General features: G+C 49.1%; 1 protein-coding gene, 1 long non-coding RNA gene and 1 other non-coding gene across 3 annotated transcripts; 1 reads left to right on the forward strand and 2 right to left on the reverse strand.

The window, feature by feature from the left end:
• The first annotated feature begins 2,170 nt into the window (after positions 1-2,170).
• On the forward strand, positions 2,171-2,309 carry LOC112318935 (U4 spliceosomal RNA). Its single transcript, XR_008425454.1, has one exon. It is a non-coding gene; the product is annotated as a U4 spliceosomal RNA (small nuclear RNA).
• Positions 2,310-10,722: 8,413 nt separating this feature from the next.
• On the reverse strand, positions 10,723-16,144 carry LOC123478262 (uncharacterized). Its single transcript, XR_006653427.3, has 3 exons — positions 15,675-16,144; positions 13,894-15,089; positions 10,723-12,173 (listed from the first exon to the last, which is right to left on the reverse strand). It is a non-coding gene; the product is annotated as an uncharacterized lncRNA (long non-coding RNA).
• Positions 16,145-29,556: 13,412 nt separating this feature from the next.
• Positions 29,557-57,251, reverse strand: ACBD3 (acyl-CoA binding domain containing 3). The gene is made up of 8 exons (XM_024576020.4): positions 56,900-57,251; positions 46,521-46,662; positions 45,743-45,883; positions 42,996-43,154; positions 41,157-41,331; positions 37,069-37,255; positions 34,678-34,962; positions 29,557-31,386 (listed from the first exon to the last, which is right to left on the reverse strand). Exons 1-8 carry the CDS (start codon positions 57,183-57,185, stop codon positions 31,175-31,177), a joined length of 1,587 nt encoding a protein of 528 aa, XP_024431788.3. The 5' UTR covers positions 57,186-57,251; the 3' UTR covers positions 29,557-31,174.
• Between the last annotated feature and the right edge of the window lie 13,978 nt (positions 57,252-71,229).

Below are 71,229 nucleotides of genomic sequence, written 5' to 3' on the forward strand. Positions count from 1 at the left end.
TTTAAATCCTCACCCGAGGGCTCTTTTTACATTACATTTCTAGAGAGAGAGGAAGGGAGAGAGAAATGTAGATGTGTGAGAGAGAAACATTGATCGGTTGCCACTCATCCATGCTCAGACCCAGGACCGAACCCACAACCTAGGTATGTGCCCTGACTGGGATTCGAACCTGTGACCTTTCAGTTATGGGACAATGATCCAACTAACTGAACCACAACAGTCAGGGCACTAGTTAACATTTTTAAAAGCTACTCTTAACAATTCTTTTCTTTTTTTTTAGGGAGAGAGGAAGGGAGGGAGAAAGAGAGGGAGAGAAATATCAATGAGTGGTTGCCTCTTGTGCACCCCCTACTGGGGACCTGGCTCACAACCCAGGTATGTGGCCTGAGTGGGAATCAAACCAGTAGCCTTTGGGTTTGCAGGCTAGCGCTCAATCCACTGAGCCACACCAGCCAGGGCTCTTAACAATTCTTCAAAATAAATTTTCTCTATTAAGACAATTAGTGTGGTTTCTGTCTGCTGCCTGGCCCCTAACTGAGACGGAAATGGGACCAGCGGGGGAGGAGGTGAGGTCAGGGTGAGAGGAAGTACTCTGGCGCTCCGCTCCCAGGCCCGTGTGCTGTGGCTCTGGAGCAGACAGCACCACGTGACGGTGTCTGATTCAAAGCATCCGCTGTGCCCTGTAAGATGGCAGCCCATCCCTTCAAAGCGGGGTCTCCCAACAGGTACCATAACCGGGGCATCAGTAGGGCCTTGGACCTTCTATTAGGTCAGCTGCTTCTGAGTGACGGGGCGGGGCATGCAGTTAAACCAGTTAAAGCCACAGGCGTCAGTCCTTTGCTGCTCTTCTTTTGATGTCGAGTGACCGCCTCAGTTAGCAGCCCTACTGTGTAGAATACCAGGCAGTGAGTACGGCACTCCGCAAATCCATCCTTGATGATCCTCGTGGAAACACTGTGAGCGAGAAAGCACGTCCTATCCAGTTCCGTGTATTCCGCCGGGGACAAATCTCTGGCCCTCCATCGTGGAAAGGGTCCAGCGTAGCCCTGGCCAGGTAGCTCAGTTGGTTAGAGCGTCATCTGATATGCCAAGGTTGCAGGTTTGATCCCCAGTCAGGGCACATACAAGAATCAACCAATGAATCCATAAATAAGTGGAACAACAAATCTCTCTATCCCTCTCTGTCTGTCTCAAATCAATAATAAATAAATAATACATACATACATACATACATACATACATACATATAAGGGCCCAGTGCCATCAATCTGCCACTAGATGGCTGGCTGGCCCCCCAGTGGGCCCACAGCAGGGACTCAGTGTTGGTCTCGGCTGCTGGCAGATTAGACAGTAGATGGCCTAGTCAGCGCTGGTGAGGGGACGTCCATGCGCAGCCTTAAACCCTGCCACTTGGTTACATGGGCCCATCAAGCCAGCACTGGGGAGGGTAGGAAAAGAGGTTGCCCGACATCCACAGAACATCTTTTGTTCACCCGATGATTGAAAAGAACCTCCCTTGCCGTGGATACCCTCTGACACGCAGTCGCATGGGACGGAGACATCCTCACATTTCATGCCCATTTGGAGAGATCTGCCCGCATGCTCCTTCCCCAGACCTCCTCATCGCCAGCGTTTCCATCATATTCCTTCCACATCCCCTGCCAACGAATCTGTCTAGAGCCATACTTCCAGGCATCTCTCAGTCTGAGTGAAGGGCACGAATGTGTCTCTGAAATTCTGCCCACCGGGAAGATTTCCTTCTCCCTGTCCTTCAGGGCCACCCTGGAGAGGGGCGGTAGGTTAGAGCTGTGCACTTTGGCTGGTGCCAGCACAGTGTGCAGAGCCATCTGCACACCAGACCTGAACGTGTGCCTCCTCAGTCAGCGGACCACAGGAACTTTCTATGACATCCTAGGATGACGGGAAGGAGGCCATGAAGCAACAGTCACGGCTGAAGGCGCCCGAGTCACCTGCTCCCACACCTTGCGCCCTCTGAGCCTGCTCCAGCCCGGGCTCTCATGGCCGTTACACGTGGTGTTGGATATCACATCCAGAAAGTCATCGCCATGCCCAAGGGCACCCAGATTTCCTTCTGTGTTATCTTCTAGGAATTTTACATAATTTCACTTTTGACATCTAGGTCTGTGATCCATTTAGAGTTCATGTTGGTAGCTTTGCGCAGTGGCAGTATCGTAGCCAATGAGGTTTATCCGAGGCGCGATTATTGCTAATAGAGTTCATGTTGGTGAAGCGTCTGATCTATAGTCACTTTGTTTTGCAGTGCCATTTGTTGAAAGCATAATTATATATATTTTTTTGAAAGCCTAATTATACTTTATTTTTTGAATTTCCATACAGTAAAAATGGAACCTTGTGTGAGTGTGTGGTGTGTGTGTGCACACTTCTGAGAGTTTTAACCTTTGTTTAGCTTCACGTAACCATCACTGCAGTCAGATACAGAACGGCTTCACCCTCCTCCCAGAATCCCTCATGTTCTGCTTTGGGGTTCAGCTCTCTTCCCGGCCTCTAACCCTGAACAGCAACCAATCTGTTCTCCATCCCTATAACTGTGCCTTTTCCACAAAGCCATATACACGGAATATATGCCATAAATGGACTCCAACAGTATGTAACTTCCAATGTTAGCTTCTTCCACTCAGCATGATGTCTTTGCGATTCTCCATGTTGCATGTATCATAGTTTGTTTTACCAGGGTTTCATGCTCTGGATGAACTTCAGCTTGTTTCTCCATTCACTCATTGAGGAACATTTGCTTCTAGTTTTCAATGACTTATTAAAGTTGCGGTCAGCACATCTATAAGGCTTTTATGTGAATATAGTTTTCATTTCTCTGGAGCAAACACCTAGAAGTAGGTCCCCTTGTTTTTTAGGTCGGTTTACATTGGACTTGCCAGGACTTGAAGTGGAAAGCAGCCTAGCAAATACACCTCCTAGGGTCACGGGGTTGTTTGAAGTGCCCGGGTATCATACGGTCTCTGAGTTTGGTCATAGGTCCGTGGCGCTGTCAGCTGGGACTCCGGGGATCGCAGCCCATGTGGCCCCTACAAGTCTAGAGGCTCTGCTGCTTCTAACCCACTTAGGAAGTGGGGGCTCCCATCTGCAGGTGCTGCCTTCCCTGGTGTTCTGAGCAGCCAGCCTTCTGAAGTCCTGCCCCCGTTCCAGGCACTGACAGCAAATAGGCCCCCCAGAACCTGTGGGAGTTTTGAAACAGGTCCCCAAATTCTCAACCACTCCCCCCACTAAAGAGTGGAGTCTCATTCCCCTCCCCTTGAACATGGGCCATCCGTGGTGACCTGCTTCCAGTGAACAGAGTGTGACCGAAGGGATGCTGCATGACTTCTGAGGCTAGATTAGAAAAGGCAAGAAGCTTCTGCTCAGCTCTCTCTCTCGGAACCCGAGCCCCATACTCTCAGAAAGCCAAGCAGCCACACAGAAAGGCCGTATGTGGATGGCTGGGCCACAGGCTCAGCTGCGGTGCCAGCCAAAAGCCAGCATCCACTAGGCCTGTGAGCGAGCCCTCGGTGATTCCAGCCCGAGACATCAAGTCCAAGGCCGTGCTGACGCTGAACAGAGCAGACGAGCTGTCCCCACCAAACACCACCCAAACAGCAAAGGAAATGGTGTCACTGTTGAACACGAATTTCAGGACATTTCATTACACAGCCACAGAACAGTGGACAGGCTCCTCTTTCCTCCCCAGGCGCTCTCCTCTGGGTCTCACTGCTTGTCACCTCTCCCCACCCCCTGGAGCACCCAGCATAATCTCTTTAATGACACCCATTTTTGGCACAGGAAAGCCGGAAAGGAGAATGTGTTAATTTGCTAGGTATGCCTCCAAATATCTTCTCCCCTTCCTCTATAATTTCTGAGTTTTAGATTAGGACATGTTGCTTTAGCTAAAGACTACATTTCCCAGCATTCCTTGCAGCTAGCTATATCCATGAAATTTAATTCCAGGTAATGGAATGTGAGTGAAAGTGAGGCGTGCACTTTCTAAGCCTCGGCCGTAGGACACTGGGCATGGACTTCACTGAACTCGCCCCTTTTTGCGGGCTGGAACACAGATGAGATGCTGTCCCAGCTGCAGCAGGAGGATAACAGCAGGAGATGAGGAACAACAGCATGGAGGAAACCTGGGTGCCTGAGTGACCATGTGGAGCAGAGCAGCTTATCCGTCTTGAACCACTGCTGTCTGCCTCAGGGTTGGTACATGAGACAGAAGTAAACTGTTACTTTGTTTGAATGACTGTATTTTTGGATATCGCTGTTGAAGCAGCTTAGCCTCTACCCAGATAATACTGGAAGGAAGTGTCTCAAGCCCTGTGACTTACCCTTCCCTGAGTCAAATGCAAGGGAGAACCCAGCTACTCCCTAAAAGGGGAAGATGGAAACGCAGGGAGGGAAAACACACTAATGCTCAGGAAATGATCCCACCATAAGGTCTACTTGGATGGATGCCATCTAACTCGTCCTAGCAAAGGGGATATGGAAACCTAGAAGGGGGAGAACTTCCCCTCTGTTGGAACTATTAGGGAAGACTGTGCAGAGACACTGAGGTTAAATTGAAGGTTTGGATGGATGCAAATGGGGTTCAGAGGATGGGAAAGTGAGGCAAAGGGTGGAGGTAGAAAGTGATCCTTATTGGGGGGGGGGTGGCAAAGACATGGTACAGAGTTTAAAGGGAGAGCTTAACATAAGCCCTAGGCCACTGGTGACAAACACAAGGCCCAGGGGCCGAATTTGGCCCTCCACTTGTTTTATCCAGCCCTCCACCTTGTTTCTACCTGGTGGCAACACTAAGTTCTCACTTAACTGTTGAGGAGTAGTCACATTTACACAGTCCTAAAACTACATTCGGCCCTTTGAAGGCAACCTCGAGGCTGATGTGGCCCCTGGTGAAAATGAGTTTGACATCCCTGCCTAAGCCCGTACTTTGGGGCTTAAATTCAACATGGTAAATTCACAGGTTTAGTATCCTAAATGATTTTTTCTTGTTTTTATTAGAGAACTGTCTGCAAACAAATCTTTACTTGATGAGAAGTTTAAGCATAATTACATCTAGTAGTATATTACATGCATATTTCATTGCTTTTTAAAATCTTTCAAACAACATAGTTCTTGCAAGTATAATTAACCTCTTTAGAACATCACCTCACAACAGTATGAATGAACCATAAACTTGAGATGTTCTTTCTGAAGACCCCCTTAGTCTGTAATGTCTGTAGGGACACCAGGTGATGCCATGTGGTAGTGGCCTGAGGGAACAATGGTGGTGGTGGTGCCCAGCTCACTAGGCCTACCCCGCTTCTACTGGCGACAGACTTTCTGGCCACAAGGAAGAGCATGCCAGCCAGGCCTGGACCAGGCAGTATCCCATTGCTCAGACCACAGTGATTGGACCAGAGGTGCTTATGTGGCCAAAGCGGGTTCAATCAGAATTACTCCCTTGGATTGATGCACAGAGGTAGGAAGGGAGGTTTGGGGGGTTGTTTTACTCCCAGAACTATTAAGCTGGGGTTGCCCCATGGAAGAAGAGAGCCTGTTGGCAAGGACAAGCAGAGATGGAAGACGGACGGGGACCTCACGGTGTCAGAGTCCCTGCCTCTCTTCCTTCAGTCCGATGACCTTGTCCCGGAACCCTTCCAATTACTGAGCCAGTAAATCCCCCTCTGAGTCGCTTATCTGTCACCTACAACCAAGTGTCCTGATGACACAAGGTGAACTGTAAGAGGGGCTACGTCGTACCATAGCTCAAGCTCATCAAATTTAGGGTACCCTTGCCTGTAAGATACACTAATATTTACGTACTACCAAGAAAGGGGAAGAGGCTGCCAAATAAACTCTGACAAACCATTGACTGCAAGATGCATCCTGGTTTCAGAAACATGAAAATATGGAAAAGAGTATTTTCTAGTGCTGATGAAATATGGTAGCTGAGTGTGCCCTCACAGCCTTCATCTCTATCATCCTCAGTGTTTTCATCTATAAAGTAGGGATGATAATTTCAACCTCACAGGATCGTGAGGATTTGACATAACAGATGTAAGGGGTCTACACACAAATGTTCTAAGCGGCATTATTCCTAACAGCCAAAAAGTGGAAAGTACCCAAATGTCCATCAACTGGGAGTGAACAGACCGAAGGGGGTATATCCACACAGTGGAATACTACTCAGCGGTGAAAAAGGAGGGGAGCTGATCCTCGAAAACATTCTGCTCATGCATAGAAGTCAGACACAAGAGACTGTACATTGTGTGACTCTGTTTCTATGAAACAGCCAGGGAAGACAAAACCGTGCAGAGAGAACAGGGACAGTCACGGTGGCCTGGGGCAGGGAAGGAATGGGGATTAACAGTAAATGGGCACCAGGGGTCTTATTGGGGTAATGGAAATAGTTTAAAGCTGATTTATGCTGCTGGTTGCACAACATGGTAAATTTGCTAAAAATTCATTGAATTGTATGCCGGAAATGAGTGAATTATACAATGTGTACAATATGATTCAATAGTTATAAAAATAGATGTACAATGTCTAGAATCATTTCTCAACGTGGTGGGTTTCTTAAGTAATAGTGACTCTTCTCGAATCTGCTTGTGGCTCAGGTTCTAAGCCCATAAAGCTGCTCTTTATGGGCTCCTGGCAGGGGCAACAGTGTCTTTTTTTACTTCCTGATACAGGACTCACACTCCCTTCTCCTGGTCACACCCCCTTTGAGGGGCTGTGGGGACACACCTGCCCGGTTTGCCTCCCCTCTCTGCTCCTCCCAGGCTTTCTGCTCAGCCCTCCCCATCTTACCGGCTTCAATTCCCCCATTCCCCTAGACTGGCACTATCCAAGAGACATTTAACATGAACCACGTGTGGAACTAAAAACTTCCACGTAGCCATTTTTAAGAGAGTAAAAGGGAAAACGGGTAATTTTAATACCAGCCCTGGCTGGTGAGACAACTGATGTTTCTCTTCCTCCCTTTCTCCCTCCTTTGTCCTCTCTCTGAATGTAAATAAAATCTTTAAGAAAAAAAAAATTTTAGTTTTATTTATTTACTTTTAGAGAGAGGAGAAGGGAGGGAGAAAGGGAAACATCAATGTGTGGTTGCCTCTCACGCGCCCCCTACTGGGGACCTGGCCCCAAATCACGTGCCCTGACTGAGAATGGAACAGGAGACCCTTGGGTTCCCAGGCTGGCGCTCAATCCACTGGGCCACACCAGCCAGGGCACAAAATTTTAATACAATTTTTATCAACCCAGTAGAGCCAATTTAAACCACTAAAACATGTAATTGATATAAAAATTATTAATGAGATATTTTACTCTTTTGAGACTAAATCCTGGAAATCCAAGTATATGTTTGACACAGCAGATCTCAAATCGGACACCCAATTTTTATTGGAAATTCTCGATCCGTTTTTAGTTTGATAAGCTCCACAGTTGAAAAAGTAGATTCATATAACCAAGTTGTTGCAAACATTCTGAATTTTTTTCCAGTAAGTGAATCAAATAGCAGTTTTTAAATTTCAAGTTAATTAAAATTGAGCTACTCAGTCGCACATTTTCCACTAATTGCAAGTGCTCAGCGGCCCCATGGGGCTAGTGGCTCCTGCATTGGTCAGCGCCGAGCTGGATGACACCAGAAAATTGTGCATCGTCATACCAGTAAACCTGTGCTGATGATCTCCCATATTTACCTCCGGAGAGCGCATGCCCTCTGCTGTGCAGACCCGTCTAACAAGTGTCTACTCAACCCTGCACTTGGCTGTGTAATGAGCGTCTCCCACGTAACCTGTTCAAAACTGCCCCAGAGAGAGGCTAACCCCACCCACCAAACCAGCAAAGCCAGTTGTCCCCATCTCGGTTAACAGCTGCTCTTTCTTCTGTTGCCCAGGCCAAAACCTTGGTGCTTTCCTTGACTCTTCTCTCTCCTTCCTTCCTCATATTTGGCCTGATAATAAAGCCGAAAAAGTATTTCCAAAGTCCCACCACTTCTTCCCACCTCCGTGGCCACCAGCCTAAGCCACGCCCCGTCATCTCCCGGAGTTGCCGCCAGAGCCTCGGGACTGGTCTCGCTGCTCTGGCCCTGCCCCCGCAATCTGTTCTCCAACCAGGGGGCTGCTTGTACGTGAAGTCAGCCGAGTTCTTCCTCTGCTCAGAACCCTGCAGGACTCCATGTCACGCAGGAGAGGAGCCCAGTCCTTGCAGTGGCCCATAAGGCGCTCCAACAGCTGACCCTGCCCTCTCCGTCCCCACGTTCTCCTGGGCGCCTCCTCCGCACTGGCCTCCTGGCTGTCCGGGAACAAAGTAGGTCGCCAGAAATCTGCGTGGCTGGCTCACTCGGTTCCCTCAGGCCTTTATTCAAAACTCACTGCCGACCTCTCAGTGAGGCTTTCCCGATCACCCCAAACCCCACTTCTCCTCAGTGCACATTTCACACCCTCCTTCCCTTTCTCTCCCTTGGCCTTATCGCCATCTAATAAATTTTACTTCCGTTATGCCTCTTCTGTTGCAATATAAGCTCCGGGAAGGCAGAGGTTTGTGTGTTTGTTTTTGCTGTTCTATCCCCAGTGTCTGGATAATGCCTGGAACCTATTAGACGCTCAGTAAATATTTTAAATGAAGGAAGGAACGAACGGCTTCCAGGCAGGGAGAAAAGGTGGAGCAAATCCAGCGGCAGCTGCTGTCTTCAGAAGCCTGAAGCTGGGGCTGGGAAGCCCAAGCTGGGAGGGGGGAGTGGAGTGGTCTGGGGTGGGCATCGCAACCCTCCGCGCCGGAACTTTCTCTCTGAAACGGGGGAGTGAGCGCGAGGACCGCAGCGCCCCGAAAAGCGGCGGGTGGAGCGGCACTTGCCGGCCTGTCACCTCCGGAGCCGCGAGGAGAGAGGCGGGTTGGCTTCCCTCGCTGCAACTGCCCCCCGCCCGGAGGACCCCGGGAGGCAGCACCGCCGATACTCCAAAATGCATTTTCAAAATAGCAAGGATGTGGGGTGGGGGATGGACTTGCTTGGAGGATCCTGAGTGATAAATGCCCCCGCGGCGGAACGCGGAGGGCTGGTTGCGCTTTGTCCCGGGAGGAGGCGCGCGCGCGTCATGTGACCACCTGGTCCCCAACCCTGCGGGACGCGCCGTCCCCGAAAAGGGACTGTGGGGCCGGGCAGTGGGCGGCGAGGCTGGGGAGGATAGCCAAAGACGCACGGCAGCACGTAAATCCTCCCGGACCTCCGCCGCCTGCCGGCCCCCGGGGGCTGTGTTGGCCTAGACCGCCTCCGCTGGGGGCCAGGCGCGCGGCCTGGGGACCCGAGGCTGCTCGGCGCGTGCCCGGATGCGCGCGCCCAGGCCGTGCTTACAAAGGAGAGCCCTTCGCCGGGCGTCCACTGCCTACTCCGAGAGCCGGCGGGGAGCGTCTGCCCGCCCGCCGCTCGCGTCCCCGGCTCCCCTGCCGCCCGACCCCGCAGCTGCCTTCCATTTCTTTATTTTGATGGAGGAAGGCGGAGTCATCTATGTCGGAGTCGAAAATCTTTCCAGGAAGTTTGTTTGTGCCTATTAATATTTCAGTTCCTGGCAGCTGCTTCAAGTGCTGGGGGAGGGGCGAGGGCCAAGTTCAGTGCCGCGGGAGGGGGCGCTGCTGCGCGCGGCGGGCTGTTCCCTCCAGGCCTGCCGCGGCGGGGCCGAGGGGCAGCCCCGGGGCCTCCCAGACTCGTCCCCTCCGTGGGAGGCGGCAGCTGCCGCTGGAGAGCGGGCGGGCGCCCTCGGGAGCGACGCGCTCGGGGCGAGAGGCGGACCCTGCGGCTGCGACGAAACCGAGGGCGCCAGATCCAGGCTTCCCGGCGCGGGGGCGACGGAGGGAGCGCAGAGAGCCAGCCGGCCGCCAGATGTCCGCGATTAGCGGGCGGGGGAGGAAGGGGAGGGGGCGCTGGGAGCACCCAGGCTCGGAAGGTGGAGCCCCGCGAGCGAGGGCCGCCTCTGCCCTCCCAGGAGCCGGAGCTGGGGCCTGAGCGTGCCAGGACGCCACTTCTGACCTTGGTTCGGCCACGCTGCGGGAGGGCGCTGCAGCAGAAACTTGACCCTTGGAAGCAACTGGATGCCTCACAACCACCTTGCAAGGTTATCGTCTTCAATCGACAAGCGGGAAATGTCGCTCAGAGAAGTTAACCTGCACGAGGTCACTGCGGCTGCCCAACAGCAAGGTCGCGGGTTTCGGACAGACATCTGGCAAGAAAAGGGTGCCCGGAAGCACGTGCAACGGTATTCCGTGGTATCAGCCAACAGGATGGTCCCCCAAGGGGAACCGCAGGAATAGGGAGGATTCTGGACTCGGAGGACCGGGTTTTCCTCGTCCCTCTCCTTCGCCTCTGCAGAGCCAGCTCAGGCTTTCTAGCCAATCGCAGGTCTGCAACGCCAATCACTTTGCCAAAGAAAATTTCCTTTTCACACCCATCAGGCGCACATTTGAAGGGCTGGCATAGCCACCTCTGGAGGGTGGGCTGCTGCCCAGGCTACTTCAAATGATAACTAACTGTCCCCAGGGTAAAAAGTGTAAGTCATCGCACACAGCAACATCACACTGCCTCATCCCCAGTCCAAAGTCGCTCATAGACACTATGGTGACCTCCCTGCCCAGGATTATGGGCCCTACTCTGCGTGGAGCTCGCTGACCGCCTGGACAAAGACGGGCAGAGGGCAAGTTTGCCTCATGAACCTCTCACTCTGGTCCCCAGGTCCCCCCCCCCGCCCCCACCCACACTCTCACCACCTCCCCAGCCACACGTGCTCCTCCCAGGTGGCCAGAGCCCCACTAGCCCATAGACCAGAGAAGAGGATGTGACAGGTGCAGGCATTTTCAGGTAGGACCTGGTGATAAGAAAGTCTTCCCTGACCCCCATCTCCTAGGAAAAGTGCTCAAAGAAAGCCCTGACAGTGCGAAGGAGCGCTGCCTTCCTGGGTTGCCAGGCTTGGTGATCCGGCGGAGGAATGTCAGCCCTCCGCTGGATTCAGTCAGCAGGGGACGCTTCGCTCCGGCATGGCTGCCTCCTGTGAGCTTCCTCTCCCAGCCCTGCGTCAGGTCCCGAGCGCCCTGCTTCTGTTTGCTTTCCAGCTGCTGAGGTTTCTGGTAGGAGGGTCCTGGAAACTAATGCCTTCTCCCCGGCTTGGGTGGGCCGGGCCCTGCCAGCTGCCTTCACTTGGGGCTGCAGAGAGCCTGCCAGGCTGCAGGGTGCAGGGCCTGGAACAATGGCTGGAGGCATCAGCTATTTAAATGCAGAGTTAGGCACACAATCCTTGCTAAAAATACATACAAAGGAAAACCCCAAAGTAGCTAAGCCTATTTTAATACCTTTTCTTTTCCTTGTTCCTGGCTTCTTTGTCTTCCCCTCGCGACATGGGAGCTGCATTTCCCTGGGGCGCCACCCTGGACATTGTCAGGGCTCCCACCCATGTCCTGCGGACCCACAGCCCAATCTTGATCACTGGCTGGAACAGTCAGAGGGTACAGAGGGGAGAAGAGGAAGAGCCAACAACCATTTCTCCGAGGGTGATTTGCATTAAATAGAACTATGGCACCACTTCTAAGACACGGTAGCTAAAGAGGCTCATAGGGGTGATGAGACCTCTTCCCACTGCCTTCCCCCCCACCCCCAGCCCTCTGTGGGGAGAACAGATGTTTGCCCAGCACCTGCCTGGGAAACGGCTAGCATCGTCCCCTGCTGGGAGGGAGCAAATTAGAGCGGCTCTGGGCTCCTGGGGGCATCACTGCTTACCTTTTCGGAAGGGAAGCAAGGGTGGCAGAGGCCCTTGGGGGGATCAGCTGTTAAATTACTGAAACGAGAGGAGGCCGTTAGACTGATGTGGCTGTAATGCACGGGGGCCCACAAAAGCAACCCAAACCGAAGCCTGTGCATGCTTCCAGATTCTGAAATCACACCAATAAAGACGACTAATCACAAACAGCCAATGAGGCTTTTAGCTCCAGCCAAGCATCAATTTCCTTTCTTTGCTTCTGCACTTCCTATGTGTACGTCTGTCCCCTGGCTTCTGGAGGAGCCCTCCTAACCACTTCTGGTTTGGCGCTGAAAGTCCCATTCAAGTGGACTTGTGCTGCCCTGGCCAGGTGGCTCAGCTGGTGAGAGTGTTGTCCTGATGTGCCAAGGTTGCAGGTTCGATCCCCTGTTAGGGCACATACAAGCATCAACCAATGAATGCATAAATAAGTGGAACAACAAATCGATGTCTCTCTCTCCTCTAAAGAGTCAATACATTTAAAAAATGAAGACTTATGCACCCAAGGCAATCCAACATGGTCTGCTCACTTCCCTTCACTAACGTCCTCAGCAGGCCACTGCTGAGACATGGTTTTCAGGTACAATAAACAAACAGGGGTCGGGTGGGGGGAAGGGAGCCAGGTAAATGACTAGCTGCAGGACAATTTCCTGGGTGCCCTGACCAAGAAGGGCAGGAGGTGGATGGAGCAGAAGATGAACCAGAGGTGGAAGTGTGGGTGGGCAGATATTGGGCCCCAAAAGGATGAAGGAGCATCCGTGGCTCCCCCTGCTTCTGTCTCCCCCTTCTGCTCCCTGCGCCCCCCTGTTGCACCACCAGTGCAGCTCACCACAGGGCCCTGCCTGGAGTTCACACATGCGGCCTTTCGGTAGTGCGTCCTCTAGGAGGCGGGGCCCTTGTGAGCTGACACGGAGGAGGGGGCACGTGTCCTGACTGGGACAGAGCACAGGAGAGACTGAGGTGGGTTAGAAGCCTGCAGACTAGCTGAGAGGAGGGGCCCCTGCAATGAGGGGAGGGCCCTGCCCAGGTCCGAGGGAATGGAGGGCTGTGCCACTGTGTCCCTGCCTGCCCTGGGCTGGGGGTGCCATCCTGTTGGGGAAGCATGAGCCTCAGTGACCTGGGGCCCCACCATCACGCACAGCCTTTCTCGATGGCCCTTGGGTGCTTAGGGCTCGTCTTGGGCCCAAACCAGGGCAGTGTCCTGACTCTCCCCTTCCTCCGACTCTCATGGCTCTGGCTGACCCAGTGGGGACAGGTGCTGGTGGCCTTGTGTGTACCTTGTCTCCCTGTGAACATAAGTGCTCCTCCCTCTCTTGGGCCTGGAGGGTCACTGAGCCTTGTCTTCCCCGAGTGTCCCAAAGCCCGGCTCAAGCTGGTGAGGGAACTCTATTCCAGGTCTCCGACTCCCCCCAGCACTGAGCTTCTGAGGACAGACCCCGTCCCTGAGGCGGGGGCGGGGGGGGGGGGTCCTGTCTTGTGATTTGGGAAGGGAGCAAATGCCAGTTGTACTCTGGGTGGCACACACAGGGGCCTGTAGTGTCGGGGAACTAACTAGGTCAGAAGTTGGGGGACTCTCCCTCATAGGATGATCTGTTCCAGCAGGGAATGTCCCTCCCTGAGGATCACTCCCTGAGGGGCAGTGGCAGCTTCAAGGTTCATTAAGGAAGCCCGTGACAGGCACAGAGAGGCGATGAAGAATAGTGATGAGGAATGTGGGCGAGCTCAGCCATATGCCTCGCTGGGGCTGTGGAGAAAACTGAAGGCCTCCGGTCGGCTCCTCAAGGTAATTAGAACTGCCGTGGGGGAGGGGAGGTGCTGTGCCCTGTCTGTCTCCCCTCTGACCTTGGGCCACTGACCACTGCGGAGGAAGAAAGAGGGGGCAGTGGGGGCAAAGGAAGTGGGGTCGGCTCTCCCTCAGAGGCCAGATTCTTGGGTGAGCTGCTTTGGTGGGTGGAGGAGGTAGGGAGGACAGCTAGCCTAACACGTTTTCCTGGCTGATGGCTGACTGCAGGGGCGTGAGTGCAGGCCCTCAGCAGAAGGGGTGAGGCCACAAGAGGGGGCACACAGCAGCCGGTGGCAGAGCTGGGACATGGATGGGGCTCCTGACCTGAGGGGCTGAGGGAGCTCTTTCTCTCCTGTGAGATATTCCTGTCCCGGATGGGAGTCCTCAGTGGCACTTAATCTTCTGTCAATCAACAGGCAGCAGCCCTCGGACTGGAGGAGCCTCAGGTGGGCAAGGGGAGATGGAGGAAAGACCAAGGAGCTTCTGGAAAGAAGGTCCGGGCTATGTCCCGGCCCCCAGAGCCTCTGGCTGTCTTTCTGCGGTGGCCAGAGGAAGGCACACCGGGACCTGTCGCAGCCTAGCGGAGGGTCTCGCAGTGGAGGTCTCTGGGCAGGGCTCTCTGGGTCTCACTTCATAGATGAGGAAACGGAGTCTCAGAGAGGTCGAGTGCCTTGCCCCAGGTCACACAGCTGGTAATCAGTGAGGTCAGAGTTCATTACCCCTGATCAGGAGTAAGAAGCACTCCCCGTGAATCCTATAAAGACATGTCTTTCCGCCCCACTGCATCTCGCCTGGAGAGGTTGATTCAAAGTTGGGGTCAAAACTGTGGGTAGAACAAAGAAATGAAGCGCAAGCGGAAAATGCCGCCTGGGGTGCCTTCTGCCCAGAGCATGGAGCCCCTGTCCCCGGATGAGCCCATCCCAGGTCACAGGGGTTCGAGGTGGGGGGCAGCATAGAGAGGGCTGTGGCGAAGGCAGCGGGTGGTTCCCACCTGAGGCCTTGAGGGTCTCCCCACAGGCTTCCCGGGCTCCAGCCCTCACCGTCTGGCCAGGGTGGGCAGGGCAGCACCAGAGGAGGGCCCGGGCCTTCTGGCCTAAATGGGAGGAAAGAGGACCCCACTACCCCAGCATCCACCAACTTCTGCTCCCTCCTCAGCCAAGGCTGGTGAGCTTGTGTGTTCCATCAGCTCTTCGGACTTAATGAAAAAGTCACAAAGTTCAGGGAATTTACCAGCAGCAAATACCCAGTGGTATCTGCTAACGGGTGGCCCCTGCCCAATACCAAATGGCCCAGGGAAGGACAAGGCTTGGGCGACCAGCGCTCACCATGGTGGGCAGCCGAGCCTTTCCTTGCCTCAGGGTGGCCTGGGGCTGGTGGACTGAAATGTGGGCCCCACTTCACTTGGAGTCCTGGAGGCCAAGCTCCACCTCCTCCATCCTGTGGAGATGGCTCACTGAGTTCAGTAATGCGGCAGGGGGCATGTTGGGGGCAGGCGGTGGAGTAGGGAGTGTGCAGAGGCCCTGAGGGAAGAAGGGGCCCAGCTTTAGCATCCCCAGGCTGGATGGGGCAGAGCCCTGGCTCCCTGCTGGGGAGGACAGAGGAGTAGGAGAAAATGGGGCCCGTTGCAGCCTGTTTTGGCACCCATCAGGTGAGCCCTGAGCCAGCTCCCCAGGATCACATGCCTGCCCTTGGCCTTGTATCCATTTTTACCAGGGCACATTTGTCTCCTGGGTCAGCCAGATTTCTCTTTAGGGAGGATGTTAAAAGGAAGGGCCCTTCAGGATGTCCCAGGCTTGTACTGACTAATGACAAAATTCACAGCGTTGGGAGTAGGTACACTTGGGAATGAGGGGACTCCTCAGGGCTTGGTCTGGGCAAGCCCACCCATGGGGCCTCTTGGGGCGCTGCGTTACAGACGGGCCGTGTGCCCTCTCCAAGATCCAGGCACAGGGAGGGCCAGCACCTGCCCGGAGGCCACCCAGCCACCCAGCTGCGTCCTCTGCCTGGTGGCATGTGGAAGTTGGGATCTGGGACAGGGACTACTCGACTGTCCCCCCCAAGACACACACACACACACACTCACACATGCCCCAGCCTTTCCCTACCAGCAGGCTTTGGCTGCCGTGCACAGGGTCGGTGTGGCAGGTGCGTCGAAGACCCGCGGTACCCCAGCCACGGGCTGATTCGGTGCTTGGCGGGGTGTCAGCAGCCAGGAGCAGAAGGCGGAGGGGACGGAGCCCGGACGCCCTCTGGTGGCCGCCGTGCGCAGAAGCCGGTAGCCTGGCGTCCCCGGGCTCTCAGCCAAGCGGGGGCGGCAAGGGACCGGAGACCCCTCCTTGCGGGGGCGACAAGATCTCGCGGCTGCAGGCTTTTTTTTTTCCTACAAAAAGGAAGCATATTGATGGTGAAGCCGGACTTCTATAAAATCAATAAGATCGATAGGGACACCGGATCAGTAAAACGAGCGAGAAGAGCTCTCCCGCCCCAGGCCAGCGGCGGAAGCGGTGGGGTGCAGGGCAGGAGGAAGTTGGGGTTATTGTCGTTGCGGCCCTGGTTCCAGTACCCGGCCGGCTGCCCGCCGAGGGCGCGGCCGCGGAGGAGCCCCACCCGAGGGCGGGCAGAGGGGGCAGCGGGCGGGCACCGCCCGGAGGCTCCACCCCCTGCGAGGCCGCTGGGGCGCCCGCCCCTCTTTGTCCGCAGGCGACGCCCCGCCCGAGGCCTGCTGCGGCTTTGCGGGGCGCACTGGGAGCCAATCCATCGCGGCTGAGACGGCAGGCGGGCGTCCTCGTCCGTCTCCCCGGCGGAGAAACACCTCACCAGGAGGGGAGGGGACTGGCTCCAAGTCACCCAGCACAGCCAGGCCCCCAACCCCAGATCGGCCCCTGCACCTGCCGGGTCGGAGACCCAGCGGTCAGAGAAGGGCTGCCAGGTCGCCAGGGGACATAGTTAGCTGGATAAATAAATCCCCAGCATCCTCTGAGTTTTAAAAATTGCCTTTCTTTGCAGAGGCCGGTCAGAGGCGCCGCTTTCTGGTCCACAAATCAGAACAGACAGGGTAACATGGTGCGGCTCCCGGGTGTTGCCGGCCTGAAGCTACAGGCACTTACATTTGAGAGTCCGCTGCAACCACGGCAGGGCAGGGCCAGCCTTGCCTTCCAGCCCAGGGGCGGGAGCAGCAGGAGGTGGCGGGTCCAGCAGTGCAAGGCTCCTGAGGAAGGGGGCGGGGTCGATGGGGTTAGGGCGCCCCTCGCCAGGGCCTCTGCACTCTCCAAAACCTGGCGCGTGGTAGGTGTTCCATAAGCATCTAATCTCTGTTTCGAAGGGGCGGTGCGACTTGAGCTGGGTGGGCTCTGGCTGAGCAGAGAGGGCTAGAAGGATCGGAGGGGCTATTTTGGAGCCTGGCAGGAGCTTAGGGGGTTACAGGGCAGCGAGGGTCCACCTGGAGGAGCAGAGGCTCCAGACTGGGTCTCCTTGGAGAGAAGGGTGCAGAGGGCTGGCATAGGGCCCCAGAGGGTGTAGTAAGGGGCCCCGTGAGTGCCCCACTCAGGTCAGGTGGAGGCTGGGCGAAATGAGCACTGAAGCTTACTACTTGTAAAGGTGACAATTTACTACAATAAGTGCAAACAATGAATCCCCAGCAATATGTTTGTCCAGGCAGTTGGCCGGTCTTCTCTAGAGCTCCTCCTTGAGGTGGCAGATGATGGTATGGGGAGGGCCGGCGGCCACGGCCAGAGCTGGGTCTCACCTGTTCAGTTTACCTTTGATCTTAAAAACTTAGAAAGGTAGACAGTATGGGTTTGTAAAAGGAAAGGCCTCCCTCACCTTTCCCTGACCCCTCCATCTCCAGAGGCGGGTGTCCAGACTAGCACCCCCCCCTCCCCGCCGCCAGCAATTTTCAAATTTATGTGTGACCTCTTTTATGGTCAGGTGTTTGGGTTTGTTTATTTTAGAGACTGGATCACACTTGTAAATATTGTTGTTGTTGTTTTTCAAAGATTTTCTTTCTTTTCAGAGAGGGGAAGGAGGGGGAAAGAGAGGGAAACATCAATGTGTGGTTGCCTCTCGATCGCCCCCTACTGGGGACCTGGCCCCCAACCCAGGCACGTGTCCAGACTGGGAATCCAATGGGGGAGTTTGGTTCTCAGGTGGGCACTCAATCCACTGAGCCACACTAGCCAGGGCTAAACACTGTTCTTTAACATGCTTGTTGGAGATGCTCCCAGAGCAGCACACTCACAATATAATCACCTAATATTCCAGAGTCAGTGTTTACCATCTCAACGGCCATTTGGATTGTTGCATTCTGCTCTGTTATAATAATAGTTACTTTTGTGCACAAATTTCAGTACAGGGGCTGGAAGTTGAGGGAAGGTCCCAGTTTGAGTCCCTGTCGGTCTGAAGGTGAAGGTGTAGAACAGGCAATGTGCCATGCATGCTGAGCTGGGTGGGAGAGTGTCTGGCCTGTGGATTGAGACTTAAAGGTCCAGACTCAAGTGTGTGACCGGGTAAGTTGCTGGTTTTCCTTCTGGGCCAGAAGGGCTATGGTCCTCACAGGTACAGATGTGTCCACTAGGTGGCGCCACAGTCAGAAAGTGTAGGCCCTGGCTTCAGAGCCCCAGTTGCTGCCTAACAGGTTCCAGCATGGGACCCCTTAGTTCTACACCACTGGACAAGATTCTCCTAAGCAGTGGGCTGCCTCGTTTACACACCTGGGGTGGGGCAGCCATGAATGGTTCGAGAGGTGAGCCCTGCCCACGGGCTCTGGCCAAGGTGGGGGGCTGAAATTCAGAATGTGGGACAGGCCCTGACAGCCCAGAGGAGGGGCTGCTTGCTTCTGATCCGCAAGAGTCCCGGGAGTGCGTGCGGTAGCCGGAGTGGGGGAAAGCCACAAGTTAGCTCCGGTTTCTGGGAGAGAACCCCAAGGACTCGCTAACACTGTGCAGGGCCCCTCCCTGACAGGTGGGGTGACCCTCCGCATACTGGGTGGGCCAAAAAGCCCGTTTCATTTTTCCCATAAAAGACACATTTTTCATTTTTACCAATAACTTTACTGATTTGGATGTTTTGAGTATATTGGCTATCTCCCGCTATTGGATTCTAGTGGGCAGAGGCCAGGGGTGTTGCTAAACATCTCCCAATGCATAAGACAGCCCACAGCAAAGGATTACTTGGCCAAAATGTCAATAGTGCCAAGAAACTTCACAAACCACTTCTGACACTTCGATTAGTCACAGCACCTTCTCCACACACTGCACAAATCTCTTCTTGTGTTTCAGTTGCATTTTTACCTTTCTTGAAATAGTAAAGCATCGTACACCAAAAATGTTGCATGTTTTCTTCCATCTTCAGTATTAAAACGGCTGCACAAAACTGACTAATTTTGATAAGGGTTTTTAAAAATGTACGCTGATGCGACAGCTGTCACAACACAACCCAACAAAACTGTTTCGAATGAGGTTAAGACAACTGAGCACTGCTAGGGCCATCACACGGAGAAAACGTGACGGGCTTTTTGGCCGACCCAATACTTTGTGGCCCAGCTGTCTTTCTGCAAACCTGCTGCCCAGGACAGTTCTGGTCACCTGTCGGCGCTGTCTTCACAGTGGTGTGACATCAGCCCCCACCTTTCCTGCACCACCACTGCTTCAGCCGGACCACGGCCTCCCACAGACCACCACCTGCCCCAGGCCACTGCCGAGGCTTCGTAACTGTCCCCGCTTCTCCTCCTGCCTCCCCACTCCCGACAGCAACCAGGACACCTTTCAGAACACAAGCCAGATTGTGTCGCTGCTCGGTTTGATGCCCTTCCTGCTTTGACTCCCACTGCATTGGCTGACAAAGCCCTACCGGACCGGTCCCCCCTTTCCTCTCTGACCCTGGCCCCACTACTCTGCTCAGCTCTCAGGTCCCGCACCCTGGCCCCCCTCCCTCACACACAAGCCATTACTTCCCACAGCAGGGCCTCTGCACTTGCTGTTCCCTCCTAGGAAGGCTCTGCCCATGGTGGGTGGGCTTGGGGGCACTTATTCAGGCCTGACAGAATTTCACCCTTTCATTACCTGACATTCTCTCCTCCCCTTGCTTACTGGGACTGTCAGACCGATGGGACATCAGCTGTCCAAGAACAGGGCCCTTGGGGCTGGATGCCCGCAAGATGACCAGCGTCTGGCGAGAGGAGAGTAGGTGACAAGGACTATTTGTTCAATGAATTGTTAATTAAAATGCTGTAGAGCTCCTAGTCCAAACTGCTTCCTAGCCCTGGTGGGCAGCCTGGTGACAGCCCTGTCCCTAAACTGAAGACCGCACCTAGTGACAGGTGTCACGCTGAGGGTGAGATGATCCTGCGTCACCCTGGGTGATGGACTGACTCCCGGCACTTCTGAGTGCGCCCACAGCTGATCTGCACAGGGGGTCTGCCCCCTCCCAGCCAGTGTGGATCAGGGCCTGCTTATCACCAGCACCTCTCCCCTCCGTGCCAAAGTCCACCCCACTTCCTGCTCTGGGGAAATGACACTTCTGCTAGGGAGCCACCCACTCCTCCTCCTTGCAGCTGGGCTGGCTTGCAGACAGGAGCTGGTGGGAGCCAGAGGCGGGAGGTGGTCATCCGGAGCACAGAGCCGCGAGCACTGACTTCTTCAGCTGCAGAGTCCTTTGAGAACAGGGTGCAAGCGGAGGAAAAGGTTCACATGTTTCCAGGGAGTCCGTGTGTTGCCACAGCCTGTCCAGGGGCCCCAGGCCAGATCAGGATCCCTCACCCAGATCCTCTAACCAGTAACACTGCTTCCTGGTTGCCCAAGGCATCTCTCTCTCTCTCTCTCTCTCTCTCTCTCTCTCTCTCACACACACACACACACACATACACACACGCCCTCATGAAACCTGCCAAGAAACCCCGCAGGAAGAGCACAGAGGAGCCCTTTTCTTAAGATTACAAAAGCGGAAGACCCCCCCCCCCCCGACCCCAAAAGAAAAAAGATAAAGAGGAAGTCCATGAACCCTCATGGGCGTCTCCCCTGGCGCAGGGGGTGGAGAGGGCTGAGGTCAGGGTCCTAGGAAAACTGGCCCTTAGGAGACAGATGGTGGGGAGCAGAGGCCAAGGAGAGGGTGGAAGAGGGCCTGGAGGCGCAGCAGGAAGTCAGCAGAGGTAGCTGGAGCAAAGTGGAATGGAGGCTTTTGAGAAGGAAGCAGTGAAGGGGGTCAAATATCGCAAAGCAGCCCAGGGTGCAAAAGTATCCAGTTTTGACCACAGAAATTGTCGGGAACCTTTGGAGGGGCAGAAGCCAACCCAGTGCTGAGACAGTAGACACAGGGGCCGCACCCCTCTTCCCAAGTAGCTTGCACGTGTAAAGAAACGGAGACCGAGCACCAGCTAATGATGGGGCTGGGGGGTGCCAGCTTTGAAGGTGAAAGTCGAGCCTGCCCAGATGGCCAGGAAGAGGGTGTAAGAGGTGCAGGGAGAACCCCCAGACCGGGCTGGAGTGGGGCGGCAAGATGCAGGGTGCAGATGGAGGTGGGCCTTCTCATCTGCCTGCAGGAGGGGCCCTGGGCCTGTAATAGCCGTTGTGGGGGAGTGAGGGTCCTGCAAGGCTAGGGAAGGAAGCCAAGTGGCCCTGCAGCGACAGGGCCAGGCCAGGACCCTGGAGATGGCACAGGGAGGCGCTCTCCATCAGCACGTACCAGCCCACGGGTCTGAACAGGCCCCAGGGTTTAGCTTTCCTCCTGCAAACCCTTTTACGGGGCGGCAGCCCTGTCCTTCGTGCCAGTATTGTGGCTCCACGGGGGCCGGTTTCAACAGCAAAACACACTGACCGTGGAGGAAACTTCCCACAAAAGCCGGCAAAAGAATAAAAAGGGGGTCTCGGGCCTGCATTTACAGGCAGAAGTGTACTAGCTCACCCAAGCATACGTTCCAAGGCCCCTCAAAAATGGCTGGTGAAAACCAGGAAATTACGTTTCCTGGAAGATGAGTGGGTAGCCCCAAGCTCAGTTCTGGTCTTGCCGTAAGGGATTATATGCTTTTAGGTCGGTGCAGTGTTTCCGTCCCCCCCACCCCGCTCTGCCCACTTATGTTAGAAGGGGGTGGACCAAGACAGCTGCAGACTTTCAGCTTAGAACAGCCTGTGGGGCTCAGCCCGGTGGCTCTGACGCCACAGACGTCCCCAGCGGGACTGCAGTCCGCCTGGCCCTCCCCCACCCTGGTCCCCAAGGACTGTTGCAAGTCTGGAGCTTGTTCGGCCACTTATTCTTTCAGCTTGTCCCCAGACTTTGGGCTGTCTCTGGCCAGCACGGCCATCTGCACAACAGGGGCACCGGGACATGTCCAGAGCAGGAAGGAAGGACCGGAGGAAAGGCTCTGCCGCATCTCAGAGATCAGTTCCTTTCGCCCACCCCTCCCACCGCAGGACGGAAATGAGTTGGGCCCAGAGAAGCTGCGTGTCTTGGTGGCAGCATTCGCTCTCCACACGGGGGACAGTCCTGGGGAGACAGGGAGGCTGAGGAAAGAGGGAGGCGGCCCACTCAGGCATCAGCAGCCAGAACTCGGAGCCAGAAAGTTTAACGGACTCTGTGGGAGACCCACTTTCGGGCCAGAAGAAACCAAAACCTTCGTGTTTGTGACAGGCCACCTCCCAGGGTGGGTGGGTGGCTACCTGCGTCCTCCGTGTGTCCTGCAAGGTGCAGGTTGTTCCCAGGGCTCTCCAGAGCTGCACGGCTCCTTCGGCGGCAGCAGTCCTTGGAGCACGGGGCATACAGTGTTTGCCACGGGGTTTGGAAGTTGCATCAGGGACTGAATTATGCTGAGGAGCTGAATGAGTCTTCTGCTCCAGGGAAGATTCTGTTCCGCTCTCCCAGCCAGCCAGCTCACCGTGACAGGTTTCTGGGGACACGTCTCTGCTCCCAGAGAATTAACTGAGGCTTCAGGCTGTCGCTGGTCACCTTATTTAGAAGAGGCTGAATCCTGAGGAGTCCCTGACAGTCCCTGTGGGGGACCCTACAGGCAGAAACCCCCCAGTCTCCTCATACACTGCTGAGAAAGGATCTTAAAGAAAAAAGGCAGCTCTGGCTGGTGTGGCTCAGTGGATTGAGTGCCAGCCTGCAATCCAAAGGGCCGCTGGTTCGATTCCCAGTCAGGGCACATGCCTGGGTTGTGGGCCAGGCATCAGTTTCTCTCCTTTTCTCCTTCCCTTCCCCTCTCATAAATAAATTTAAAAAAAAAAAATTAAAAGGTTCAACAATGCTGCACAACACTTTTAACAATCAATGTGCCCAACCCACAACATGGGAGAAAATATTTGCAAATCATACAAGGAACTGATGTCCAGAATACATAAAGAACTTATAGAAATCAACAACAGGAAAACAAGCCGATTTAAAAATAGGCAAAGGATTTGCATAGACAGTTCTCCAAAGTAGATACACAAAGAGCCAACAGGCACACGAGAAGATGCTCAATGTGGTTAATCATTAAGGAAATTAAAATCGAAACCACAACGAGACACCACATAGAAACAAGTGCCGGCGAGGGACGGGAACTCTCGTGTGCCGCTGGTGGGTGCGTACCACGGTGCAGCCACCGTGGAAAACAGCACAGCAACCCCTCAAAGAAGTGAAAACAGAACTGTCGAAAGATCCAGCAATCCCAGTTCTGGGTGCACAGAGAGATGCCGACATCACTGGTTACAAAGGAAATGCAAATGAAAATCAAAATGAGACAGCCCTTCACAACCATTGTGATGGCTGTGAACACCAACCACCCAACAAACAAATCAGCACCTGGGGCTGTGGAGGAAGAAAAGGAACCCTCCTGCTGAGAACCCTCCTCCTGTTCCTGGTGAGAAATGTACCATGGCGCAACCACTGAGGAACATAGCTGGGCTGCTCCTCAAGAACGTGAACACAGAATGATCACAGGACCCAACAATTCTGCTCCTAGGCATGCACCCAGAAGGAGGGAGAACAGGCACTCAAACAAACGCTTCTCCACCATCGTTCCTAACAGCACTATTCACAAAAGGCCAAGAGACCGAAACCACCCGCAAGTCCCTCGGGGCCCACAGGACTGACGGTCGCTCAGTCACCGAAGCGATGAGGTGCTGTCAGTGCTGTGCCCTGGACTAGTGAAAGACAACGAAGATGTCACACGTTGTGATGCCCTGCGCATGACTACCCGGAACAGGCACAGCCACCGAGATGGAGAATAGGCTAGTGGTGGCCCCGGCATGGCAGGAGAGGGGAGTGAGAAGGGGGGACAGGAAGCGAGTTTTTAATGGGTGTTCTTCTGGGGTGACAAAGTTTTAATAGAGGTGGTGGTCGCACAATATTGTGAGTGCACTAGATGCCCCTGAATTGTACTTTAAAATGGTTAATGGCACATGATTTTCACCTAATGCAAAGAAAAACAATCCCAGGATGAGTTCTACCTGTTGACTATAGAAAGGCACCAAAACAAGTTCTTAGGTGAAAAGAGCTGCGTGGTGTATGAGGCGCGGGAGGAGTTACGGGTTTGCACTCAGTTACTGGTTATAAACACACCACACAGGGTCCTGGGAACACGGCTTGCCTCCAGAGGTCAAAGTTTGAGTCCGAGGTGGCTGGGGACAAGACGGGGGCTCTTTTTTATAGGAGCCTTTTGAATTTTGAACTATGTGAATGTTAAAGGAGGGGAACAAAAATGAAAGTCACATGGAAAACCCACGTACCAACACTAGCCAAAACAATTTTGGAAAATAAAGGGAGAAGAGAACTTAATGCACCCAGATACTAAGCTTATTTTAAAGCTAAAGTAATTAAGAAAGTGTGACATTGGTACAGGAGTAAACAAAAAATAACAACTCATCAGAACAGAGAGCCCGGAAACAGACACACACGAGCACACGGGACTCATAAATATATAGATAAAAATATTAACGATATCCTTTGCCTATTTGTAAATAGGAAATATACAAATCTTTGTACAAAGGATAACTAGTCTAGGAACGTTAGTGGAATAAATTTAGTTACCCCTATACAAAAATGAAGTAACATCAAACTTCTGCCTCACACCAAAAATAAATTTCAGGGTATCTGAGACCTAAACGCACAGCACATTTTAAAACAGAGAAGATATCTTTATATCCTCAGGGCTGAGAAAAACTTATTAAAGAAGAGAAGGAAAACACAAAGCATGCGAATTTGATCCACTTCAATGAAAACTTCTAAACAACAGAAGGCATTCTAAAGGAAGTAAAAGGATGACCGGAAGTGGCACCAGTTACTGGGGATGAACATGACTCAAAAACTCTCACAAGTCAAGAAAAAGGCCAACAGAACGGACAAAGGACGCAAGACACGCCATTCACAGAAGGCCAGCAACGGGAAGAGATGCTGATCCTCACTGGTTACAAGAATACAAACTAAATCACAGATGAGATTGTTTTGTACCCACTGAACTGGTAAAGTGACAGAATCTGTCAGTAAGGATGTGGAACACGGGAACTCCCGTATATTGCTTTCCAGAGTTTAGTTGGTACAAGCATTTTAAGAGCAATTTTGCATTATCTGTTAGAATAGTTGAAGATCTACATAGCTTATGACAACTCTATTTCTTTGTATGAACACGAGGGAAGTTCTCGCACATGGGCACAGACAGACGTGCGCGAGAACACTTCAATAGTGGGAACCGGAGAAAAACCCTGATGTCCAACAGCAGGATGACGACATGGTGCTGTCCCCACAATGGGCGACTGTAAGAGCAGAGCTGTATGACGCTAATCACAAAAACAATGTAGATCAGGAAAAAAGCACTGAAATGCTATCATTTCACATTAAATTCAAAAACATTCTGCAAAACCATACTATCTCCTTTTCCGGCAACATAGACTGTTACAAATGCCATATGGTGGAGGGTGGGGGTAGGGACCAATTGAAAGAAGGTAAAGGGGCACTGGCTGATGTGGCGCAGTGGACCGAGCACGGGCTGTGAACCAAAGGGCCGCTGGTTCAATTCCCAATCGGGGCACATGCCTGGGTTGCGGGCCAGGTCCCTGGTTGGGGGCCTGCGAGAGGCAACTGATCTGCTGTATCTCTTGCACATCAATGTTTCTCTCCCTTTCTCCCTTCCTTCCCCCCTCTAAAAACAAATAAATTAAATTACAAATTTAAAAAGATAATTATCTTTGAGAGAAAGCAAGAGGAATGGTAACTGGGAAAAAGCGCACATTAACGCTTTATTACTTCCAGCAAGCGTGATCAATGCGGGGGTGGGGGTGGGGGTGGGGGGGCGATCGGTGCTTGGGCGCTCGTTTCATGCTCTGTACTTCCCTGTACGCTAGAAGTAATCGTCACTGAAAAGTAGGAAAAAAAGACTAGAAGGAAATGGTAACTCTTCTGTCTTGGTGGTAAGTTTATAAACTTAGATTTCTTTTCACCTACGTATGCTAAGTTTTCTCCAATAAATGGGTATGGCTTTTATAATGTAAAAAGTCAATGGAAGTTACATATTTTAAAACTCACCTGACAGGCCCAGACCGGGTGGCTCAGTTGGCTGGAGATTTGATTCCTGGTCAGGGTGCACACCTAGGTTGCAGGTTCAATCCCTGGTTGGGGCATGCATGGGAGGCAACCAATTGGTGTTTCTCTCTCTCACTCCATCTCTCTCAAATCAACACATTATCCTTGGGTGAGGATTGAAAAATACAAAAGGCCTCACCTGAAAAATGCAGGCTATCCGCTATTTGGCGAGGCATGACTGCCCAGCAAGACAGTACAGCCAGAAGGGGCCAGGTCACTACCTACTTGTTAAAACTGGGCCTCCCACCCACCCTGGATGAACCAGGAATGGCACCCTGGCAGGCCGGCTTCTAACCACGAGCACAAAACCAATACCATCATTTAGGATGGCACAGCAACAAAACTGAGAGAAGTCGGGGCTCTCAACCACTTTGTGAAATTGCGGAGCCCACCTGCCCTGCTCCACTTGTCTTTTACGTTCTTCTGTTCACGATTTCAGACTATCTTATCTGAGCCGCCTTATTTTTCCAGTCTCTGTTGTTCCAGACTAGCCAGCACCCGAGCCGGAAACGGCAGCAAAGACCACTTAAGGCTGTATCTCCATTTAAGAACGATCAACCTTTTAAAAAGGCGACCTAAGCTCACATTAAAAGTTAGCGGCCAAATCTCCACCAATTAATCTATAAATTAATGCAATATTCCAAAGTAAATCTCAGTAAGATTTTTCATGAACTATGACAAGCTAATGGCTAAATTCATAAGGAAGGTGCAAAAACGGTCAAAGAAAAGCATCAAAAGAACAGGGGATCTGCTTGTATAAAAATATATTTTAAAATGATAGTAATTTACAGTATAGAACAGGTAAATGGAACAGAATTCAGAATCAGACATATATATGTGGAAATAAGCCAAAGTCATAAGAAAAAAAATGGAATAAAACTGAAAACATAGTTTATGACCAAACACACACGTACACAAACAAAACACCATTGACAAAATTAAGAGACTAACAATACAGTGGGAGGAAAGACTTATATGCAATGTATGAGTAGTATACAAACTTTTTAAATGCTAATAAAGCAATATAAAAGATTACCCGATTGAAAAATAGGTAAAGGACGCAGACAAATTTAAGAGAGGAAATACAAATGACCAATACAAATAGATGCTTGCCCTGGCCAGTGGGGCTCAGTTGGTTGGAGCATTGTCCCGTAGACTCAAGGGTCATGGGTTCAATTCCCAGTCAGGGCAACCAATCTATGTTTCTCTCTCTCTCTCCCCCTTCCTCTCTCTGAAAGCAATGAAAAAATGTCTTTGGGTAAGGATAAAAAAATAGATGATTAATCTTACCACACATCAGGTAAACATATATTACAATGAAATTTTACCTTTCACCCATCAGACTGACCAAAATTTAAGCCTGATAATATCAAGTGTTGACAGGGAAAAAGCATTGTTTTCCTCCCTCATACAGCACCAATGGGAGGGGAAATGAGTTCAGCCACTGTGAAGGGCAATTAGACAGGATCTACTAAAATTAAAGTCGCCCAGAACTTATAATCCAGCAATTCCCTTTCTTGGTATCTACTCTTAAAAAGCTCACACAGATTTGCAGAAAGACAGAAAAAAAGGGTGATCGCTGGAACACCACTTTTAATAAAAACTGGGAAGGAACCTAAAATGCTCAGTAACAGAAAAATGACCAAAGAGCCACTCCACAGAACACAGAGCAGACTGGCAGAACACAGCAGACCTATACTATAACAGGGAACATTCTCCCTAATACAACCTGGAACTTTTAAAAGTTTCAAAACGCAGCCCACATGAAACATACTGACATTTCTGCATTTTGCCATGCACTCCCCCCTAGTTTTATGTACCTACAACTGGAGATATTTAAATTAATCTCGGCAAAGGGTAAGAATTCTTGTTATCATTGTATAGATGTGATTAAAAGGCTTTTTAAAAATCAGCACTTGTAATCAATTTGAACTTGCTCTTTTCATAAACAGATTTGCAGTCACCATTCATTGGCAGGTTGAGCGGGGCGATCACACACAAACTTTTGCTACAGCTGCGAGAGATGAGTCAGCTGCTCCAATTTATACCTCAGCCCCCCTTGCCTGACAGCCCGATGCCCATGTCAATTCTGGAAAACTCAGCCACCTAGTTTCCTGCTACTGAATTAAGTACTCTAATCACATCACAACTTATGAGTGTCTACTAATAAAACAGAGCTAATGCCTCCCCTCTTCACTACTAAACAAAGCAAGAATAATTATAAGCACCTGAGATAATGACAGTGCAGTAAATTCAAAATAAGGGTGTTAAAAAGGACAATAAGCAACTTGGTCTTTAACAACTTACATTCAGTAAGGAAGTTGAAGAATCCTGGGCAAATGTATGCGGGTTGAGTCCAAAACCAATCTCATTCATTCTGAAGAGTTAGTAAATGTAAAGAAGGATCTGCTCTACTCCTCGCAGGTACACATGCACACATTTTTAGGTTGCCGACAGAAGTGTCGAACTGAGAAAAAGTTGGGACAGACGCAAAGATGGCTTTTGGCTGTAGACTTGCACTCCCCCGAGAAACCATAAGCAATCCTTAACTACTCTGAACTGGCTGCTGTTCCTCCTCCCTCCCACAGGTGGCGCAGACTCAGCCGCACGGATTCCGAGGCGGCTCCTACAGCAACAGCTGGCGGGACTGTGCTCCGGTCTGGCTTCCTGGTTCTCCAGCACAGCAAAAACCAAGACGATGGATGGCTTCCTCCTCTCTCCCCAGATTTCAAAAGAAAAAAAAAATCAATGTCTGAGACCCTGCGTTTCAGCGGGGTCACGTTCACATCAGTTTCTGGGCGGGGCACTCGGTGTTGGGGGGGGATGCCACCCCTTGGGGGCGTTCCAAAGTAGGCCATTGCCTAGAACTACAAGGGGGGACGGCGGGGGCTTGGGGGGGGCACGAGGGGGCGGCAATTTTATGGACGTCACTGTCAGTAAGAAGTTGACATTTCCTTTCCACCATTAAAAATCTGAAAATTTTTAATGTTTTAACTCATTGGGATAATTCACAGCAAAAACTAAATAATCAACCAGAAAGAGTTTGTTGCTGTTTTTCCTTAACCTTTTAAAATAAAAAAAGATCATTTAAAACATTTCTTCTTGTCCTACCCAAGTGAAGAAATGCAGAACTAAGGCTTCAGAGAGGAACTGTATTAATGAAACATCAACAAGTTACAGATAAACATTTTAATTGATTAAATATATTATCTTTAAGATCCTTCTGAAATCGCATTTGAACTGTACTAATGGACAGCCAAAGGCAGTGTAAAAGAAGTTTAAACCCAGAACGTTCTGACGTGGACTCGTGACAGGAACCGCTGCCACCTGAAGTGACCAACACCGCTCCCAAGAACAATGGTATTTTTAGAAGGTAATTCATCTTAACATGTGCAAGGACAGGTCTGTAATCAAAGGCTGGGAGAAATATATATTAGTGCCTGCTTTTTAAAAGTTTATTTTACATTTTAAATACAGTATTTAAAAAAAAAAAAGCCAGGAGGTGCCGAACCCTGTGGTCTCCCCGAGGGACAGCCTGACAAGTGCTCTGCCGTACAGTGTGGACGCCCGTGAGCTGAGACTACGGAATCAAAATTAAAAAAACACAGATTAAGCACTTCTTAGGAAAAATAATCCAGTTTCTAAACAAGAGAGAACAGAGTTAGGTATGTACAAAACCAGGTATTAAAAAACAGAAATGCGGCACACCAAACAAACAGCCCCGTCCTTAAGTAGTGAACTGTAGACACTGCAGCTAATCAGGGAAGCCCTCCTACGAGAAGTGATGATTCGAAACTTCAAAAATCTACGTATTTCAGTAACGACATATAGTAACAACATACGTGTGTATTGCCATTGTTGTCATTTTCTACCTGTACTACCCTCCCTTTTGAAAACAAGAATCTCTAGACTAGTCAATCACTTACACGTATTTGAGGCAATTAATTAACCCATATCTGTTTTCAGTAAAGAAAACAAAGGTGCACCTCTTCCCATCAATAAAGACATAATACAGATTAAAGCTATAAAAAATTTAAGCATGGGCATACGCATTTCCAATTCTCTCCAGGAAGCAATTCCGAACGGGAACCGGCTAGGGTTGGTGTCTAAGGAGTAGCATTAAAAACGGACCGTCTCTGGCAGTGATTTCCACATTAGTGCAACGCTGTTCTCCACACACTGAATTGTATTTAAATGACTTTGTGTATTTTTACCCAATAGGTGGCAATTTGCGTTTACAAAATCCCTAACTATACGCTTGTGTAGAAAAGTTTCAATTTGAGATGCTCTATGAGGCCAAATCAAGACAAAAGTGAGTGGATTTTGCTTCGCTACTGGTAGCATAAATATCAAACGAAGAGAAAAGGACCGCAAGCTTGTGGAGGTTTGCTTACACGGATGTCTGAGGTGTTCTAGGCATAGTGATACTTCAACCAGGTTTGGACATTCTATTTAAGATTATCTCAGAAAATAACTCTCTGTAACATAACTCTGAACTAAATAGCTATAACCCAAAGCAAAAAACATTCTGGGTCATTCACAACCAGATTAAATTGAGGCAATATTTTTTTTTCCTATTGTAATCCATGAGGTCTCAAGTTTTTAAGTTTTAGAAGTGGGGATCTTCAATGTCAGCTGCACCTCGTGTAGACTGTAACATCGGGTTTTCAAAACAAGAGGGCCCTGTAACCGTGAGCTCTCCTAAACACCGCAAGCAGGGAGCAACGGACTAACCATCAGCCAGCTGGGGCCGACCTTGGGATGTTTATTCTGGAGACTTGAAAGATTTAACATGTAGCTCATTTTACTTCAGCATCCACTAGTGACTCTGTTGGTCAGCACCCAAGGGCTGGATGAGTCTGAGGAACCCCTGTAACCCCAAAGGATTAATGCTAAAGAGTCTCAAGGAAAGCCTGGTTCCCCACGAGAGTTCACAACCCATCGGACCACAACCAGTGGGTAAACGCCGACTGCAATGCTCCACCAAAGTCAAAAGAAACTTCCAAATTAAACGCCATCTTCTGCCCAACCCTAGACGCCAGACTCTGCAGTAACAGCTTTATCTAGTATAATAGACTCTGTAGTAGACTGATTTTGACCTCCACAAAGAGTAGGAGTTGTCAAACTTGAGGAGGTAGACTCCTCTCCCTGGGTATTGGTGGCTGCCAGCGTACACTTCTTCATGACAGTCCCGTCGGTACACAGGCACAATCTCATCCAGCAGAGGCTTGTTGGCGTTCTTTTTGGCTTTCTCTTCACTACTGGCGTTTTCTGCGAGAAAGAACAGAGACAAGTCATGGACAGACCTAGGGAAACCACACTGCACCAAGCACTGAAACTCCATCCTTTCGGAAACTTCTCGTAAGAAACTCACTTGACCCATCCTACGCCTTACTGCACTCAAGCGCACGTTGCTTGGGCGGTTAGCTCACTTGCTCACACACCTGAGCCGCTGCTGTGCGCCAAGCACCCCTGGGCCCTGGGAGCCCGGGGGTGAACATCTGGTGGTGGATGCGGCTGCAGCCCCTCTCTCTGCTCTCTGACCACTGCTATGATTTCTGAGCCCCACTTTCTCCTTCCACATCCATTCAGTTCCCGACTCCTCCCGAAGGAATACTCTCGTTTACCTGAGCAAGACCACCGAAATCCCCCCTGCCCTCCTCAACAGTCTGGAAGTCCTCTGTTTTAGGGCGGAAGGGAACAACCTACGAGGACTGCTATTTTCTACTTACCTTAAACATAAGGAGTAAAATGAGAAAAACACATGAGAGAGGTAGGCATTCAGAGACACTCTAAAAATTCAATTATTTTCACTGGGCCTGTGTAACCTAGGGACGAGCTCAGTGACAAAAATATGAGCTCTGATTCCAGGTTTGCCCCAGTTAACAGTTTTCTGAACTGTTATGATATAAGGTTAGGGGAAAAAATACCCCTAGAAACCTACAGGAATGAGAAAATATTAAATAGAAACAGCCTCAAGGGAAACAGGTCAAGGGAATGTTCAGCATGGAAGAAAAAAGACTTTCAGGGTTGTAACGTGGCAGAGCTTGCTGGTGACTGGGTTAGTTGTTGGCTGTGTGATGGTTGTCAGTGGTACTGCCAGGGGTTTCAACGAGGGAAGCTCGACAGACTCTCAGAGTTTGGAGGAGCTGAAGGTGCTATGATAATGAACTACACGTAATGTGCACCCTGGATGGGATCCTGGAACGTTAGGCAAAAACTACAAATGCTGCTGTGTCACTGGTTCATTAGTTACGACACATGGACCACAGTACGACGTCAGGTATTAACAACGGGGGAAACTGGGTGCAGGGGAGGAGAAGGTGGGGGTGTCACACGGGAACTCCATGATTGTCTTTGCAACTTTTCTCATAAGTCTAAAGCTATTCTCAAATAAAAGTTTGTTTAAAAAAGCAGATGACACTTATAAATAGGCCCAAATCAGACCTGCGTGATCACAGCAGCACTGAAAATCTCACGCCCTTCATGCACAGATGACACACACACAGCCGTTCAAAATGCCCACTACTGCCTACGAGGACTTCCACGCAACTGATTACTGGTCCATTAGTTCAAGGTCCAATTTTTGTTCAAAATCTGTAAAACTCGAGGTTCCTAGGATAGATGAACAATGCCTCATCAATTTAAGCGAAGACTCAGAATCTGGAAGCAAGACAGACCATGGGGAGTCACAGGAGGAGGGTGGGTTACCATCCACCCACGCTCCTTCAGAGCAAACCAACCCCTCTGTCTTTCGAGACCTCATGGGGAAAAAACCACAGCAGCAAACAAAAACACTGGACTCCTCTTCCATGTTCCTGAGCTGAAAGGACCCCCACAAAACACACAACATGGGTAAGACGCAGTGGCCCGCGGCCTCGATAAGGAGGCCAATGCATGTGGACCTACGCGGTCGGTGAGCTACATCTCCCAACGAGAGAAAGTTGTGCTCACTCCTAGCAAACACTTCTCAGGAGCAATAAATGCTCATTGTGGTTACTGTTAAAAGAGGTTTTAATGGGTTAGTTTTGGCTGCAAATTGTCTTTAGGTTCAAAACAGCACAAGGACAGACAAGCCATCTTCCATTTGGGGGGTGTTATGGGTTCAGGAGGGCAGGGCTCTTCCCTCTAGACCAGTCCTGGACTCCAGCCCCTTCCACCAGGGCTCCCCCTGACAGCCATAACCATAACCCAGAAATGGTAACAGCCGAGGGCTCAGGCTAGGAAGTAACCTCCTTTTAGAGGATCTCCAGCAGGCAAGCCAGGAGAAACACACCACCTACTTCTGAACAGAGAATTCTCCTATGTGAGTCACGAAGCTCTTTGCAAGCACAATAATTTGCGCTCACGCGCACAAACTCTCCTTCCAGACACTGGCAAGCAGTCTGGTTTTAACGAGCCCCGTGATGCACGAGAAACGCCAGCCCAGCCCAGTCCCTGGTCCTGATGGTGCAGAGGGGCCCCTGCTCAGCTGGGGTCTCCCTCTCACCTTTTTGTTTTTCCACTCCTGTATTTTTTCCCCTCTGGTTTGGTCAGTAGGGTGTGTGGACAATGCTTTACCTTGCCACTGGTACTCAGAAATAGAGGCCGCTGGAAACAAAATGCCACGTAAGACAATGCAGCTCCTAGATGACCGTGGCCCGCGTACCCATGTGGGCCCGGCTGTAGCGTGGTGTGGCAATGCGACTGTACCGTGTATCTCCGAAGCGGGCCGAGCATTTAGCCTCCTCCCTCCGACAGCTGACTCCCTCTTTAAATTCAGCCCAATGTAACCTCCCAGCCCTCCTCAGGAGCAAGCAGCCTGTTCACGAGTTGCCTGAGAGCAAGTTCCCAGAACTGAGAGGGTGTCCGGCCCTTCTCTCCATCAGGCCTGCCTTCCCGGTTACTGGCAACCACGGCCACAGACGTTTAAGTGCTTCCCAGGTACAGGGGCTACAAGTCCTGAGTTCTAATTCTCTAGCTAACAATGTTAAGGAGACCATCTTCTCAATTAATAAAGCTATACATGTTATAACCTACTTCCTAGACCAAGGCAGTTTATACTCTCCTTGAAAACAATTTTGTCTACTAAGAGAAAATAAAAAATTACATTTTAGTAAAATAGAGAAGAGTGAAAAAAATTTTTTTTTAGGTAGGATGTTCCAGTGTGTTTCTGTATTTACATTTAAAAAATTTAGAATAATGACCTAAAAAGCTAACAAGAGTAGAATTTAGATAAATTCCAAAGTTGGCAGAATTTCTTACTTTCTCCTTTAAAATTTTTCAAAATGACCTTGCACACTTAGCTTTTCACACACACAGGGCTGGAAGAAATATTCAGAAAGCAGAAAATACACGGCTATACAGATCCTGGCATTCAGAAAGTTCAAGTTCAGGCATCAGTCCCCTACAGGAGGCTTGTCTCCCTCAAAGCCCTTCCAGCCCCAGATCCCACCAATGACGGGCGTGACCCCTGCCTGTGAAGTGCTAACAGGTCAGCGGTCAGGCTGGCTGCCCTCTGACTGCTGCCATTTTCGCCGACACACAACCCAGCAGCTACCGAACGTGGACCGACGTCCCCACCTTCCTCCTCCTCGTCGTCATCGCTGGACTCACTGACGTGCACGCTGACAGCAGTGTTGGGGGAATCTGTCCACTCGAAGTACACCCCAAACCCAATGTCATAACTGTCTGTGGCGAACTCCCAGAAGAGATAGGACCCTTCTTCGTGGGTGGGTACTCGGACAGTGACCACTTCTCCTCGGCCCACCGTAATCACGGAATCCGCGTCCTGCCGAATCTTCTCTTTAAAGTCTTTGATCTGGGGCCGCGTCCACATGGATGGAGCTGCTATTACTGGAAGAGATTCTAAAGACAACAGGAATTACAAAAGCTACAGAGGATGAGTCTTCACCTGTGGGCAGCAATACTTGCACAGAACCACCTGCTCAGCTGAACTTGGGCACCAAGTACAACACGGTCTTCCCCAGATCATGGACTCGGAGAAACATGAAAGCCTGCAGGGAACCACACCGAGTAACGTCTCCAGTATTCAGAGGTCACCATACCACTTCAAGTCAGACAAGTGATCCATAATCTTAGAAGTGCTTTTTCTTAACATTCTAATTACATGTGGGGATCTAAGAATGACCCTGGACACCTCCTAACTGGAGCTTTACCAGTTTTCATCCTATCCATAGCAAAGTAGAAAGACCTAGACTTAGAAATAAATTCACTTTTGCCTGTGGACAAAGAGAGCTGGGCTCCGACTTCGGTCTCTCTGTTGAAAGGAGGCCTTGACCTCTCAGTACCCCACGGTTCTAGCAGCTGTTCTAAAGGAACTCAAAGAGACAGAAAAACTCGGGCAGGATGGAGCTGCTAGGGGCTCGGCAAAGAGGAGGAAAGTCTTGTGACTGAGCAGCATCCATGTGCACCAGACTACTCAATGGATTTTCCAGTCAAGTCACAGAGCTTTTGACAAAGATTCATTTGAAACTATTCACAACTGTTAATAGGAAAAAGGGGGGTGGGGGAGTGTAAGTCAAGGCATTTCAAGGTCTTTTCTGAAACTATCCTCTGTTACTTGTTCTAAAAAGACAAGGATCTGAAACCCCTACCCCATCACTGTCACTGAAATGCTCTTCTCTTCCCTCTTCCTGAGTTGACTCTTGCTCTTGCTTCAGATTTCTCAGTTCAAGTGACCCTTTCCCAGGACAGCCTCTGGTGACTGACCTCTCTGACGAGAGGTCACATCCCCAAAATCACACGCTCTCAAACCACAAGATACCTCCCTCTCCACCAAAGGACTCACTCACCACGGCCACGATTTACGTTTATGTGGGTTACTCCACCTCACCGCCCGACTGCGAGCACACGGACGGAACGTGTCCAACCAGTTGTTGAATGAATGACTAAGTTGCCCATAAGAAACCAGGAGACCTCTGAAAATGCTAAGTTATCTTTCTGGGTAACATGGCACTTTAGTCTCAAAAAACATACTGCAGTGTATGGTAGCCAGCCTCCAAGACGGCCCCCCGGAATCCTTGCCTCCGGGTGCTCATGTTCTCGCAAAGTCACCCCCCAAATGTATTAAGGTTGGCCTGTGTGACTCGCAGAATGCAGCGGCAATGTTGCTGTGTGGCTTCCAAAGCTGGCATAAAAGAACAAAGCCACTTCAGCTTTGTTCACTTGTTTTTTAAAGATTTTATTTATTTTCAGAGAGAGAGGAAGGGAGGGAGAGAAACATCACTGGGTGGTCGCCTCTTGTGCACCCCCCACTGGGAACCTGGCCCACAACCCAGCCATGTGCCCAGACTGGGAATCGAACCGGCAACCCTTTGGTTTGCAGGCTGACACTCAATCCACTCAGTCACACCAGCCAGGGCAGCTTCACTCACTTTTAGATCCTATGCTTGGAGGGGAGCCAGCCACTGTGTTGAGGACACTTCAGCAGCTCTACAGAGAGGCTTCACCAGGCAAGGAACCGAGACCTCCTGCCAAGAGCCCACCCCATCCTGCTGGTCAGCTGAGGAAACCCTTCTGGAAGCAGAGCCTCTAGTCCTAGTCAAGCGTTCATGTGACTACAGTCCCAGCCAACACCTCAAATGCAAGCTCAACTGCATAAGCGACCAGGACCACCAGCACTCAGCTAAGCTGTTCCTGAATTCTGACCCACAGAAAGTGCGGGACGTAAAAGTTCACTATTATTTTAAGCTGCAAAATTTGGGTGCGATCTGTCACATAGTGACAGATAACCGGCGTGTATACGCAGTAAGACAACCCAAGGTGTCCGAAGGACATCTGATTTGCTCTCCTGCACTATTCTATCGGGTCACCAGAAGCATCAGAGTCAGACCGCAAAGAGTGAAAATGCATTCAGCCCTCGCAAAGCTGTAACTGCTCTCAGAGGCAGTTCACCTGACCTCCTGATTTCTGCCTTCATGGAGTCTGAATCACGCCATCGGGACGTCATACCTTTTGGTCCATTCTCCAGGGCTTCTTCTGCAGCTTCGGGTTCAGGCTCTTTTTCAGAGCTGTCAGTGTGGGGTTTGGCCTGTCCGTTCACTGGCATCACATCACTTGGTGCGGCTGCATTCACTTTTGACGACGTAGGCAAAGCAGCCCCAGCTACTGCTACTTCCTGTTGTTTCTGTAACGCGGCCTGCAAGTAAAGAAACAGTGAAGACACACTGACCAGGGAGGCTAACAAATGAGACATCGGCCCTGGATTGCATTCTGATGCGTGTTTTTACCCTACCCAAGCATTCTGCTGTAAGAAATTACTAATACACTTCTTCAGTTTTTATCCTATCCCTAATGGACTTAACAGAATCCACAGCTAAAAGTGATGAAAAAATCAACATGGATGAAAAACTGTAATTGAGAATCACATTTTTGTTATCTGAGGATAGAAAAACTAACAAAGAAAAATTAAGTACGTAGAAATAATCAACTCAAAATAAAATTATTAAGGGCAAAAACTGAACCCAGTAACATTTGTTCCTAAAATTCATAGAGAAGATCTTGATAAAATTCAGGTATATAAAATTTGAATCAGGAAAATGAAACTTGGTAGAAATAAATGGCCACAGAAGAAAATTCACAAAGGCAAAGGCTGTAATTGGTAAAATCTGATATTGGCCCCCAAAGAAACCAATAAACCAAATATGGACAATTATTCCAATATGGACAAAAATAACCAATAAATTAAACTTCACTGTAAACTACAGACAGAAAAATTCTTACCACGATCAAATTGAAAACTGTTAATCATGTTAAAATATCGACCTAAGAATTAAATAGGCTTATAAAATGGATCTTGAGGTCAAAATACTTTCTCAATGAAAGTTCATCACTGTTTACATAATTATAATTAAAATATGTGTATTCATGAAATCAAAATGGGAGTAAAAACATCTTAAACTCAAAGGACAATTATTTTGGGATATTCCTCTCTTATCTCAAAGATGATAATAGATATTAGTATTACTAGAAATACTGAAATAACCCTAATACCCTCAGTAACTTTGGGGGGAACTTTAAATTGAATTATACATAAATGAAAAGGATACAAATCGTAAATGTACAGCTTGATCATTTTTCATAAATCAAACATACCCATGTAACCAACACCCAGATCAAGACGTTATCTACTTTCCAGAACTGTCCTTGGTGTCCTTTTCCACGCCTGCTCCCCCACCCCCCGCATAACAGCTATTCTGACTTACAACACTATAGGCATCTTTGCCTGTCTTTGAACTTTATATAGATGGGATTATACAACATAGGCTCTTTCTTGTGTCTGGCTTCTTTCACTCAACATTATTTTTGTGACATTTCACCTACGGGATTACAAATAATTGCATTTTGTTTGTTTGCTTTACTGCAGAATATTCCATTGTGAAAGTACAAAATTCATTTATCCACTCTACTGCTGTGTAGCTGGGCATTCAAGTCTAACTCTTTAAGTATAAGCGAGCCTGTTTACAACAGTAAAAATATATACATATGGAAAAACGCCTTTATAATCTCATGGTTTAGGGATAATGACATATCTTGGCATATCTGTATACACATTTTATTTAACTTACCATTTACAAACCAATTACTTAAACAGCAACACGTCTCTTTGTTGCCAGTGCAGGCTAGTAGCACACTGAAGATTTTAAAATACCTTTTCCAAGGCCTAGATTCTCAGTAATTTTCATGTGAGTTTTCTAGAAAGAGCACCAGCTTCCAGAAAAAGTGCATACAACCCAAACAAGTCAGCACACTGAGAATATTCACTGCACTGTGGGCAATGACAGGGAAGCAGAACAAGCATTTCTGTTGGTGATGAGTCGGTCCAGTGAGACGGCCCCTCCCCGACCACCTTTCCTGAAGCTCTAGCAGAGCCTCCTTTCCCTGGGACCCCACTGCCCGTGGATGTGCACGATTACATACCACTCGCAGACTGTAGTTACTCACACATATCAGCTTTCTTTCCTACTCTGGGAAGTTTTTAAAAGCATGGAAAGGTACAAGGAACAATGTAACAAATACCTACGTAACTATACCCTCAAGTTAACAAATGTTTGCATTTTGTCATTTTGCTCAGTATTTATATAAAAATTAATACTTCATGGGGCTGAAGTTCCTTTTGTTCTTTTTCCAGCCCCTTTCCTTCTCTTTCCAGAGATTTGATAAACTGAGGCTGAGCACTGCAATCTAAACTCTGGCTTTCCAGTTATGTCCCAAAGCTTCTTGGTTTTGCACTCCTTTTTTCTTAATAATTATTTTATTGTTGTTCAATTACAGTTGTCTGCATTTTCCCCCAACCACTCCCTCCCACCCCCAGTTTTGTCCATGTGTCCCTCACAGTAGTTCCTGAAAACCCTTCCCCTCATCCCCTCCCACCTTCCCTCTGGTTACTGTCAAATTGTTCTTAATTTCTATGTCTCTGGTTATATTTTGCTTGCTTTATCCTTTTGCGGAGTATGTTCCAGTTAAAGGTGAGATCATATGGTATTTGTCCCTCACCGCCTGGCGGTTTTGCCCTCCTTGACTGACTTTGTTTTTGTTAAGTGATGGCAACCAATAAATAGGAATGTGTGAGAGCTATCTTATTAAAAAAAAATCATCTCAATGCCCATCAAAGAAGCAGAAAAAAGGGAGTGATGATGCTAACGTATAAACAGGCCTTAGAGTACAGAAAAGAAATCCTTCAAAAACACCACCCTGTCCTGAATAAGCTCTGGGCTGACATCTTTTTCCTCTTCTCATGGATTACTCTAACCCTGCAGTGCTTCTTAATGTAAAAGACTCAGGGGAAAAGGTATTTGAAGTAAGAATATTAATTTTCAACCCTGGCTGGTGTGGCTCAGTGGATTGAGCGCCGGCCTGAGAACCAAAGGGTTGCCGGTTCAATTCCCAGTCAGAGCACAAGCCTGGATTGCGGGCCGGGTTCCCAGTTGGGGGCATGTGAGGGGCAACCACACATTGATGTTTCTCTCCCTCTCTTTCTCCTTCCTTCCCCTCTCTTTAAAAAAAATATAAATAAAATCTAAAAAAATTAAAACAAACAAAAGATATTAATTTTCAAGGAATTTAAATAGCTTGGAAAACAACAAAGATTACTTCATCTAACAAGAAATGTTGAGCAACTATAAGGTAACACTTTCCTTCACTTGGGTGTTTGACAGATGTTAACTACTTTATAAATAAAAATTATTTTAGTAAAACTCAGCCAGGTCAAGTTTAAAGAGGCATTTCATGCCTCTGCAAGATGCACCAAAGATGGCAAAAGGAGCTACCTTCCAAAGGCAGAAACCCCGTTCGCAGAGGAGCTGCTTCCTCATTTTACCCCTCCGATGGTCCTGTGAGGACAACAGGACACGACCAGGATGTCACATCCCTCCCAACGGACTGGGAGACAGGCAGGAAAATCAGAGCAGTAGGGAACTTGTCTGAGCTCAGACCAGATAACGGCCAAGGCAGGAGAGAAGCCAGGGTCACCCGATCTGGCTGCACGTTCTTGTCCCCAAACCGCCCACTCACAGCAGCAGCACACTGCTTGGGGCGGGAGATGGAGGGAGGCCGCCCTCGCGTGGTGGGGGAGTGCTGTGCAGCTCCTGCACTTAACACGGAGGTCAAGGTGGACCCGACCCCGATCTGCAGAGCCAGCTGATCGCTTTGGGGGCCGGGGTCCTCCCAGTGGAAGCTGTCCGGGCCGGCGACAGTGCCCTGCCCGAAGGACGTCCCTCGTCACCCGAGTCCTCCTGCTGCCAGGACCACTGTAAGAATCGACTTCAGACTCACTGGAGGGACACTCGGTCCACACAACTCCCGACCACACCTGGGACAATGTAGTAACAGCCACATCACCTGCTGCTTTAGGATCGCACATTTTCTTTCGTAACTGTCAGTACGACACTGACGTTTCCCCTAATACAGGTCACCTGAAAGTTACTCTATACCTGACAGGCTAATGCAAAATTCATCAGCAACTGCTAAAAAAGAGCTCGGGTTCCAAGGAAACTGAAACCCTCGCTGAGGCCGGGCGCTGGGCCGGCTGGCTGGCATACCTGCTGCTGTGCGAGCTGGACTTGATACAACTGCTGCATGTACTGCTGATAGTGCTGCTCCTGCAGCTGGCGGATGAGAATCTGCTGCTGCTCGTAGTTCCCCGGGTACTGCTGGGCCGCGTACTGCTGGAACTGCACGGCCGTCTGCGAGTTCAGAGCCGCCATTATCTGCTGCCTGGAAACACACACGCACTCGTCTGACTGCAGGAGATGGGTCGCGACGAGATAAAGTGTCCTTCTTACTTATTTTTCTCATGTATGACTCTTGAAAATGATAAAGCTAGTAATGTATGCTGATCAGCATGTGCCCCAGGCCCAGAAGACAGACTTAATAAGCTTGGTCTCTAATAACTTTACTGAGAGTTTCCAAGGAGAATGAGCTGCAGAGAGGGGATAAAGAGCACACCACCGTCCTGACCACTGTCGCCATCACATCTGCGAGCCCTTCTGTGCCCTGACGATGTGCTGGGCAGTGCTCAAGGCGCTTCGCTGTCCTGACCCGCCCGCTCTCCAGTGGCCCTCATAGGCAGGCTGCACAGGGGAGGACATGGAGATGCGGTCACTTGCCAGAGATGCCCTGCCAGTAGATGGACGTCAGAGCCAGGACTGAAGCTAGGCAGCCTGGCTCCAGCCTGCCGACTCTAACCAGGACGCGGTGAGAGGAGGGGCTGTCGCCTGTGGCACTCAGCTGCTGACCGGGGCTTCTCTACCTCCATACGTGAAAAGCAGCAAGAGGCAGATGAGTAGCCTGAAGATGTTACCAGGCGGCCCTGGTAAGGATCAGGGAAGCTGATGAGAACGCGAGGGTGCTCAGCACTCAATTTTAGGCCTGCCTGAGAAAGGCACGATGAAAATAGCACCTGCACACACTGTGCTCTATCAAAGGCACTACCTTCTGTGGACTATACGAGTCTCTCTTACTTTTTGTCACAGAGGAACCACGTGCTTGAGTTATATGACCAACTGAACAAAGACCTCAAAGCCATCTATTAATAGGCAAACGACAAAGCGAAGTCTCACAAACTCCCAAATGGAACCAGGCACTGGGCCCACCCCCGCAGGAGCAGCGTTCCTGGTTTCTCTCCCAAGTAGGATGAGGCCCTGGGGGGGGGCTGAAGCTTTCCTGAGGAGCGACTCAGAAATAATGAGGAGAAATCAGCGTGCTCCGGTCTAACCCACATGCCTTGCCCCCCTGACGGTCCCAGGCCTTCTTCCCACAGTGTTTCACGGGTGCCAGTCCCTTCCTCCTGGGGCCCAGAGCGCCCCCTTGAAGAAGCCCCTGAGACGACCGCCCTCACAGCCCTCACAGGAAATGGTTTCAGCTCCGAAGTCCTCCACCAGAGGACACCCAACGCAGGAGAGCCCAACCAGATTCCCTGTCCCGGGAACTTGAAACTGGGTCTCTCGGATTCCAACCAGTCTGTCAGGTGAATGACAACAAAAAACACCTACATCCAGGACGGACTAGCATGTGTGGGCCAAAGCAGAGACAGACAACGTGCAGAGAACAGAAGACTAAAGGCAAAGACGAGATCATGTCGACCCCGAGATGGGGAGCAAGTGATATGCTCTGCTTCTGTCCTAGTCCCTGGGTTCTGGGAGCACATCCAAAACCCTTCCAATGCATTTACTCCTCTTTCTGCAACCAAATGATGCTCAAGATGCGGGCAGCCCCCTTTGGTAACATCATGGGCGTAAATGGTGAGTAGCTAATGCTGGTCTTTCTGCCAGTCACACAAATCACGCCATCATTTGAAGGCGCACAATGATAAAACGTCAGTCCCCGCAGCATGGTGGCCCACCTCTCACTCATACACGTGAGCCACGCAGCGAGCTTACTTCTGCTGCTCCAGCCGAAGCCTCTCCTCCTCCAGCCGCCTCCTCTCCGCTTCCTCCCGTCGGAGCCTCTCTTCTTCTTCTCTCCTGCGTCTCTCCTCCTCCTTCTGCAGACGCTCTCTTTCTTCCTCTTCACGCCGCCTTCGCTCCTCCTCCTCCTTCCTACGAAGCACAGGACAGAGAGAATGAGCCCTATACAAAGAACCCTGTTTAAAAATAACTTCAGACTTTGTTTTACAGTGAAAGTTGACACAACTTTTTTGGAGAACTAGGTAGCAATATCGAAATCTGAAATGCACACGCTCATCCTACGGAGTCGATCACATGATGTGCGTGGCCCCAGCAACAACAATCACTGCTGCACAGCCACGGAGAAAGGCGCCTTCAGGAGGACACTCCGCCAGTCGCGATGATGTACCCGAGCCTCTCATCCATGCTCAGGCACCGCTAGCTTTCCCCTCACACTACTTGCTGTGACTGCGACTAAAGTGGAGCGATAAGGGCGGGGACGGCCTACCTCACACCTCTACGTTTTCAGGGCTTAGCACGGTGCCGGAAAGCACAAGCAGTCATGTACTTGGGGAGAAATGAGTAACCCATCCTGAAACGCCAAGCAGCCATAAAGGCAGGCTAGAACGAACGGCCTAGTGTGTAAAGACATTGAACACATCTGTATAATAAAACAAGCAGGGAAGTACACAGAGAAAGGGCTACAAAGATAGACCTTAAATCTGTCAATTATTCTCTATGGAGAGAAGGGTGAGAGTAATGGTAAGGTGAGAAGGAAGGTTTAAGTGTGTGCCTCATATATGGAAATAATTGCTATTGCATATATTTGTGTATTATTTCTGAAATTAAACATAATTGTAAAGCTTTTGGTTTAAGAAAGAGAAGAACACTCGGTAATCATGGAGCAGCCCGTACCCAGCTCTCCCCTAGCCCGCAGCCCCTTTCCCAGGGAGAACCGACTCCGGCGCCAGGAACAGTACCGGTCAGAGTGGGGCGGAGGCCCGGAGGCCACAGGCGGGATGGAAGAGCAGGTTTCTGAAGAGTCTCAGAAAAGACACTGTTCCTTGGTCCTACCATGAGCACTGTCTGCCTCACCCCCCTTTTCTTCCCTGACTCCTGCCAAGTCATCGACACCTGAACTCCAGCCCAGATGCAAAATGCAGTCATAACGCGGCCTACTTTTAACGTTTCACAGCGGGTACAGAGGGCCAGCTGCTCCACAAGCCAGTGCTTAAGCTTTAGGAGAGAGGAAGTCCAGTCTTTAAATGCTTTAAAAGAATTCAAGGTGGACATCATCTCATGAAAAAGTATATTTTTAAAAGGAAAAGTGCAGTTTTCTATGTTGAATAGTAACTTAACTATCAACGTCTCCTTAAAAAGGACCGTAAAGAGCATGCTTCCGGAGACGCGAGAGCTGCCCCTCGCCGTGCCGCAGCACCACACAACGGGCGGCAGCACGTGGGCAGTTTTCCGGTAAAGAAACCCCATTCCATGCTTACAGAAATCGAAACTCCTCCTCTGGATAAAAACAAGCTTCGGAAATGTACTAAGCTACTTCCTAAAAATTCAGTACGTTTACTACTGAAACGTGCTCATTGAAAAAAAAAAGGAAAGAAAATGTATTAAGCTACTTCCTAGCCTCTGAAACAGGAACCAATTATACCCACTGGTCTGTTGTAACCACACACACGGAAGCTGCCTGTGCCCTAACACAGTGATGGAGGCGTCGCCCTCTCGTTAAACGGGCGCTGACCGACGCGCTTTCGGGTTGTCCTGTCTGCTTTCCAGGACTTCTGGCTGCTCCCTCACTACCAGGCTATTTTCTCTTCTCACATATTACTTTCATTCAGGTTCATGTGAGAAACCAGAGAACCAGCTGTTTCTAAAGTGTAATATAATCTGAGAAAAAATAGGTTTTATAGCAACATTTTCCTTATGTAGAAAATTTAAAGTCAAAGTTATTGAAGATATAACCTCTAGATAAATATGGTGCTAACTACAATTCTGCTGCGTCCACAATCATGACAGAGAATCCCATAAACACAAACAGTGCATTCTGTGCCCCCTTCCCCCGCCGGCCCCTGGAAATAGCGAATAAGCTATCTGGAAGCCAGAGCCAGTATGGAATTCTATAGGCCTGACATGTAGCACAGCTGATAACCATGATCCAAAGTATGAATATTCTAGAAACTCAAGAGAGACATCCACCAAAGGTGTGTTAGACCAGAAGATAAGGAGGAGAGGGTGGTGGTAGACTTTATGATGCTTGTTCAAAAATTTAGTGAAATGAGTCCTGGCTGGTGTGGTTCGGCGGAATGAGTGCTGGCTGCAAACCAAAGGGTCGCAGGTTCGAGTCCCAGCCAGGGCACATGCCATGGTTGCCCACCAGGTCCCCAGTAGGGGGCGCGTAAGAGACAACCACACATTGATGTTTCTGTCTCTTTCTCCCTCCCTTCCCCCCCTCTAAAAATACATAAATCTTTTAAAAAGTTTAGTGTAATGACACAAAAGAAATGCTGCATAATGGATGGGTGGTTCCTCTTAAAGCTACAGCTGAACTGAGGCGGCAAGCCCCCTCTTCCCCAAACTCACAAATACCTGCTCACATCGGGAAGTCTGAGCAATTGCCATCACTGGGTATCCAAGGGAAGTTAGACACCGGATCGAGAACACTCCATAAAGCAAAGCATCAGTATATTGGGCTGTACAAGGACATAGAGTTTCGTGCCCTCAAACTTCACCTTTTTTTTTCTTGCTCTTCCTTCTCTATTTTGTGGGATGCAACATATGTTGAGAAGAGATGGCAGCACCTAGTTAGAAGCCTGACAAACTCCACCATGGCATCCTCTTTGGACATGTTTCCCAGGGCTGCCCATTCCCTCCTGCAAAGAAGAACACCGAAAGTTACCTCCTCTTCCTAACAGAATGAGAACTGGACTTAACTGAAACCTGAATATGAACAATTCTCAGTCATTACTAAAATAAAGAATAATTCTAGTATAAAGAAAAGGCTCAGAATGTCAAGTTTCAACAAGCACGTACCGATTTACTAAATTAGGTACACAGGTACAATCCAAACGTACTTCATAAACAACAATGTAACTGCATTGCTGATAATTTCCATACTAGCAAAAGCATATCTAAGTTGTTTTACTTATATTTCAGCCTTAGTTGGAAAAAACAGTCAATGTATTCTTTTTGTCACAGCTCTCTGTGCCCCAATATGGGAATCAATTACTATGTATTTTAAATGGCTGCTTTAAATATTATGAGGAGAAATCAAATGAAGCTGTACTTGTCTTAGGTTCATAACCAGATGAGTAAGCTTCTTCCACAATATTTAGCCATAAACATCTCCAAGCCAAAAACAGATAACATCTGAAGACTCCAGAAGCTGCAAGCAAAAATGTTTGTTTCAGTTCTAAGCTAATGAACCAGCGATTTACATCTTAACCGGTTTATGTTGTACCATTTTCAACAGTAATCGCACTAAACTAGTTACACAGCAAGCGCAGTTACCTCCTGTCATTCCCCAGCACGTCAAAGAATCCAACCTCAGGACAAGTGTCTGGATTGTATGGGCCCATGAGAACCTGCTTATGCAGCGCCACAAGCTTCAGTTTTTCTTCGTAGGTTGGATGAAATGCTTTGCCATCTTTTTCTGTAAGAGATAAAAACACCAAGAAAATAATTAGTACTGGAAAAATAAATAATTTTCAGCACTGTATCCTGAAGTTTTGCTATCAGGTGTCACAAACTGCCTGGGACAGATATAAACACTATTACGGTGAGATTTTTTTCCAAATAGTAAATTTCATTTTTATTTTTTAGAAACATATATATTTTTTAAAGATTTTATTTATTTATTTTTAGAGAGAGGGGAAGGGAGGGAGAAATGGAGGGAGAGAAACATCAATGTGTGGTTGCCTCTCACATGGCCCCCACTGCAACCCAGGCATGTGGCCTGACTGGGAATCGAACCAGCAACCTTTGGTTCACAGCCTGAGCTCGATCCACTGAGCTACACCAGCCAGGGCACCAAATAGTAAATTTTAATAGACTTTATGCTGAATTAATAAAAAACAACGAAGCCAAGTGCCAACACTTATGTTACAGCTACTACAGAGAACCCAATAGTCAAGCTACAGTCAGGCACACACACACAAAGTGTAACACTGACATCTTTTACACATACAAAGCATGTTCAACAACCGTTTTTAAAAGTTTTTTTATACATTTTTTTTACTCCTCACCCAAGGTCATGCTTATTGATTTTAGAGAGAGGGGAAGGGAGGGAGGGAGGGAGAGAGAGAGAGACAAATAGATTGGTTGCCTCTCACACATACCCCAAATGGGGACCAAACCCACAACCGTTTGATTTATGGGAGGATGTTCTAACCAACTGAGCCACACCAGCCAAGGTAAAAAAGTTTTTTTGAAAAACAGCTTAGTATCAATCCCTTTCAATATGACCATACATATACTTCGAAAGGCCAGATTCAAAACACATCCATCCCACTGAGGCCGTAGGATGTGGCAGGAGTGGCTTTGGCATCAGACAGCCTGGGTTTACACCTCACTTCAGACACTGCCTAGATGCAGAACCACAACGCTCTCTGACTCATCAGCAGAGTAAGGCAACAGGCATTATTAATAATGATAACCACTTGATCCTTTTCCTTCCTTCACGTTACGGCTAGATCTGACAGGTTTCCAAGGGCAACTAAGAGTGAAGTCAGCTGGACCTGGAAAGACCTAACTACCAACATTCAAATGTAGTGTCAACCACAAAACCCCCCAAACAATCCAATTTAAAAATGGGCAGAGGATCTGAATAGACATTTCTCCAAGGAGGACATACAGATGGCCAAGAGACATATGAAAAGATGCTCTTGTCACTAAATTATCAGAGAAATGCAAATTAAAACCACAATGAGATATCACTTCATACCTGTCAGAATGGCCGTCATCAATAAATCAACAAACAACAAGTGCTGGTGAGGGTGTGGAGAAAAGGGAACCCTGGTGCACTGTTGGTGGGAATGCAGACTGGTGCAGCCACAGTGGAAAGCAGTATGGAGTGATCTCGAAAAATTAAAAATGGACCTGCCTTATGACCCAGCAATTCCACTGCTGGGATTATATCTGAAGGAACCCAAAACACTAATTCGAAAGGATATACGCACCCCTATGTTCACTGCGGTGTTATTTACAACAGCCAAGATCTGGAAGCGGCCCAAGTAGCCCATGGGTAGATGAGCAGATAGACAAGAAAGCTGTTATACATTTACACAATGGAATTCTACTTGGTGGTAAAAAAGAAGGAAATTCTATCTTTTGCAACAGCATGGATGAACCTGGAGAGTATGGTGCTAAGTGAAATAAGCCAGTCAAAGAAAGACAAGTACTACATGATCTCACTTATATGCGCAAGCTAACGGACAAAATAAACAAAACAAAACAAAGTAAATCCAAATCTAAGAAGCAGGTTCTCCAGCCCCCTGCCCCCGCTCTGCCTGGCCATCCCAGCAGGCAGACGGCTACCTTGCTGGACTTCAGCAGAGGCCTAGGTGTGCACTAGAGAACATGAGTCCCAGGTGCTCCAGGCGGGAGGATACCAGGCTGGGAGGAAAAGGCAGGACTGAAACAGAAACGAAACAGAGGGTTTCCCTAGCAAGTGGTAAGCAGCTTCCCCCACCCTCCTTTCCCCAGATATATGGGATGGTTATTTTTAATTTTTAATTTTATGGTGCAACTTGACTTTTTAAATTGCTTTGCTTTCCATTTTTAAAAAGGTCTAATGAGTAGATTCATAATACACTGAATTTCAGTAATCAGTTCTTAAAATACTATGACACGCGTGGCAGGCATAACACCAATCCCTCAAAGATGTCTACATCCCGTGGCCAAACCTGTGGAATGTCAGAAGACACGGAAAGGGGAATTAAGACCGCAGCTGACCTTATCCCGGACGACCCACGTGGGCCCAACACAATCCCATGGACCCTTACAAACGGGAACAGAGCAAGGGTCCGAGGGAAACTTGAGGACGTCATGCCACTTGCTACCTCTGGAGACGCCATGAGCCACAGCATGCCCGGGGCCTCTAGAAGCTGGAAAAGCCAAGGCAACCGATTCCTTCCTATCGCCCCTGGAAGGGACACGGCTCTGCCGACCTTCCCCCCTTTTTAACCCAGTGAGACCCATTTTGAACTGACCTCCAAAATACGACAGGGGTGGTGTTTTAAGGCACTTAAATTTCTGGTAATTTGTTACAGGAGCAACAGAAAACCAATACAATAGACAAAACACATTTTCCCAAGCAATTAAAAATAGAAATGGCTTCTACAATAGATTTTGTTCTCATTCAAGTCATAAGTAGTTAAATTTACAGCCCTAATAACACAGCATATATAATCTAACAGAGTATTATAACCACAGTGACCAAGCCCAAAGGCCTGAAAGATGAAAATTAAGTCTCTTACATCTGAAATCAATCATACACAAGGTTATTAGTCTCACACCTTAATTGCTAGAGTAAGTTTACGGAGAAATAGTATTTTCTCCTTCTGTCTGGAAGTAAAGGATGTTAACAAATTATTTCAATGTCCCATCTAGCCTGTATTTGATGAAATGAAAGCCATAAAATGTATGGGCTGGAAAATATGTTAAAGACAGGGGACTGAATTGTACAACCAAAGCTCCAGTAACTTGTTATTGGATATACAATATAAACAAGATGTAAACGGTAACATCAATAACTAACCTAAAATGGGAGGGAGGGAGATACAAAAGTATAGAATTTCTGTATGCTGTGGCAATTATGAGCTTAAATTGGCAGAACCATAAAATATTTTATGTAAGCCCCACAATAACCACCCCCCCCAAACCTGCAGCAGATACACAAAAGGAATCAGCGCCCGCCTAATAACTGCTACCCTGTGCCCGAACACTTCCTGGAGATGGCAGTTTGCAGTCCCAGCGCAGCTCACGCCATCGTCAGGGAGCTGTGGGTTGACTCCTTCACTCTGAGTTCATCCCTCTCCCTTCTAGCTACAGGACCGACCATTCCTAGTCCTCAGCATCAAAGAAAACACGCCATCAGATTGGACCTCACGACACCCACTGTGTCTGCCCGAGTTCTCTACTTCCTAGGCTGCACGTCCACAGCCTTTCCGCTCCCACCTCCTACCCCCTAGCTCTGCTCTGCACTAACTACGTAACTTGGACAGAGGATGCCACCTTCCCAAGCCTCAGTGCTGCTATCAGTGAAGCAGGGAAACTAACTTCTCTTGGCAGCTCCTGTGCGGGTTGGAAATAAGAGGGCCCAAAGTCCTGGTATAGCGCCCGCAGAGCAGACAGTGGCTGAACAGCAGCCCGCTCGACTCGGAGGGCAGGGACCTAACTCCCCTACTGCACAAGTGGCTCTCCCAGTGAGCTCCGCCTGTCTCTGCCCTACGGGACGGCGCTGCAGCCAGAAGCCCTATCCAGCGGCTGTGTGAGCTGTGCAGAGGGAGCAAACTCCCCCCACCCCATCCTAGGGACCGTAATGCCACCCCATGGCCCTCACCACACTGTTGCCTCACAGGGCCTACATTCTGAGTAGAATCCATCTTTTAGAAATATTAAAATTGAAACCACATCTCCCCCATACCGGGCTGAGAAAAAACACAACTGAAATTCTTATATTACTTGCGAGAAAGTGTAAAGCAACGCAGCATTACTGCGTCCTTGAACATAAAAACACTGGACACCACCCATGTGTACAGAGTGCTCAACGAAAAGTTCACTTTCTGCCCCCATGGAGCCAACACGCTCCCTAATAAAGTTCAGCAATCTCTTCAGCCGCAGACGCAGAACACCAGTCGCCAGGCACTCTGCTGAGTTCACAGATGGAATTTCTTACAACCCTGACAACACTGCGCTTAAATAACTAGTGGCAGGGCTGGGAAAAAGCACCTTAGGCGCTGCTGACCCCGAGCTTGACCCCTACAGGCTGAGCCAGAGCCGCCCTCACGTTAGTGACCGCTAACAGTAAACACGGCGTCCTTCTAGGGGGCGGTCACCGAGTGTGCTCGCTTTGGGAAAGTGCCGCAAGCTATCCGCTTACAATAGGAGCGTTTTTCTGCCTGCCCGGTAAATGAATGGGAGGCCTCTGGCAAATGTTAAAATCGTTTACATTAAACACACACACAAACATATCCTGGAATACAGCCTTCAAAGGAAAATTTTAGTTCAGCTCAAACTGAATATAACCTAGCAAACTAAAAAATCAGATGTTTGTGAAGCATCACTACTGTTGGTGGCTATGATTTTCTTTCTTACACGCGTCCCTGAGGTTTGTACATCCTCCTACACTAGCATACACTACGTCTAAAGGGGAAGACAATAAGGAAAGAAGGGGGAAAATAAGCTCAAAATTTAATAGATATTCCACGGTAACAATTAAACTTGAAATTACCTAAGGCTGCCACTTAAGTCCAGGAAGCATACACTAATTATATATGTTACCAAAGAATAAATTACAGCTGTACAGTATTTTAAAACACTAATGGGGGAAAGTAGCAACTTGGAATAAAGTCCGGCATGCCTCAGCTTTTCAGGGCAGAGGGTCACGTGTCATTCCCTTCGCCTTCCTTTGGCGCCTACACGTTAAGTTCCAGGTTCCTTCTGGACGGACTGCGCCCTCTTCTCGCGCGCTGGCGCTGAAGTCGTCCTCTTGTTGCCGCAGGGGCGCTGATGTGCAGCGGGTTTCTTTAGTCATCAACAATGACCACAGATTCGGTCAGGGTGGACGTTCTGGCTCCAAGGGTGTGGCTAGTAATATGGTGACAGAAGAGGACAAGAAGGCTCTGGGAGACATCGAAACCCTCTGCAACACCTCCATCAAGGAGATGCCCCTCAACGTTGCTGACCTCATGTGAGCGGGGCTGGCACGCCACTCACCCCAGCCAGGGGCCAGCCTGTGGGGCTGAGTGGGAGGGGAGGGACAGGAGCCGAGGGATGGACAGCTTGTCCTTTTTTTCTCCTTTGAATAAATGTCACTTTTTGAGGCAAAGAAAAAAACCATTAATGGAGCCATTTATGAAAGTTCTTGTAGATGTTTACGTTTAAGGAAGACAAAAGGAAATGAAACCGTTTCAGCACAACCAGATGACTACTTCCTTGCTATCAGTAATATAACCAAGTGAAATCAACAGCCAAGACAGCAGAAACTGAGTCCGAGACTGAAGTTCCTCCAAATTCAGCTAGCTTCCTTCTACCTATCACACCCTCAAAAATACTCCCTCTGCATCCCCGCCCCAGATCCACCTGCTGCAAAAGCCTAGAGATAATGACCAGTCCAGCAATGGGCACCCAGCTCCTAGCACCCAGGTTATGGCACATGTCACGCCCCACGAAATGGAACCAAGTCTCCTTGGGCATGTGGGGCACCTGCCCACCTCCTACAAACGCACCTGGGGCAGCTCATCACACCAGATAGTGCGGAAGCCATGCAAGGCGACCGACTAGTCACGTCAAAGGAACTTAGGAGCCAATTTGAAAAGGCCCCCACATTCTAAAGATGCTACAATGTGAGCATCAATAGTAAGAGCTAAAAAAAAAAATCAAGTATGTTTAAAGCATGAGTACATAAATGACATTTAAAAAACTGTCACTTTTTGAGGCTGTTAAGGACACTCATTGCTTTGGAAACGAATAGATAAAGGGAAAAAAGCACCCACCTTTCCTATTTGAATGGAACCCCAAACCACACAGTCTATGAGGAAGAGCATTACGGTGAAGGGAAGACAACCAGAGTCTCACCACTCTTTAATCCCCAATGAAATTAAAGCACGCCCATTTTTAATTTGCGAGAGTAAAGAGCAATCGCTGGGTTAGCGAAGGGCAGGCCTCCCCGAGGTCCACTAGCGTGTCCACAGGAATGGGACTCCGCATTCCAGTGTTTCTGCCGGGCACACACTTCCGCCCTTTGGAGGGGATTCCCGCCCCGCCCCCCCCACTACGACTATTTCAAACCTGACAGCACTGTTACCTGACAATTCAGAGCAGATGCTTCTGTCATGCTTTACTTTTCCAGACATCTGAAGCAATTCTCAATAAAGTGATCTTGTGTAAAATCCAAAATGAAGCTTTTTATTAGCCCTCAAAGTTTTCAAAGTAAATACAGGTTCTGGTACCAATAACGCCCCCTGTTTCACTACAAAATCTTTTCTTACAAAATGAGAAGCATGTAATTCTGCAACCTAACAATATCACACTCAAGCACACCATAGGATGTTTTAGGTGAAATGTTCAATCTAAAACTATAAATTATTACACTCATATCATTACCCTACCAACCACACTCAAGCAGGCCTTACGTCTGCCGGACCCTGTACATCAAGTAAGTTCCAAGATGTGATAAGGCTACAGGGTAGGAACTTTAAAATACCTTCCTGAGACCACCACCAGCACCCAGGGTCCCTACCTGCTGTCCATCTCCTATTGGGGGAAGACCTGTCTGGAATCACAGAGACCAGACCGACCCTGCCTCTTACTGACAATGACCGAATGGCCTGGGGTGCGTTCCTCAGCTAAGAAGCCCAGCTAACACCCTCACTGAAGGGCTTGTGAAGGATTAAACAAAACACAGTGTATACAGCTCTCAGCACGGTCCCAGACTTTTAGTGAGCATCTGCTCAGAAACTGCGGGCAATTACTACCCTGGAATTTTAAGTTAATGTGACCATCTACCAGCTTAATGAGATGAGGCAATAAAGTGTTGGAGGACGAAAAAGTCACCCTACGAACTATCAAAACCAAAATACAACTCCCCAAGTTAACTGCATCCAAAAAGTATGAAGGCTACCATAAAGCCAACCGACTTAATACTTAACCCAGAGGTAAGAAAACCAACTCGGTCTCCCGAAGAGAATTGAACAACTTTGTCCCTCACTCTAAAAACCTGCCGTGGCCCCTCACTGTGTGCTGACACAAAGGCTATTTACAAGGGCATTCCAGTGGGTCCAGAGTCTGACAGCTTACCCCTGTACCCCCCCATCACACTACTTCCTCCTACCTGCATCTCCCAGACACGTGTGCCTCGGGGCCCTGAGCCTGGCTCTTGGCCTCTCCCCCACCCTCTGGAATGGCATTTGCTCCCCGGATTCTCCACAGTGCCCTGCAGTTGTCACTGGGTCTTTAACTCCTCCAGCCTCGGAATTCCTACAGGCCAGCAAAAGGGAAGTTACTATTCACTCATGTCGTTAACCTAATATGAAACTTTACACACAAAACTGAGCAATGTCTGAAGTTTAGGTGGTGAAACGCTGACTTACATTTACTTGTATTTTCATCCATTACTTTACTTTTACCTTTCTAAGATTAAAAGGGCAAGTGGCAGACATAATGGCCTATGAGTACTCCGACAGGAGTGGAATGAGAAACTGGCTTCCTGATTCCCAACCCAAGTAATTTTCAATGGCAAAATATCCATGCTTTCAAGATCCATATTTATTCCACAGCAGGAGATAAAGTATAATGTAATTTCTAATTCTTGTGAAACACTAGTAAAAAACCACGAAATGATGTATTGGTAAGTATGCCAAATATTACATGGGAAATATGCACAAATTAATACACAGTCAGCCATAGCCCTGGCTGGTGTGGCTCAGTGGACTCAGTGCCAGCCTGTGAACCAGGTCGGCTGGTTCAATTCCTGATCAGAGCACATGCCTGGATTGCAGGACAGGGCCCCAGTTAGGGGGTGCGTGAAAGGCAACTAACTGATCAATGTATCTCACACATTGATGTTTCTCTCCCTCTCTTTCTCCCTCCCTTCCCCTCTCTCTAAAAGTAAAAACAAAAAACAAAAAAACCCCCCAAAAACCAAAGTCAACAACACATTACCCACTCCACTTCCCATAATTCTTCTTACTGCTTTTAGGTCCTTCCTTCCCCCCTTCCCCAAAGGCATCTCATATACCAACAGCCTCTTCACTGCTAGCTATGTAATGATCCATGCATAAAGTAGCTTTGATTGCTACACTGCTATTTCTCCTTTTAAGTACTTGGATATTGCTTTCAAAGCCTAACTCAGAAAGTGAGTGAACCATACCTATCAACGTAGCTTTTCCCTCTAAGGTCACTGATAACTAGACCCTCAAATTACAGGTTCCCTGAGGAGTCCTACCACTCAGCAAAATATTAGGTTTAGACCAGGAAATCTTAAATCTGAATCATCAAATTTCATTTAATCCAGCTCCACATATATAAATGGGCAGAAAATGAATCTGGAAAAGGCAATTGTCTAGGCGGTATCCAGGGCTTCTTGACCCCAAAGCAGTGTTGAGTTTACTGCACACTACTTAGTGTTTTCATTTTTCAAAGAAGGTATTAACTTCTACTTTCAAATAAGACAGGCTCAGAAAATGAAGTCACCCATTTTTTTTGTTGTTGTTGTTAGTCATGTGGCAAAAGCTAGGGTTAGAAGTTGGTTCTTTTCTATTCTTACACATTTCTGCTGTAATACACTTTAACCTTATTGAATCTGGAAAAATAAGTTCCAGGAATAAAAATGTATGGTAAAATGTAGTTGTAAGAATTATACAGAAGTCACCAGAATTTTATGTTAAGTGACAGTAAATCATCACTACAGGAAATGCCAAATTCAAGGGTCAAGTGGTCCAAAGCCCATTAGTCGTTTCTACTTTCCCAAGCGAGGGAAGGCGTGCAGGGCTGGGCTCACTGTGCCGTGATGATGAATATTTCAAGGGTGAGCTTTTAACACAAAGTGCAATGAATGCGGAATGATCAACTGTTCTGGAAAATTAAAAAAAGAGAGACTTCCATTAGTTTGCACAACGTATTTTGAGGAAAAGCAAATAACGTTTGCATGCATCACTACATTGAACTACTCAACTTCAGCTGGTAGAATATGTACTTCAAAAGACACTCCCTCTGGTTAAAGTGTCGTAAACATGCTGTTCTGGAACCCACAGGGAACCTAGTAACCACTTTTAAAGCTGCATTTGTTGATGTCTCTCCTTGCCCATCTGGCCCAGAAGATCTAACTATGTCTAAGGATCAAACTAACGGCCCCTCGGCAGCCTTTCCCACTGACAAGATCATGTGACAGGTATGACCACCATTTGACCAAGTGAATCACCCAATTAAACCCACACACCACAATCTTGCTCTAAGGCAAAAGGCACTTTACAATTAATTCTGCGAGAAGCACAGAGGGCACTTTTAAATCTTACTCTGAGAACTCACTCTTGGCACATTGCTTACAAAGTAAAATTTTAACCTTCTAGAACTAACTAGGACACAGTGGGTATCCCTTCCCTTTAGAGTTTGACAAGCCAGAAGGGGATGTGTTAGCTTAATACGTCCTCCTCTCCGCCACATCAATGCAAGGAGATCAAACCCTATTCGAGTGTATGGTTCCTCTGACTGCAAAAGGTATGCAGGAACCTGTGGGAAGACTTCTTCCACTACGGGAAAAGGGTAAAAATCGGTGGGTGTGATGTGCCAAGCTATAGGAAACAGAAAAAGGAATGCAACGGTTAAAAAAAAAAAATCCTAGAATGGGATCCTCTGGGAGAGAGAGGACTCATTCTTACATCCCGGCTCACAGAAACCCTAGAAGCTAAATCGGTTAAAATGCCCCGGTAACCTCGGGGAGGCGGGACTCGGACAAACCAAGGTTCCAAGCCCCTCAAGGGTGTGACCCAGACCCAGTGGCCAAGCTGGTAGTGACAAACTTCAGGTACCTCCAAGAATGGAGCCCTGCTCCGGTGGCCGCGCGGCCCGGTACGGCGAGGGTAAGACTGGTCCAGTCCCCCTGGGAGCCACAGCCCCGCCGGGCTCCCGCAGCCGGGCAGGGGCGGCGGGGCAGGGCCGGTCGGGCTCACCTTTGAAGAAGCGCAGCGCCAGGCCATACAGCTCCTCCAGGCCGAAGCCCCAGCGCTGCTCCAGCCACCGCGCCTCCTCCGCCGCGCCCCCAGCCGCCGCCTCCCCGGGCTCCCGCTGCTTCCCGGCTGCGCCAGGGCCCCGGCCGGCCCCGGGAGGCGAGGGCGGCGGCAGCGGCGGCGGCAGCAGCGGGGCGCCCTCTGCACCGGGCCGCTCCTCCGGGTCCGGGCTTAGCGTGAGGCCGTCGACGGAGACCTCGAGACGCTCAGCGTTCAGCACCGCCGCCATCTCCGGCTGCTGCGCCTCCTCGGCGGGGACAGGCGGCGGCCACGTATCGACTTCCTGCTGACCTCTGACTTCCACTTACCAACACCGGAACTTCCGGTGCTGAGAAGGCAGCAACGCTCCGCGAAAGGAGCGGAATCCCGGCGCCCCGCCCCCTCGGCCCCTTCCGTCGGGCGGGCTCTGCGACCACGCGCCACGCCCCCCAGCTCAGGAGGGTCACAGGAACCTTCTCCTTCGCCTCCGGCCCTTGTTCCTCCCGAGGGCTCAGGCTACGCCCTTGCCGCCGCCCCCGCCGCATCGCTCTGTCCCGCGGGTTTCGGTGTCCGGCAGGGCGGCGGCAGGCAAGCCCTGCATGTTGTTTGGGCAGGGAGGGTGACTGTAAAGGCTAGCGTCCTACCCTCCAGGAAGGGGCGCTTCCCATCAGTGGGGAGTTTGGTTGTCGTAGCTCTTACACCACGGTTTCAGTATGGTCTTCCCAGCAAGTCAGGAAATTCAGGGCAAATACCTTTTTTAAAAAAGAGGATACTGAGGAAGCAGAGAAATTCAGTGGCTTCTCTGCGTTGGTTGTAAACTGGCAGATACTGGATTTGCAGATACTCAGGCTCATACAGTTGGTGTCCCTCATTAGGAAAAAGATACAAAAAATGACGAGCAGCCCTAACCGGTGTGGCTCAGTTGGTTGGGCGTCGTCCGGTAAAGCCAAAAGTCGCCGGTTCGGTTCTGGTCAGGGCACATGCCTGGGTTGCGGGTTAGGTCCCCGGTTGGGGCGCGTGCAGGGAGGCAGCCCGTGGGTATTTCTCCTCTCACATGGATGTTTCTCTCCCTCTCTTTCTCCCTCCCTTTTCCTCTTTATAAATAAAATCTTTAAAAAAAATTACAAGCCAAAAATTAGGAAAGGCAAGTATTTCGAGTGAGAAAGAAATCACAGATGACATTTTGAAAAGTAAACCCACAAACATCAGACAAATAACCATAACATCTCTATCAAATGCCTGGAACACTTCTATAGGGCACCCAAAAGTCCAGAAACATCTTTATTTCGTTTTATTTTTTAAAGATTGAAAATGCCCTTGACATTATGCAAATTCACCTGTGTTTCAAGACTTAAGGACACCATTTATGATCATTTCCCCAAATTTTTCAGCTGCATACTTTTGATCACCTTTTTCTATGACAATTTTTGGTAATGTTTGCTATAAAGAAAATAGATTGGTCTTTTTTTAGCATGGTGCTGAAAAATCAGTTTTCTTAGTTTTTAATTGTTTATAAGTTTCAGCTTCACAACTCATTACTGCTTCAATGGCAATCTTGTGTATGGTTTTTACTGGATCTCCAGCGTTTATCTGGACAAGATTTGTCTGCTACAGGAAGAGGAGGTCTGATCCAGTAAAATGAATAAAACACGTGACTTCACATACAGACAGATTCACTGTGGTTCAGCTACAAGTTTGTGTCCCATAAATAGGAATTCTAATATATTCCACTTAGCATGATTCACATAAAAACAAAAATAAGTATGGTGCATTTATAAATGTATATATGACATTACCAGGCAGCTTACCGATGAGTGAAAATCTCCATTTTAGGTTAGGCTTTTTAGATTAGGCATTGAGGAAACTGGTCCTTCACTTGTAATTTTTTACTTCTGATGGTTGGAAGGATTTTCTATGGACTAATTTTCCCTTTCTTTCAAACACTGTTTCTCCTCTACTACCCATGCGTTTCCTGTGCCAGCCACCACAGAGCTCCTTTGCCCTCCGGCCCTGCACCTTTGTGACAGGGTGCTGGCTGAGTCGGTGTAATGGGCAGTAGGTGTATCCCAGAAAGCCAGTCCTACGCCCACGGAGAGCAATCGTTTCCCAGTATGCGGAAATGACTGCAAACCACATCAATGCATGCCAGTAAACCCCAATTAAACGTGTCCCTAATTCAATCACTGTCCCTTTAGCCAGATCCCAAAAAAGCCCATGGCCATTCCTATACCACCTAATGTTGGGGGTGGGGCGGGGGGGGGCAGGAAATGGAAAGAAAGAAGTCTTAAACGTCTTACTTTAGAAACTTTTACAGAAACATTTGACCAAGTGAATATACTGCTAGTGCTCCTCCAGGGTCCTTGGAGGGGCCTGTGTAAGTGAGGGGCCTGAAGCTTAAGCTTCATTAATTTATGGTATCCCACCTCTAGTCGGAGGGGACTCCAAACTAATTCTACTACTCCAAGCCAAGTGACTTCCTTCCACATAGCTCCAATGTTTAGATTTAGCTTTAATTAGTTTTAAAATATGCATATTACAAGGCCTAACCTCCAAGTCATAAATATATTACCTGGCTGTGTCTAGCTCAGTGTTCTACTGTTAGTATTCAATAACGTTTGAAGGTAAAATGAGATGGGAAAATACAATACTTCATGGAATTATAGATTCTATTTCCCAAGTCTCCTACTTAAGCATTTATTTTGTAATCAGAAAAAAATGTTTTCTAAAACAGTATGAATATTAAAAGCTATAGAATACACCTGGGAAAATGACAGGTAAAACAGGATAAACCAATCATCATTGGCTTTTTTTATTCTTATGGAATTTAACATATTGAATATTCTTTTAAGATTTTATTCATTTACTTTTAGAGTGAGGGGAAGGGAGGGATAAAGGAGGAGAGAAGAATTGCCGTGAGAGAGAAATATCGACGGCCCCCAACCAGGTACCAAACCTGCAACTCAGACATGTCCCCTGACCTGGAATTGAACCAGCGACCTTTTGCTCTGGGAGATGACACCCAACCAACTGAGCCACACCAGTCGGGGTACATTTTGAATATTCTTGAAAATTTTGCTCGTCCTCTAGATCAAACATTGAAATCTTCTTCTAATAGAACTATCAAGGAATGTCCTGTAGGTAGTTGCTCTTACTGACCTGAAAAATATTAGGGACTATAGCTTCCCTTTAACAACGCAGTGTGAGAAATGAATTCCAGACATTCACTACAATAAAAGATCAAACTGTAATGTGCATGACAGTCACGTGGTGAGGGTCTTGTTAAATTGCAGATAGTGACTCAGAAAGGAGTCAGGAGAGAGGCCTGAAAGTCTGCGTTTCTGATAAGCTCTCTGGGCTGCGACAGATATTTATAGACCACATTTTTAATAACGAGTCTAGGAAACTTTTTTGACAGCTTCATTGAGATATAACTGGTATCCAATAAACTGCAAGTATTCCAAGTTTACAATTTGATGGGTTTTGACATGCGCGTGTACCTGTGGAACCATTATCACCATCAAGATAACAAATACATCCACCACCCCTTCTGTAATCTCTTCCTGAATCCCTTCCTTCCCCAACACTTTTCAGTAGACATTTGTCATAATGTGCTTGTCACAACAGAACCTGACTTCCATAAACAGCTCAGAGAACCTGCCTGTGTTTCCATACTTTGGTCTTTTCTCTGCGAGGAGGCACGCAGAGTTAGCAAAAAGGTTTATTTTCTGAAACCTTTCAAATATCTTCCCCCAGTTTGTTCCTATACAAAAGAGAGCACTTTTCAACCAACCATCTTTGCTGCGTGAATTTCAGTTACGCTTCATCCCATTCACTCAGCTGTCAGAAGGAGTATTACCATTTCCGAAATGCTCTCTGAAGTTTCTTCCCTAAAATCACCCTCTCCCTTTGTTCTCTCCACACATTTTCATCTGCCTTGGGAAATGCTGTTAGAGCATCAGACAGAGACCAGGGTTAATTATATGTCTCCTGCTTTATCTGGTGAATTAATAGCAGCGCTCGGTAAAATTTTGCAGTTAGTATTATTTAGTAATGCGGTACAGTTTAGCAGTGATCACTATTTTCTGCTCCTTGAGCGTGCGTACCTGGGGGACAAAGGCCATGCCCCTGGACTCCCATGGTCCCTCACACAGAACAGGAAACACGGTAGGCACTCTGAATGTTTTACTGAGTGAATGAATGAAGGTATAATTGTATCTACTACATGCAATATCAGTTCAGCTCACTGTACATTTGAAGAGTGCCTTGTATTCCAGACACTGGCTGTGGTGTCTAGGTGTCATGGTCCAGTAGATGAAACCATGTGAGAAGCCCTATGTTAGGGTGGGGCTGCCAGTGCTGGAATGGATTTACCAGGGCGTTGACCTTGACCAGGTTACTTAACTTTTGTTTCCTCTCTTGTAAAACGGTGATGACAATAGCATCCACTCCTTGGGTCGTAGAGAAGACCTGATGTGTGAATACAGGGAAATCACCTAGAAAAGGTCCTGGCTGGCACACGGTGAGTGTTTAACAAACGCTGGCCGCCATCATGTACAATGTTGTGTTAAAATGCAGAAGAGCCGTTATACTCTGGGGGCTCACAGGTAAGTGTGCCCAGTAGTGTCTCTCACTTGGCGTACAAGGTCTCTCAGCCCCTAGGCCAAATGTTTTATTTAGAAGACTTAACAATCACCTGGTCTACATTTGCTCAGTTACTATAATGCTGTGTGGTGCGTATTTTCATAGATTATAGGCTTTTAAAAGTAAGCAGTTTTGCTATATAGCTTACAGACTCCTCAAATATATTTGGCATGTTAGTTTCTTTTTGTTCCTGTAACAACTACAAATGTAAAGGGAAGAAGAGGTAGCAGAGGGTATGGGGGAATAAATGGTAATGGAAAAAACACAATAAAAATAAAAATAAAAAGTGTAAATGGAAGAATCTTTACATAAAAAAGTAAACTTTACAAGCTGCTGTGGACTAATAACACTTTGCTTGCCAAAGTTCTTGACATTTTTTACTTTTCATGTCCATGTATGACAGTGTCCAGAATCTGTTATAAAATCTGTTATAAAATCATTTCAAAAACTATTAAGTGATGTTTTTCTTGAAAAGCCTAAAATTTTATTTTTGTTAGAAAATATTGTAAAGCATGGTCTCCAACTTTTAAGTACACTTTGAATTGTTAGCTATTGATGGTCTCATTTATAAGCTAAATTCTGCCCATGGCTGGTGTGGCTCAGTTGATTGAGTGCTACCCTGTGAACCAAAGGGTCGCCGGTTCAATTCCCAGCCAGGGCACATGCCTGGGTTGCAGGCCAGATACCCTGTGAGGGGCATGTGGGAGGCAGCCACACATTAGTGTTTCTCTCCCTCTCTTTCTCCCCCACTTCCCCTCTCTAAAAATAAATTAATTAAAAAACCAAAAATAAACACTAAGTTCTGTCACCTCCTGCCATTTTATCTTGTATGCATTTAAATGTTTTTTCCTTATGTGTATTATAAAAAATGTACCTTATGATCTCTTACCTAAATAAATGCCTGTAAATGGGGAGGAAAAAGAGTTGGCTTCTATAGTGTTTTACATCTGAATTGGTTGCCAGCATTTTAAAAGCTGGAATTTTAGTGCAAAACCATCCAGATTTCTGAGTTACCTTTTAAAAATTACGAAACTTGATGACAGTGGCCCGGCATTGGTATTAGACCGCAGTGGCCTGGAGCGAAGCAGAGGCTGTCTCCCCATGAGGGACATCTCTCTCAAGTTCGCAACAGTCCCCCATCTGTTTGTCTGCCTCTCGCCTGCCTCCTCCCGCTCTGAGACCAGTGCTTAAACGTCAGGACCCCTTATCCCCACCTGCTGGCCAGCGGCGGTAGCGCTGCCCGAGATGGGCTCACTCTCCAGGCCCGGTACTCCTGGGACTGCCAGCCTCGCATCCCAGGCTCGGTGGCCGTCTCCTGGGTGGCGGAAGAGGGATGGGGGCATCTGCCCCGGAGCTGCAGAGCCAGGACAAAAGCTGGAGCTCTGGGTGGGTGTGCCCCAGGAAAGACGCTGTGGATGATGAAACTTTTCTAAGTGATGTATATTAAACCCAAAATTTGATTAACTATGCTAGAAGAAGACTGAATTATTTTTCTATCCTCTCAATAGAAAACTAAATCATGGAACTGATATCATATGGAGACCAAGGTGTATGCAGCCAAAAAAATATAGGAAAAATAAATAAAAGTAGAGACATGTAAGTCAAATAATGATAATAATAATTAATAATAGCTGTTATTATTACTGTCTTTTGAGTTTTGTCGTATTAGTCAGCTTTTTTAACATTTGTGATCATTGTGGTTTTATTTCTCATTCTAAATAAACATTAATTGTTTGTACCTAATTTTCTATTCTTTTTCTTAAGGAACTGCCCTCCCCCACCCCCATAATTCAGTAAGTTTCAGGCCCCACCGGTTCTGGATATGCCCTCGCTTGGGTGGGTGTACTCGAGGGCTGCTCTTGGAAGAGCACAGAACTAAAGCCAGAGGCCTGACTTCCGGGATGGCTCTGTCACTCACTGGTCCTGTGACTCTGAGCCAGCACTTCCTTCCACACTCTCTCTCACTGGCACAGTGTGACTTTCCTTAGCCTACCCACCATGTGCTTGAGCTCCCTGGTGGCCAAGCGGAGGACTGACCAAGGTTTCCTAGAGGATCCTGGTGGTGGCTCAGGGGTGCTGTTTTCCATCTCCTTGAGTCGCTCTCCAGAAGAGTGAGAACGCACCAGAAAACTGGCCCGTGCAAACGAATAGGAAGCCTGGAAACTGGGCCCCCACATGCTGACAGGATGACTAGAAAGGGGCGATACAATTGTTTGGTGCAGGTTGGGAAGACTTCCTGGAGGAGGGACATTTCTGAGTCTTAATAAAATCAAAAAGCAGCAAGAGCAAGAAGTGCAGCTACATGGAAAGGGGAAAGGGGAGTTGAGGCTGGGGGAGAAGCTTGTCAAGGAGACAGCAATAGCTTTCCTGACTCGAGGAGGGGTGCTTCTCCCACGTTCAGGGCCTCCTCGGCCTGACCCTCAGTGGTGCTGGAGGGCCCGCACATTCCCTGACACGCAGGAAATGCCCAGCCCACGTCTGCTGAATAACAGAGAGCATCCAGCTTTCACAGCCCTGTGAGGAGGTTACACCTTTTAGGATTTTTTCCCCTGTTTGAAATGACAAGCCTCACTGAAAATCTCTTTTGGTGCACTGATGCACTGAGAATTTCAATGCATCAGTTGATCTATTGTGTGATTAGTATGTGTGACTTTCTGTTTTTGTTTTAAATATTCAGTTGTTCTCAGTTTCCAAAGATATGTTTTACTGTGCTGAGAGGTACAAAGCCATTTACCAAATGAGAATCAGGCATTATGTTCGTCTCAGAAACATCCTCCGTGTCTGTTTAAATTAACATCTAATTATTTCCCCAAAGCCGGAGAGAGAATTTCAGCACAGTGGGGACTATGTGACTTCTGGACACTAACAGCTGAGCCGATTTGCGCCACGTACCAATTCCGCTCAACTGTAAATATAACTTGAGGGATGGGTGATAATAAACGACCGGTGTCAACAAAAATGCAGTAAGGAGGTTGGAGCGAGACAGATAGGGTGGCGGATGTATATATAAGGGAATAAAATAGATACTGCTTGGGGGACTAGATCCTGATCAACATCTTTTTGCCCTGAAGATGATTTTTCTGGGGGCTTGGGGGGTGCTCCAGCTGACCAGGACCTACCGCAGAGACAAACTAGAAACCCAGCGCAGTAGAACGACGTGCTGTCCTTTCGCCGTGCTTGTTACACGCAGAGACAGCCTGATTACTTTCGTGTTCGCGTCTGTGCGCATGTGCAGTGGCAACGCTGGCCCGCCAACTCCCCAGTGTACAGACTCCAGCGGAACATCATCCTCACCTCCCTTTTAAAGTAACAGAGAGAGAGAGATCTTTCTCTGTGAAATGAAGAAACCTCCACCAGTGCCAGCTGTTTTATTAGTAGTACTTTTATAGTTTTTGCCGAAGACTTCCAGAATCCTGAGTCAGCAAGGAGGTAAGAAAAATCTTATCCCCAAACCTCCAAAACATAGTGACAAAGCGCAGCTCCTCCCCTGCACCTGAGCTGCTGCACATGGAGCCTATGCATGTTCGTTGTACTGATAGAAAATTTTGTCGACGTGGATGAGTACGAAGAAAACATACTCATGCAGAACTCTGCCCCCCAGAGAGCCACTGTGAACCCCGGTTCCACTGAGGGTCTTAGCGTTGTTTCCTAGGGGCGCCCTCCTGGCCCAGCCCAGCAGAGACCGCTCTTTGAGAGATGGAGTCACCTCCCCAGGCCCCTTGGCTTTGCCTGGCCAGGCGAGGATGAGATCTGAATTCAGTCTGTTTGTCAAGGGCTGCTCTGAGTCCTTCAGAAGGGCACCAAGGTGCAAACACAGGGCTATTTTATTACAACAGCGCTTATAGCAGAAGAAACAGGGGCAACCAAAGTGCCCAGCGACAAGGAACAACAACATACCTCGGGGTGCGTCCATGCGATGGCGTTCCAGCAGCTGTTAATAAAGATGTCTCGCCCTGGCTGGTGTGGCTCAGTGGACTGAGCCCTGGCCTGTGAACCAAGGGGTTGCCCGTTTGATTCCCAGTCAGGGCACATGCCTGGGTTGCTGGCCAGGTCCCCACTAGGGGGTGCACTAGAGGCAACCACACATTGATGTTTTTCTCCCTCTCTCTTCCTCTCTCCCCCTCTGTCTAAAAATAAATAAGATCTTCTAAACATTTTTTTTAATTATAAAGGTGCCCCAATATGGGGAGATCACAAAAATATGTTACTGCAGTAGAAAATCAAGGTGCAGAGAGTCACGTTTACGGCGTGAGTCCTTTGGGTTAAAATATTTGTATAGCTAAAGAAACCAGTATACATGAGAGAAATCAGAGAGGCTTTAACCTTCATTTTTTAAAAAAGATTTTATTTACTTATTTTTAGACAGAGGGGAAGGGAGGGAGAAATGGAGGGAGAGAAACATCAATGTGTGGTTGCCTCTCACGCGCCCCCCCACCCCCACTGGGGACCTGACCTGCAACCCAGGCATGTGCCCTGACTGAGGATCGAACCGGCAACCCTTTGGTTTACAGGCTGTCACTTAATCCACTGAGCCACACCAGCCAGGGCTTAACCTTCATTTTCTACCTTTCTGTACTGTTGTGAAATTTCTAATTTTATATGGACATTATTTTTTAAATATCACTGAGGATTATCTGGAAAGGAAGATTATAGCTAGTTTTTAAACTTTTTCTATTGTGTATTCTCTCATTAAAAATACATGAATCTTATATTAAAAATAATCTACTACTCTTGTATTTAAATAATGCATCTTTTTTTCAAAGCCTATTGTAGGAGTTTTTGAGGTGGCAGCTGCTGTTGCTACTGTCACCGCTACCCCTCCTAGTATCTGTGACAGAGTAGATACTAAATAAACGCCTATTTCAGTGACTAAGTTTGGTGAGTAGGTTGTAAGCATTTCTTTCTGACCTTTATTTCCAGAATTAAAGTCACTGCACCAACAGAGCTCAGCCCCACAATCCCTGAAGAGCAGGTTAAGTGACAAGGTTATTGCAAATGTGACCTTTGCAGTCTCCCTCTTCTACCTGAAAATCTCGACCATTTCCACACATGCATTTATGATGTTTCATTTGTCACTTACTATATGCGTAGGACAGAGCAAGGGGCTGGTGTTAACATCCCCCTACAGCTTTCAGAGTGAAGTTATTCATTCTATGACACTTGCTGGTTAATAACAGAGCTGGGGGTGTCTGGGCATGACTTCCGGGACAGTAATGAGGCAGTGGGGTGCTTGCTCCTGTCCACAGAACCACCTGGGCAGCAGCTACTACAGATGCGGATGGCAAATGGGATGGCTGCTGCTGGGGTGATGTTTGAAATTGCAAACAGTGTAGGGTGTGTTAAAGCAGATGGTTGCAGACGACCATCCAGTGGGACATGGGAAACTGGGTGAACGGACTGGGGCAGATAGGGCATCCTGTGCCCCTGGCCCCACCCCCGGATCACCAGGCCCTTGTCCCCAAGGCTGAGGAAAGCAGAAATGCCTGGAGGGGAGACACCGGCCCAGAAGAACACTGGGTCCAGGGCAGCCAGGTGAGGCCCCAGAGGCCGGAGCTCTGCAGGGCAGTCACACTGCTTATCTTCACACAGTAGGAAGCCCTGACACCCAGAAAAAGTGTGGTGTGCGGACCCCAGAGCAGGGACAGGGTGTTGGCTTCCCAGGTGTCAGACAGCAGGGTTCTGGCTGAGGCAGATAGAAAGGTGCTAATCAAATTAATACCCTTCTAATAAAGCACCTTAGAAGAAGTACCAAGAGTATGCCAGCCATGCCTACCCCCTTGGCACACACACGGGGCTGTGTGCCAGGTGACAGCTCTCTATTTTATTTTTCAAAAGCAGCCCTGGCTGGTGGCTCAGTGGATTGGGCACTGGCCTGCAAACTGAAAGATCACAGGTTCGGCCCCCTGTTGGGGCACATGCGTGGGTTGCAGGCCAGGTCTCTGGTTGGGGGGGTGTGAGAGGCAACCCACTAATGTTTCTCTTGCACATCGATGCTTTTCTCTCTCCCTTTCCCTCTCTCTGCAAATAAATGAATAAAATCTTTAAAAAATAATAAGAACCTAACAATTTTTGAACTGCTCGGTAAGCCCAGCTATAGTTGCTCTTGTGTCAGGGGGAGGGGACCAGGGTGAACACCCCCAAGAACATGCGCACAGTCCCGAGCCAGGTGGTGGGACCAATGAAGCACCTGCTGGGCATGTAGCCACCTCTACCTGTCACCTCTGTCCCACACAGCACTCAGTCTTTCTCCGTTTCCCTCAGCAGCCTGGGGCAGACGGCCTGGGTGCCACTCTGCATCCGGAGGCCCCTGCACCGTGGGTGGGAACTTGTCAGACCCCTGAGGCCCTCTCCTCTCTGAAGTGGACTCTGTGTTGAAGAAACAATGACACTTGTTAAAGGTGGCAAGGCAGATTTTATTCAGGACTGTGGTGATAGACATAGGGGCCGCTACCATAGAATTCTGCAGGGGAGGGAGAGATTGGTCCCAACCCCGAGTACAGCATGGGCAAGTGAGATTTCACAGCCAAGCAGCAGGGTGGGGGACAGCGGATGGTAAATTACTGAGAGGTGATTAGTCAAATTACATTAAAACTACTAAAACTCCATCGGGATAGTGGGGGCTGTGGCTAAAGTGATCTAATAGGATTCTTGCTGAAGACGGGCCAGAGTGAGTGGTCAGACATCATTGCGGGGTGGTGGAGGATGAGGAATTGGATCAGTTATGGAGGTTAAGGGGTTCTTGTTAAAACTGGATTTCACCAGGAAGTGCACAGGTGGGCCTAGGAGAAGGTTCCAGAGCCTGACTACAGTTCGGTCAGGAGAGAATCCTTGCTATCCTCAGGCACTACAGTTTCCTTCTGCACGCCCAGGGTCCTGGGGCAGGCCCAGAGCTCCGTCACGGTGGGAATCTGAAACCCGTGTCCTTCCAAGTCGTCCTGGCCGGCACAAGTATTGATCTGGAGTCTCCCAGGCAGAGAAAAGCCGGACGAGAGCTCGAACCCCTCCCAGTTCTGGTGATTGAGACTGGGGCTCCTTCCCACCCCTCCTCTCTCCTGGCCGCTGGCTGTTGTCAGTGGTTTCCACTAAAGAGGGTCAGGAGAAATGAAAACATCGAAAGCTCCAATTAGCCTCCTGGGATAATCGACTGGCAAGTCTGTTTTTTTTAAAAAAAGAGCGGGTCAAGGAGGAGACTGGAAAAAAGGTTTTATATGGATTCCAGCTCCGCCCTATCCTGTCTTCTAATGCGCAATGGAGCAGTGGTGGGGAATATATTCATAACAGTTCTGCACACAGAAGGTGCTTCAAAAGACTCGGATGTGCAGGTTGCGTTTCCAAATGCCCGGCTTCTCCCAGAGAGACTCTTCACATGGTGGGAAAGTGTGTTCTGATTAGCAACTGACTCAGAGAATTCTAGAAATCCTCCATTCCAGTCCTCAAACTACACAGGCACTTTGGAATCCCCTGGGGTGTTTTAAAAACTTCTGACACCAGGGTCCCACACCTGGAGGCTCAGACTTTATTTCCTCTGAGGTGCAGCTTGGAGTCAGTATTTTAAGAATCTCCCAAGGCCATTATGATGTGCAGCCAAGTTTGGGGACCTCCTGCTCTCAGCTTCCTCCACCACACACCAGGAAACTGAGGCTCAGCCTCCACCCCTTGGGCCCAGTTTCTTCAGCACATTAGCCCAGGCCACCTCCTCAGGGAAATGACAGATCTTTGTCCCCCTCAGGGCCCTCGCGCCCTAGGTGTGGCTCATTGGCATGCTAATTCCCCAGCGGCCTCACCTTTGGGCGGCTTCACAAGTACCTGTCAGCTGACCACTTCCTCCAGCCGCTTCTCCAAGGCTTCAGAAAGTTAATGCGGCCCCAAGACCCTTTCATCCCATCAGTGCCTTTCATCTGAGCCTTTTAAAGGGCCGTGAAAAGTTTCAACTATCAAAGAGCCCGGGAAGAAGGTGGGAGGCAGGTACCACCTTCCCCATTTCACTGCTGGCAAAGCTGAGGCTTCTGGGAGCCGCTGTCAGGTGCCCCGGTGGATCCCTCCCTGTTCCTCTTGAGATAAATCAGTTGACAGAAACCTGCAGAGCCTGCAAGAAACCCCACTGAGAGCCTTCTAGAAAGAGATGCTGACCCAGACAGTTGCTCTTGCATGGACGTGGGCCTGTAATCTCTAGTGCCTCGGCACCGTACAAGGATGCTGTTCTCCTCACCTTGGCACCCTTGGGAGCTCACACCTGGTTTGTATGGCCAGGCCTGTGCCGCCACCATTGGAGCTGGTCCCTGAGTTCAGCACACACCTGGGACCCTGCTCACCGGGAGCTCACAGGCCAAATGGGATCCGAGATGAGCACACCTGCAAAAATACTGACTTTGCAAAGCAGTGAGTGAGATGCGACAGACTTGCAGCATGGGTGTCGGCCAGGAGCCCGGCCAGGTGCGGACCCCGGAGGGTGGGAGGGGTGTGGACAGAGCCCAGGGTCCCTCACTCAAGCCGCAGCACCGCCAGAACGTCCTGAGGATCACGGAGATGCTCTGAGGGCAGTGTGCTGTGGCGTTCATTACTTCGGTGTTCATTACTGCACACACATGGGCCTCGCATGGGCTAGCCAGCTTTAAAAGTCCTGTCGTAGGTGCTCTCCTCGGCTCCTCAAAGGCACATTCTGCAGGCGAGAAAAGCAAAGCTCAGAGACAGCTGATGAGGGACGACAGAGAAGACAAACTCAAGAGCTTGTGCCCAGCCTGGGTTGTGGACTTGACCCTGAGAGGGTGGGAACGGCCTGCCCTCAGGCAGTGCACCAGCAACGGAGGCAGCCAGAGCCTTGGGCGCTGGCACCCGTGTTAAGCACCCCGGGCTGGTGCCAGGGCTCGGCCTCTGTCGGTGTCCCAGGGACGGAGACAGTGATACAGGGATCCAGTCTGGAAGGCAGGGTGTGTAAGGAGGACTGCTGGGAGTTCTGTGCCCCCTCCCCAGAAGCCCCTGGCCTAGTGTTGGGGTCAGGGCTCTGTTTGTGGGTCCACACCCACACTGCTATATGGGACAGAACCCCAGGCCACCTAGCTCAGGTCAGAAACGCCGGCAACTGAGTGGGAGGAAGGGAGAGTCCCTCAGATGGGGTTGTGTGTGCCACCGGTCTGGCTCCGGGCTGTGAACCGGCACCCAGGCATGGCTCTGGAAAAGCCGTGGGGCTAAACCAGGGAGAGGCCTTTCAGAGGCCGGGAAGGATGCTCTCCAAACAGCCTCAGCCAGCCCCTCTCCATCCCGAGCTGGAAGCCTGGATCCACCCTTCCAGACTGCAGACTCAAGGTGCCTCCTGGACCCCCAAGTACAAGATGCCCCTGGTCCTCCAGCCACACTCTCCACTCAACCTCACTCCTCTCGGAGGCTCCAGCAGGGTCAGGCTTCTGATCCTCTCCTGACCCAAGGGCTTTCAGAACCTCTTTGGGCCCAGACAAAGGCTGTCCCCAAGGCTCCAGCTCGGACCAGATCTCACCCCAGCCCTTCTTGAAGTGAAATAAACGACTTCCGTCTCCTCCCCCCCCCCCACCCTCGGACGCTTTCTGAGCAGGTCCCACTCCGGCAAAGTGGGGTCTTCCCAGGACTGGCTTCCAGGGCACATCCTAAGTCCTGCCAAACCTAGAATGCGTGGCAGACTT

This window comes from Desmodus rotundus, chromosome 10 (assembly GCF_022682495.2).
Source record: "Desmodus rotundus isolate HL8 chromosome 10, HLdesRot8A.1, whole genome shotgun sequence".
Lineage (NCBI taxonomy): Eukaryota > Metazoa > Chordata > Mammalia > Chiroptera > Phyllostomidae > Desmodus > Desmodus rotundus.

Bases quoted from the DNA above. Each gene is read 5' to 3' on its own strand.
- ACBD3 (XM_024576020.4), bottom strand. From the start codon at position 57,185: ATGGCGGCGGTGCTGAACGCTGAGCGTCTCGAGGTCTCCGTCGACGGC. The intron at 45,884-46,520 runs GTAACTGCGCTT...TCTTCTTTGCAG, and splicing joins GTGCTGGGGAATGACAGGAG to GAGGGAATGGGCAGCCCTGG. The intron at 31,387-34,677 runs GTGGGGACGTCG...TCTTTCTCGCAG, and splicing joins TGACGACGAGGAGGAGGAAG to AAAACGCCAGTAGTGAAGAG.